General features: G+C 37.0%; 2 protein-coding genes across 2 annotated transcripts; both read right to left on the bottom strand.

The window, feature by feature from the left end:
• Positions 1–11485: 11485 nt before the first annotated feature.
• On the bottom strand, positions 11486–65296 carry LOC141397811 (alanine--glyoxylate aminotransferase 2-like). Its single transcript, XM_073974550.1, has 4 exons — positions 64759–65296; positions 47313–47431; positions 13012–13246; positions 11486–12949 (listed from the first exon to the last, which is right to left on the bottom strand). The coding sequence occupies exons 1-4, from the start codon at positions 64845–64847 to the stop codon at positions 11908–11910; spliced, it is 1485 nt and encodes a 494-aa protein (XP_073830651.1). The 5' UTR covers positions 64848–65296; the 3' UTR covers positions 11486–11907.
• Positions 31478–33213, bottom strand: LOC141400146 (catalase-like). The gene has a single exon (XM_073979596.1). The coding sequence runs from the start codon at positions 33100–33102 to the stop codon at positions 31567–31569; it is 1536 nt and encodes a 511-aa protein (XP_073835697.1). The 5' UTR covers positions 33103–33213; the 3' UTR covers positions 31478–31566.
• Positions 65297–72089: the final 6793 nt, after the last annotated feature.

The raw sequence follows: 72089 nt of genomic DNA, 5'->3' as shown, positions 1-72089 counted from the left end.
GTTCCTTTACGTGCAAGAATCTTCAAGTTTTACAACTTTTTACTCGAAAAGCGTTCCTTTACTTCAGACACCATACAATTCATATGGAAGCAGATTACAACTTTTGCCACTTTTGCCGGTTTTACCACTTTCAAAAGTAAAGGAACAGACCATATATTTGTTTCATTCATGTTTTCTATTTTTTCAGTATATTTTCAAATGCCAAAATAACTTTTTGGTATACAGACTTTCCGGCAGGCATTTGATTTTCGTTTCTAAATTTGTACGCGAATTTGAAACGATGGACAAGAAATGTAAATGCAATGAAAGAGAAGACAAAATTTGCTATGATTTGAATGTATACTAGTCGTTGAACCGTTTACTTTTCATTCATATTCTGCAGTTTTTCTAAAAATGTTTGGGTTTTTAATAAATTTTTAAATTTTGTATTTTTCCTGTCATACTTAATTTATTTCGATAAATTCTCTCATTTGTTAGAGATGGGACATATTTTATCGTCGTTCTGAGAATAATTTAAATTGAACAATGTACACAAATCGTTGTTCGTTCTCAATATTTTGTATGGGAAATGAAGTAATTACATCGTAATTTGGGGTCGAACAACGAAGAGAGAGCAAAACACCGTCAGTCTGAACAAGGCATTAGGTTGGTAAAAAATTTCTAAAACAAATGGAGTTGTTAGAAAATTGATTATTTATTCAAGTAACTGCTGCATTTTATTTCTGAATATGGTTCAAAATAGAAGACTCTTTCTACTTAAGAATTAATTGTTGGAACGGAAAGCATATTTAATTCCATTTACAATTTACGAATGCTAACTTTCTGCATTGCGATTCGTAAACATCCGTGGAGATTTTTGTGTTGACAACTGGTTCTAAAAAGGTTTTTATAGAGCTAAAATTGTGTTGACCCAGCGAATTGCTGCCAATATTAGATTAAAATTGCTTGTACATTTAAGAAATTGCATATTTGTAGGCATCGGTTTCAGCATTTGTATTAACAGCGTTTAAGATATTCGGCACTGGTCTTTTTAACTTTAATAATTGTTTACTCAAAAAAGTACAAGTCAAAATTAAAGCCTAGATCCATGGCTCCTCATGGTAAATATGCCGAGTCGTTTTCGATCGTGAAAATGCATATTAGCAATGTGCATCGGTTTAAAAATTTAAATTAAGGCCGTTCTTACATCTTTTTTAAATACCTTACTTTAAGAAAAATAGGGAATAAAGTTCGCATTACCAGGGATTTGTTTTTACATCTTCCATTCCATTTCAAGCAAAACAGTCTGTATACATAAAATTTACTCAAATCGGATTGGTTGATTTGAATTTGCTCTAAATTTTTTCTTGTTCCTTTTTCCTTTTAATTTATCTGACACTTATTATTAAAGAAAACTTGTAGATAATCTGAAGTAATTAGTCAAAAAAGAAATTCCCCAAAAATCCCCAAATATTTTTAAGATTTCCTCAACATTTTCCCAATTCCCCAAGTCGAAATTTTTTTCCCCATTTCAAATAAAAATTCCCCAATTTGGGGAAAAATCCCCAATACTGACAACTCTGCCAGTGGAGTCGACAATTCAAAAAATGTAATTGTGTTAGTAAAATATTGTGTATGTATTGAATTTTTCGAACTGTCACTGGCATGTGTAAAGGTTGGGTAAAATATAGAGTTGTGCCAATCCACTATATATAGGTAATTTGGACATGTTTTTAGGCAAAAAGTCGATTATTGCTCTTTTAATAACGCGAGTTTTCTAATTTGATTCGAAGAAAGAACATGTCGAATTATATGGATGTGCAATTTGTTTTCAAATATATTCAAAACATGCGGTATAATTCGAATTTAAAATAAAAATTTCGAAAACCAAAAAAAATATCAAAACTCAGAGCAGAATTTGAACGAAATTTGTAAGAGTTTGGTAATAATCAAACACATACAACTTTTGTACCGAATTCGGAAAGAATTCGGCATCAGAATCGGCAACTTGTGCAGAGATTCTGACTGAATTCGCAAAGAATTCGGAAAAAATGTTAGCTGGGTATTCACCATGCGTTGTCATGGTAGAACAACTATAAGATAAAGTAAATACTACAACAAATACAACTCAACAACAACCGCATAGAAATTTGTTTTTGTCTGTAACGCTAGTGTCAAAAGTATATGTAAACAAAATAAGGAAATGTCTAAACAATAATTTGAATTTAAAAAACTAATAATTTTTCACATTTGATTGAATATTTTGGAAAACATGAATGCAAATTCGTTACATTTCAATTGGGATGTTTCAACATCATTCCACTAAGTGCATAATTTCTCGCAGAAAGTAGAATTCTTGCAAAAATGTTTGGGATCTCTGGAAATTCATTGAAAAAGGAGAAGCTGGTTCAATCTTTGAAATCAAAGAAGCACATGTTTATTAGGGCTTTATTTTTTTCAAATTTAACAAAATACCTCACATATTAACAAACGTTGTTTTATTGTGCGGCACGTCGTTCGGACTTGGAGGAGGTTACATATCATTGTTAAGAAAAAGTCTTTCTGGGAAATAGTTTTTTTTCGGAATGATATATTTTTTCCTCAAAAAATATATATCCCTAATATATATATATATATATATATATATATATATATATATATATACAAGACTAGCAAAATGTCCGCTACTTCGTATGCGGAAAAGGAATAACATACAAACAATATTTAATATGGTGAACACTGAAAATTTTGATGTACTAATATCTTTTTGAATTGATATTTAATATTATTTAAGTACTGTTCGTGCACCTTTTGTTCGAATTTCAAAAAAGACCTTATCGCACCTCTACACTTCACCAGCGGCCTACATTTTAAATTCCAGCCAATGTTTTATAAAAACGGTATGGGTATTTTACAAATATTATCCACATTTTGTATACCCATTTTCCAACAGAATTTTGGAAATTGTGATATCAAAATGTAGAAAACCTTTATTCAAAAGATGTTACCCTATATAACATTTAATTTTTGAGACATTTTATTTTAAGCCTTTTTATTCTCAGGGTTTAAAAACCTTCTTATAAAACATTAGTCGCATAGATCTACCTTTTCAAATGAACTTACTATAACGTTCAGAATAGACAACAACAAAAAAAACAAATTTTGTTGAAAAGATATGTTTGACTTTTTGATTTCAGTAAAATATTTAGAAACCGAATTCGTGTTAACATGAAAACAATAGTACAATATTCAGTACAATTTTTAAAATCCAGGACCTTAGCTCAAATTTTTCAGTTTTAGCTCTACTTGTTCATCCAATGCCAATGGTATTACATGTAGAAACCTTTCATACATTTAAAGGCGGATTTTAATAGACATTCTGATCCAATCTCAACAGTGATTCTTATAACAAATTTCATTTATCGATTTACTCAATACCAGTGCTTCAATATTTAGTATTATTTAATACTTCTAGTACACTTATTGTACGACCACCTCTAACAATGAACCTGACAAATAAATAATAAATCGCAATTACACTTCTATTCCTTAGCCCAATACCAAATTTATTGCAATTTTAAACTTTTCACACACTAATTATATAATTCCAGCTTCATTGCTGCACCCAACGTCAAGTTTAGTACAATTTAGTGCATTTGGTAATTCTCAATAAATCGGCCAGCTCTCAGCCTAATTTCAGAATTTGTATGCATATCAAAAAATCCTTATCTAAACACCAAAACAAACCCTCATATAACAATTCGAAATTCCACCTATATCCCTTTATGCAACACCTAACTGGTACCATATTTAGTACTTATAATATGTATTAGTTTCAAAAATTACTTCCTTATATCCAAAACTATATCCTAACCGCGATTTAGAATTTTTCATATACATAAGTTCGAATATCCAAAACTTCCTCTCTATCTCCACTCTAAACGCCAACTGCTATACTAATACCGAATTTTACAATTTCAGCTCTACATCCATATCTCAACCCTACACACCAACAGCGGCTATAATACCAAATTTCCGAATTCCACCTCTATTCATAATACCATTAATACTTTTCGTGTGAAAGCATGAATTTCAATAACTATCCCCAACAGTAATTCCGAATTTCAGGGTTCCACCTCTATCCGTTCACCCAAATCTAAAATGTACCAAATTTAGTACCATTCAATATTTTTCATATACATAAGTTCCAAGAGCAATCTAAATTCCAAATTTCAGGATTCCAGCTCTCTCCGTTCACCCAAATTCAAATTATACCATATTTAGTACCATTTAGTACTTTCCGTACCCATATGTACGAATTTCCAAAACCACCTCAAACCTACACTCCAACAGCAATCCTAATTTCAAATATCAGGATTCCAGCGCCATCCGTTCACCCAACTCCACATTGTACCAAATTTAGTACTTTTCGTACCCACAAGTACGAATTTCCAAAACTTCCATAATCCTACACTCCAACAGTAACCTTAACTCAAAATTTCAGGATTCTAGCTGTATCCGTTCATCCAAATCTAAATTGTACAAAATTCAGTACCATTTAATACTTTCCGTACCAATAAGTACGAATTTCCAAAACTGCCTCAATCCCGCACTCCATAAGTAATCTTAATTATAAATTTCAGGATTCCAGCTCTATCTCTTCACCCAAATCCAAATTGTACCAAACTTAGTACCAGTTAGTACTTTCCGCAACCATAAGTACGAATTTCAAAAACTATCCCATATCGCAATCCTATACTCCTTCAGTAATCTTAATTCCAAATTTCAGGTTTCTAGTCCTATCCATTCACCCAAATTCAAATTGTGCTAAATTTAGTACCATTTAGTACTTTTCGTACACATGAGTACGAATTTCACAAACCATTCCCTTTTATAAACACCACTTCCCAACCTTCATTTCCATACCAAATTCCAAGTTTCTAGCTAAATCCGTTCAAAATATACAATTGGTACCAAATTTAGCACTTTTCGTACAGAGGTCGAATTTCCAAAAACCCTTTGGTACACCTTTCCAACTCTTCATCAGTTACCCTCGCTCCAAATTTCAGAATTCTAGCTCTTCCCGTTTGCCTAATACAAGGGGTACCATATTTAGTACCTTTTAGTACTTTTCGTACCCTTCTAGGTCGAATTTCCAAAAACCCAGCCTTATCTCAGCCATACACACCGACAGCAACCCATAGTCAAAATTTCAGCATTCTAGCTTCAGCGGTTTCGTCTGGGCAATGATATACATGTCACTCACTCACTCACTTATCACTAAGCTCTTTTATATATATATATATATATATATATATATATATATATATATATATATATATATATATATATATATATATATATATATATATCCCTATATATCCCAAATGTACATCGAAATGGAAATAAATATATAAATATAAAATGTCGTATGGAATTTGACACTAACGTTACAACCCAGTTCAGTCAGCTGTGTATTGTTGTTACCTTTTATTGTTTTACCATTATGTGTTGTAAAAATGTACAGAGGTGTCGTGGTCAACATTTTTGTTAATTATATCTGTAATATGTTCTACCTTGGGATTTGCGGTCCTTTTAAAAAATAATATTTATAAGATCTCTTCGCGAATCAATATTTTAAACATATAAATGTTTAAACAGGTCGAATAAATCTAACAAAATTCATATCAATGTTTATAATTTTTTTTTGCTGATCAATATTTTAGTTCATTATAACCTTTTTATGGTTTTAACCGCGTTCATTGGATTGGAATGAATAAAATAAGTAATATAAGAATAGGTGGTAGGAACAATTTTTGTTCGTTATAATCGTGGTCATTTTAAGAAGTTGAACGTGTGTACAAATTTTAAGAAAAAATCTTTGGGAACACAAAACTTAGTTCGTTATAAACGTAGTTTCTTATAACCGATTTTCTCTATATCCGAATTCTACTGTGTAATTCTTTGTTTTAGCTTGCTTTTGCATAAAAAGCACCAAAAATGTGTAAAAATCCCATAAGTCCACCTCTATTAATTTTTGCCTCAAAAAAAGCCAAATTACCTATACTGGAATCTAGTTCAATTGGACGATCTATGAAAAAACTGCGTATACGTAATATCACACGGTAGTTTGTAAACTAACTGATTGTCGAATGTCAGGTTATAAAGGACATGTATGTTTGATTCCGCCATTTCACGATAATTCGAGGTTGGCAATGCAAGACCAAGAATTCAGACTTAATAAAATGTAAACTTAATTCTTTTGGTACACAATTTTAATTGTAGGGGTTTTTACAATTCTTCGCGCACAATTTCTGTCTTAATTTTGGTGTCCCCACTTCGAGATTGAATGTCGGATAACAAGGATATTATGGGATAATTATATAACAACGAAGTCGTTATACTTAATTTACCTCATGCCGTACATTTTTAATCGGATATTTATCAATTATGAGCAATTTTGTACGTATTTAACAAAACCGGTTACCCGGTTTTTTAAAAACCGGTTTTGTGATAAAATTTAAAATTCCGGTTTACCGAAACCCGCTTTAAACCGGGTTTGAAATTTTTCGAAAACCGAAAACAGGTTTTTGAAAAAACTTAAAATTTCCGTTCCGGTTTAAACCGGTTTTGAAATTTTTTAAAATTTCGGTTAACCGAAATCCGTTTTGTTTGGAAAAACCGGTTTTTTGACACCCTATTTACACTGAATTTAAGTTTCCTTGCTCACAGTAAGCGCCCACTAGTGCATGTGTTTGTTTTTTGTGGCTTTTGGGTTTGTATTTATATTATCTATGTACATATCTATATATATAAAATAAAATTTGTTTGTCTGTTTGTTTGTTTGTGCCTTATAGACTCGAAAACCGCTGAACAGATCTTACTTAAATGTTTAGGGTACATTGCTACAAGGCCTGGAATGAAAATAGGCTATATCATTTTTTGAAATTTCGCGTTTATCTGGAGATATAGCATCAAAACCGGAGGTACCCCCAAAAAATTTAGATTTTGTATGCAAATTTCATTAGAACTGTTACAGATACAATCTCCAAATTTTGTATGCGTGACGAAGTTTGATGTAGAAATAAATTTACCAAATTATATTCAAATCGGTTCAGATTTGGATATAGCTCCCACATACATATATTTTCGGCCGATTTCCTTATTTTATGCACCAAACACGCTATATATGTCCAATTTCGCTGAAATTTGGAGGGTCTGACGGAATTTGTTCTAGAAATAAACGTGCTAAATTATATAGATAACGGTTCAGATTTGAATATAGCTCCCATATATATTTTCGCCGATTTCCTGTATGTTATGCACCAAGCACGCTATATATGTCCAATTTCGCTGAAATTTGAAATGTGTAACGGAATTTGGTCTAGACATAAATGTGCCGAATTTTATCGAAATCGGTTCAGATTTGAATATAGCTCCCATATATATTTTCGGCCGATTTTCCGCATTTGATGCACCAAACACGCTATATACGTCCAATTCCGCTGAAATTTGGAATGTGTAACGGAATTTGGTCTAGGCATAAATGTGCCGAATTATATCGAAAACGGTTCAGATTTGGATATAGCTCCAATATATATTTACGGCCGATTTTCCACATTTTATGCACCAAACACGCTGTATATGTTCAATTTGAAGGGTCTGATGGAATTTGTTCCAGAAATAAATGTGCTAATTTATATAGAGATCGGTTCAGATTTGAATATAGCTCCCATATATATTTTCGGCCGATTTTCTGTAGTTTATGCACCAAGCACGCTATATATGTCCAATTTCGCTGAAATTTGGAATGTGTTACAGAACTTAGTCTAGAAATAAATGTGCCAAATTATATCGAAAGCGGTTCAGATTTGGATATAGCTCCTGTATATATTTTCGGCCGATTTCCTGTATTTTATGAACCAAACTCGCTATTTATGTCCAATTTCTGTGAAATTTGGAATGCGTAACTGGATTTGGTCTAGACATAAATGTGTCAAATCATATCGAAATCGGTTCAGATTTGGATATTGCTCCTATCTATATTTTAGGCCGATTTTCTGTATTTGATGCTCTAAACACGCTATACTATGTGTCCAATGTCGCTGAAATTTGGGATGTCTGACGGAATTTGTTCTAAATATAAATGTGCCAAATACTATCGAGACCGGTTCAGATTTGGACACACTACGTATGTCCAATTTCACTGAAATTTGGAAAGCGTGACGCAATTCGTTCTAGAAATAAATGGGACATATTATACCGAAATCGGTTCAGACTGATTCAGGCTGATTTTCCGTATTTTATGCACAAAATGTGAATGTAAGACGGGATTTGGTTTAAAAATAAATATGACAAATTATATCGAGAGCGGTTCATATAGGAATATAGCTACCCATATATATTTTCGGTCGATTTAATGTTTTTGTTACGTATGTTCAATTTCAATGAAATTTTGAAGACTTAGCAGTAGGGTGGGGCGATTTGTGTGGAAGCAAAATGTTTTTAATAATGTTTTTTTTGTTTTGTTCAATATTTATTTTGAAAATTATGAGAAATTCCTTTATAGGTTTTTTGTGGGGGTTTTCAGACATAAACCACTATTACTTACCCATTTGTTAACCGATTTAAAACAATAATAGCTTATTCAAAAGACATTATTCACCCCTTTAAAAGGAAGAAGGATCAAAAGAAATCCGTTGTGGAAAAAATAAGATATGCCCGTTTAAATTTGAAAATGTAAGAAACCCAGGTTTTCACTACTTTTACCGTTATAAATAAATAAAACGAAGTGACCCAAAGGAAATAAAGGCATTGTCGTTGTCCGTGGATCCCAATACGATATAATTTTGCATCAGAACACTTGAATATTTTTCGGGTCAAATTTTGTAGCACAATGTCATTTATCGACATTTTCCGAAAAGTTTGCACATTCTTAAGGCTAAAACTGCCTGAAGGAGCGTTCCAATGCTTTTGCGATATATTAGAGAGTTTTCAATTACTGTCTTGGCTACAATGTTTGTCTCTGTGTTGGATCGAAAATCCCAATGGTTTGGCTGTTATATGCCAAAATATTCAAAAAACGTCAATAAAAAACTTAAAGTCAAAATCGGGAGGCTCGATTTTCACGGTAGATATATGGTCCAGTGGACTTTTTTGCTCAGTTCAATCCCAGGAATCAGAAACGCGAAGGGCTCATTAAGGTTTTCAAATCGCCCCAGCCTACTTAGCAGTCAGTAAAAGTCATCATTATTTACAGAAGTACTTATAGTTGGGAAGGAATTGACCAAGGCTGTTAAGTATCATATCTTTGAGAGACTTCTTAAAATTTTTTTAAAAAAATACCATAGTAGCTCCATAACAACCCTGAATAGGTACATATATAACTCCTTCATATCTCCTATATTTATTCGTTAAAATATTAAAAACGTTAATATAATTATGGCATTCCATTATATTTTATCGTAGTCAGGGCAGCAAAGCGCGCCGGGTTCAGCTAGTATATATATAAAATTGAAATTTGTTTGTACGTTTGTTTGTGCCTTATAGACCGAAAACCGCTGAATAGATCTTACTGAAATTTTTAGGGTGCATTGCTACATGGCCTGAAATGAAAATAGGCTATATCACTTTTTGAAATTTCGCGTTGATTTGGAGATATAGCATCAAAAACGGAGATACCTCCAAAAAAATTTAGATTTTGTATGCAAATATCTTTAGAACTGTTACAGATACAATCTCCAAATTTTGTATGCGTGACGGAATTTTATGTAGAATTAAATTTACCATATTATATTCAAATCGGTTCAGATTTGTATATAGCTCCCACATACATATATTTTCGGCCGATTTCCTTATTTTATGTACCAAACATGCTAGTTATGTCCAATTTCAATGAAATTTGGAATGTATGAATGAACTTGGTCTGGAAATAAACGTGCCAAATTATATCAAAATCGGTTCAGATTTGAATATAGCTCCCATACACATATATTTTCGGCCGACTTCCTTATTTTATGCACCAAACACGCTATATATGTCCAATTTCTCTGAAATTTTCAATTTCTCACGGAATTTGTTCTAGAAATAAATGTGCCAAATTATATTGAGATTGGTTCAGATTTGGATATAGCTCCCATACATATATATTTTCGGCCGATTTCCTTATTTTATGCACCAAACACGCTATATATGTCCAATTTTGCTGAAATTTGAAATGTGTTACAAAACTTGGTCTAGAAATAAATGTGCCAAATTATATCGAAATCGGTTCGGCCGATTTTCCGCATTTGATGCACCAAACACTGTATATATGTCCACTTTTGCTGAAATTTGGAATGTGTAACGGAATTTTGTCTAGACATAAATGTGCCGAATTACATCGAAATCGGTTCAGATTTGGATATAGCTCCCATATATATTTTCGGCCGATTTCCTGTATTTTATGCAGCAAGATAGCTATATAAGTCCAATTTCGCTGAAATTTGGAATGCGTTACAGAACTTGGTCTAGAAATAAATGTGCCAAATTATATCGCAATCGGTTCAGATTTGGATATAGCTCCTGTATATATTTTCGGCCAATTTCCTGCATTTTATGCACCAAACTCGCTATTTATGTCCAATTTCGGTGAAATTTGGAATACGTAACGGGATTTGGTCTACACATAAATGTGCCAAATCATATCGAAATAGGTTCAGATTTGGACACACTACATATGTCCAATTTTAATGAAATTTGGAAAGCGTGACGGGGCAGCAAAGCGCACCGGGTTCAACTAGTATCTAAATAAAATTGCATATTTTTTTCTGAACCTATTATTTAGTCTAAAAGTTCGGTCTTTGTGGTGGAGGCTTCCTCCTCATGACGCCAGTGGACCATTTTCATGAGGAGACGAAGGTTTTACGTACTGGTGCATCAACACAACAACAGATATTGTCGATGCAGTTCCTGCTTGGGCGTTCAAAGGAAAGACTTACTGTTAGAGGATCCTGTGGATATTTTGACTCGGTGTCTAGTATACAGCGATATTCTATTTTTTGTGAGAACTCCACATTAGGTCGGCCCAAAAGAAGGATATTGTAGAGAGTATTGCAAGCACCTCCCGCCAAGGTCACATAGAGGCTCGATACCAAAAAATGTCTCTATGACTACAAGTCTTTTTCATTTTTACCTTTCTAGTCAGTTAAATTACGTTTTTGACGTTTACAACATTCTGACAGTCAAAAACCTAAAATATTGTAATACGCATCATTTCTGGGCCTTCCCCCTACATTTTTTTCCATTTGATCCAAACGGACAAGACGGACCACCTGAGCGATCTTTGTTTCTATAGTAATTTGTATGGGACTAAAGGTGAATTTTTACGAAAATTTTCTAAAGGCCGCGTTTATGGTCCAATCGATGAAAACGCTTTACCAGTTCATAGATTTCTACAAAAATGTATGATGATCGGTTAACGATAACCCGTGCCCCCAGACAATTATTATTCATAAAGTCAGAGTTGTTTTAAATTGGCTTATAATCAATTTTTTTATTGCTTCTCATTATTTATGAGTATAATTATTCAATAACAATCGTTTAACATACAATAACAATTCTAAATAATTTCTGCAGTTTTTCAATTAACCTAAAATTTTATAGCAAAAGGTAACTAAAAATTTCAAAAAAAACATAAGAGTTTTAAGGAGAAAATAATATTCTAGATACTAGAACTAAATATGTATGTATTTATAATGTTTGGATTTCATGAAATGAATGTGTCGAAACATGACCACATTTTGGCGATTTGGTAAGCCATGTATTTATATCATGCGTTACACCTTCATTTCACACTTATCCTCAGAGTACCAAATTTAAATAAAAGAAAAATGAATAAATCTTAAAAAAATATATATCTTACAAAACTAAGCAATTCATCTAGTTTGATTATACCGACTTAATTAAACGCTCCTGGCGTTCAAATATTTGGGCTTTACTTGCCATACTCTCACCATTGGAAGTGGTGGAATTTGAGTTTGCGGCATTACTGGCAGGCAACTGGTCCCCATTCCGTTCTTTCTCCAAAAATGATAGACATTCACGGAATGCCAACAAGAATTCATCGGCATTCTTCTGGTTGAAACACATGGGTGGCTTCAGTTTAATAACATTAGCATTAGGCCCATCGGAAGACACCAGAATCTGATGAACCTGCTTCATGCGATTGACTACCCAATGAGCGGCATTTGTATCGGGTTCACGAGTTTCACGGTCTTTCACCAACTCCAAACCAACGAAGAGTCCCACACCACGTACATCACCAATAATATCAAATTCATATTTAAATTCCCGGCATTGCTGCAACAAGTAATCACCCACAATGCGGGCATTTTCCTGGAGGCCTTCCTCATCTATAACACGCATCACGGCATTGGCAATGGCACACGACACCGGATTGCCACCATATGTATTAAAGTAAGCCACTCCAGTATTATAGAAGGCCTCCGCAATTTCTGGAGTTGTCACGACAGCACCAACTGGATGACCATTACCCATGGGTTTCGCAACACTAACAATATCCGGTACCACTCCTTGGGTCTCAAAGGCCCAATAATGTGTACCAACACGTCCAAAACCAACTTGTACCTCATCGGCAATACATACACCGCCGGCATTGTGGACAATATCATAAGCAGCCTTAAAGTAGCCTTCGGGTGGTATAATTTGACCACCACAACTTTGCAGAGACTCGGCAATGAATCCAGCCAAACCCTTTCCTTGGGCTTTCAACTGATCGCATATATCCCGTATTGGCTTGGTATACATTTCAGCCATATCAGCATTGGGATGATCTTTATCTTTATAATTGCCACCATACACATCAGGGCAGGGAGCAACATGAACGTATTCGGGTTTCGGATCGCCACCAGGTTGATTAAATTTATATGGGGAAATTTCCATTACCGATGTCAAATGACCATGATAAGCACTGCAAAGGGAGGAAGAATTGTTAGGTAAAAAACCTCTTCAAAATATTTATAAACTACTTACTGATCCAATGTAATTATGTCTTGACGTTTTGTATAGTTCCTTGCCAAACGCAGTGCCAAATCATTGGCCTCCGAACCCGAATTAACAAAGAAACACACGGATAATGGCGCCGGCATTTTACTGGTCAATGTTTTGGCACATTGTACCAATTCGTCGTGTAGAAAACGATTGTTGGTTGAAATTGTAGCCATTTGCAAGCATCCGGCCCGTACCACTTTGGGATGACAATGGCCCACTGTAAAAGAAAACAAAGATCAAAAAGGAAATTAATAGAATTTTAAGAGTAACAAAATTTTCATTAGTTACTTTTCATACAGCTAAAACAGTCGGAAAATCCAGCTAAAACCTTCAAAATATCTGAAACCGGATGGTACCGTTATATTGGGCTATTCCAAAACGTGTACCTATGACCACAGTTCTTTGGTGGTGAAGTGTTTCGGGGGGAGGTATTGGGGAGCTATTCCAAAACGTGTACCTATGTCCAAAATTTTTTGTGGAAAAGTTTTTTGATCTATAGGAACTTCAAATGCCAAATTACAGCAAATCCAGTCTGAAAATGTAGTTAAAAACGTCAAAATACCTGAAATCGGGTGGTGTCTATCTATCGGGACTATTCCAAAACGTGGAGCTATGCCCGCAATTTTAGTATAGAAGTTGTTTTTACCACTAGGAACACTAAATGGCAAACTATGGCTTATTCGGTCTGAAAATTTGGCTATAAATGTCAAAATACCCGAAATCCGGTAGTACCGTTATATTGAGGTATTCCAAAATTTGAACGTACCTATGTTCAGAATTTTTGGTGGAGAAACTTAAATGCTAAATTACATTCAATTTTGGGTGAAAAAGTCAATAAAAACTTGAAAATACCAGAAATCGGGTGATACTGTTAAATGGGGGCTATACCAACGTGGACCGATATAGCCCATTTTCGAACTTGAACTTCAAAACAAAAAACCGCATCTATACAAAAATTTAGTTTCCTATCTCAATTTGTCTGGATAGTAGAGTGACGGAGGGATGGTCATGCATATATGGACTCAGCAGGGACGTACGCAGGGGGTGTCATAGGCAAAGTGGTATCATAGGTTTTCGTTATCAGGATAACATGCCCCATATAGCATTGGGACATGCCTAGAATACCGTACATAAATAGCTGGGTCTTGCGTTATATGACCAACATTAGAGTTCTTTTCGAGTGCTTTGAGTATAAGGGCTTTCAAGTTACATCATGAGCTTTGGTACTCGATCATTGCTAAAGACAAATGATGGTTACAGAGATGGTGGAGCAAATTGGTTTTCGTTATCAGAATAACATGTCCCACATAGCAGTGAGACATGCCTAGAATACCGTAAATGAATAGCTCGGTCCTGGAGGACTTTGGGTATTGGGGGCTTTCATGTTACATCATGGGCTTTAGTACTCGATCCTTGCTAAATACCAATGATGGGCACAGAGATGGCGGAGCAAATTCATAGTTAATAAGAGGAGATTTCCCTCATAGAACGGTACCTCTCGATTTTCGGTATTTTTAAGTTTTTAGCCTCATTGTCACACCGAAATGGTTGAAATTGCGTGTTTAGTTTTCGCTGGGATTGCAAAAATTTTCATTGGAACCTTGTTGCTATAGGTCCTCGGTTCCTCCCGATTTTTAATATTTTCAAGGATTAAGCCACATTATAACACCAAAACGACTGAAATTTGGTATTTAGTCTTCGCTAGGAGTATAAAACATTCCTACATAGAATTGTCGGGTGACGTAGGGGATGAAAGATACCAAGGAACGGTCCTTACCGGCTTTAACATGGTAAAGTCCAGGATTTATCTTGGTCCCTCTCTCATCTCAAGTTGACACTGACCTCCCCGTGGTGTCACCTGGGGAGCTGCCTTTAACACCCGTTAAAGGTAGTGAGCTAACATATGCCGCGCGTTCACCCATAAGAACGTTAAAAACTTGGGTTTGGGCGAGGGGTTAGTAAACTGTTGGTATCCGATAGCAGTGAAGACGGCGAAGATACCACAGATCCAATCCCAGAAGATGGTATTGAATGTATACCGCCCAGCCATGATGAGGTAAGGACAGCAATAAACCGGCTGAAGAATAATAAGGCGGCAGAAGCAGATGGCCTACCAGCCGAGCTGTTCAAAACCGGAGGGGACACGCTGATAAGGTGTATGCATCAGCTAGTTAGCACTATCTGGCAGGAAGAACGCGTACCCGACGATTGGAACGTGAGCATCCTATGTCCAGTCCACAATAAGGGTGATAAGACTGTGTGCTCCAAGTACAGGGCCATAAGTCTGCTCCCTATTGCATATAAGATAGTATCTGACATATTGTGTGAGAGACTAAAGTCTATGGTCAATGAAATTATTGGACCCTATCAGTGCGGCTTTAGACCTGCCAAATCCACCATTGACCAGATATTTACCTTGAGACAAATCCTGGAAAAGACCCAAGAAATTCAGATAGACACCTTCCATCTTTTCGTCGATTATAAAGCAGCATTCGACAGCTTTATACGTTCTAAGGTCTTCCAAATCATGTCTGATTTTGGTATTCCTGCAAAGCTCATTCGGCTTTGTAGAATGGCATTAACTGAGACGAGATCCTCAGTTAAAATAGGAAAGAACCTTTTCGAAGAGTTTATTACCAAAAAAAGGTTTCAGACAAGGAGACGGCCTGTCGTGTGATCTATTCAACATCCTGCTGGAAAAGGTCATACGTGACGCGAAGGTCAAAAGAAATGGAACGATATACACGAACAGCCATATGTTACTGGCTTTTGCCGACGACATTGACATCATGGGTCGATCGGTAAAGGAAGTAACTGACAACTTTGCAAAAGTCGAAAGAGAATCTGCTAAAGTTGGTCTGGCAGTAAACGGCGAAAAAAACCAAGTTGATTGTATCGACGCGTAATATGTCCACAAACCCCGCAACATCTGTGAATGTTGGTACCTACAATTTTGAGATGGTAAAGGACTTCGTCTACCTCGGCACCGCCATAAACACAACAAATAACATCAGTTTTGAAATACGAAGAAGAATAGTGTTCGCTAACAGATGCTACTTTGGGCTGAGTAAGCAGTTTAGGAATAAAGCCTCCTCTCGTCAAACAAAAGTAAAACTTTACAAAACACTGATACTACCCGTGCTAATGTATGGTTCCGAAGCATGGGTACTTGCTCAAACAGATAGGGCAGTGCTTAGTGTGTTTGAGAGAAAAACTCTTCGAAAGATCTACAGGCCAATCTGTGTTGACGGCGAATATCGACGTCGTATGAACAATAGGGTTATGACTTTTTTACAACCTCATATCCCTGTATCATAGCGTGATGAGTTTTGCCATAAGATTACATAAAATCTTAATTATAAGGTGATTAGGTGAAAAAACCTCACGCACAAAATGATTTTAAAATTTGAATTTATCAAAATTATGGACAATTTTTTGAAGTCACTGAAAACAGATATATAATAAAAACAAGTAAGAAAAGTCTATAGTCGGACGGAGCCGACCATGGGATACCCTATACCACTATCCCTGGACAATCGCTCTCCACGGAACTTCTTTTCAATGATTGTGAAAATTTAATTATCAAATATCAGAGAAGTAATGTATAATACTTATGACCAAAACCAAAAAGTTATCTAGCATGACAAAGACATTTTTGTAGCAGGAATGGAAAATTTAGTTCACACAAACTAAAATGTAATGAAACCCACTTATTTAGTACTACTGCTTCCTTTGTTTAACCGCTACGTTATTGAAATTTTTACCAATTTCACACAAAAGTTTCAGTCCATTTAACCCGTTAAGTATTATCTGGTCTTCACGTTGGATTGTACGCTTCTTCTTCATCATAAACTCAAACTTTGTTTAAAATTTTGCGGGTTATTATTTTGACCTACAGAGCGGCTACAAAATTGGTTAAAATTTAGTTTTTGGTCAATTTCATTCCCTGAACATTTCACGATCATCAGCAAAAACTGATCATTTCTATTCTGGCCCGAACCCAACCTCCTTAAAAAATTCGTTACAATCGGTCTATAATTGCGGCCTTGAGCTTGTTTACAATTTTTAATGGACGGACGCACATCGCTAATTCGCTTTATCTCGTTGAGATATGCATTTTGGCATATCAAATAAGGGGTCTAGGAATATTTCGTGGTGTTACATAAACTTTTGGAGAGACAATATGTAACAACAACAATATTGTTCCACAACATCCCATACGGGACAAGGGAGACTTCTCTCATATCAATGAGTGCACCCCGATTCATATTAGCTCAATGATATGGTACCTACAGTTTATCGCCGAGTCCGAACGGCGTGTCCTACGACACCACTTGTAGAGAAGTTTTACATGGCTGAAATACTCAGGAAATGTCGCCAACATTACTGTGGGGTATTTTGCCACCGTTGAAAATTTGGTGTTGCCTAGTCGGGGAATCGAACCCACGACCTTCTGCGTGCAAGGCGGGTGTGCATACCATTGCACCACGGTGGTACCCAATATGTAGCATGGGATAAAAATGTGGTTCTCTACACAGAACCCAATATATGTATATTAGACAGCATGGTACAATAATACAGGTAGCATTATCAAGCCAGCTGATGGTAATATAATGTGTCAATTGCATTGAATTGATGTCAAATTTTGACATCTTATGTTACCAACAATTGCTGATGCGGCTACCTGTGTATTTGTACCATGTTAGACAGTAGGCCCGTTATCTAGCAAACACTTTATTGCAAGTTACATCAGAGGAAAGGTCAGTAGTTTTTCCCGTATGTAGGCTACTTTGCGAAGTATATATGTCCGCAAGGAATTAAAATATCTACCAAAAATAAAATTTTTATATTTTTCATACAAAAGTAATGGTCCATTTCACCCGCTAAAGAATTTCAGATCATCATCCAAAATTGTAGGCATCTTTTTCGACCTATACTCTTACCCGGTGCAAAATTTCGTGACTATTGATGTATAATTGCGACTTCTAGCGAGTTTATTATTACACTACAAACAATTAACGGAATATATTAGGCTGTAACTCTGTTATCTGATCATGCACACCAACACAATTGACATCAATTGAAAGGTCAAGCGTTCCACTTTGAAGTATATCGCACTTGTCCGGAATGTCATTTCCAGGAATTAAGATATAAGCTGTATATTAAAATTTTTCACAATTTTCACACAAAAGTTTTGGTCCATTTAACCCTCTAAATATTATCCGATCGCCATCTCAAATTTCAAGCTTCTCCTTTGTGATATACTCTTACCTTATTTAAAATTACGCGTTGATCGGACTATTATTGAGACCTACAGAGCCGCTAGAAAATTGGATAATTATTATGTTTTTGGTCCATTTCACCCGCTAAATATTTCACGATCATCACCAGTAAGAATAGGGATCTATTCTGATCTGAACCAGACCTCCATACAAGATTTCGTGGCGATCGGTCCATAATTGCGGCCTGGAGCGTGTTTACAATTTATAATGGACAGACGGACGGACGGACGGAAGGACGGACGGACACACATCTCAAAATCGCTTTATCTCGTCGAGATATGAAGATTGGTATACCACATTGGGGGTCTCCGACGAATATTTCGCGGTGTTACATGAATTTTTACCAAAACAAACTTATAATACCCTTTTCCACATTGTGGTATAGGGTATAATAAATTTTAGAGCCACATGAGATAATTAAAATGACATAAAATTTATTTCTCACTATTTGTCTTCAATTCTGAGAATCGTAAAAATGTCGTAAACGATTTAATTCAAAAATATATATTTTTTTTAACAAAAAATGTAAAATTTTTTCAAAGTGACTTTTTTCGCGACTTTTTTTCATATTCGAATGAAATAAACGTTATTATAGTTATTAGTAGGCTTATATTTATTAATTTGTGAAACAAAAAATAATTTTTTGAAAACATTTTTTTTCATTTCATATATATTTTCAAAAAATAATTTTTATACCCTACACCACTATGTGGGGAGGGTATTATAAGTTAGTTTTGCCCAAAAAGTTTGTAACGCATCGAAATAATGGTCGTAGACCCATACTTATATATACCAAAATGAATGTCTCGACGAGCTGAGTAGATCTGGCTATGTGTGTCCGTCCGTCAGTCCGTCCGTCCGTCCGTCTGTCCGTCTGTCCATCTAAACTTTGTAATCACGCTACAGGTCGCAATTTTGATCGGATCGTCACGAAATTTTGCATGTTGATGGGGGTCCCGGAGGGGAAGAAGCCTATTGATTTTGGTGATGGTCGGATAATATTTAGGGGTCGGAAAGTGCAAAAAACTTAGGTGGATAAAAAGACAACGTTTTTTCCAAAGCGAATATCTCAGCTTCTATATGGGGTATACCAAAAGCAAAATCTGACAATTAAAGTAGAAAATATCACCTTTCTAGTGGTGTAAAGTAGGTGCTCGTAGGGGATCAAACAACGAAGATATCACAATAGTAGCAAATAAAACACCAATTTTCATTTTTGCTACTTTAATTATATTAACGAATATCACAGCTTAAGTTGTAAACTTTCCAAAAGCAAAACCTGACTATGAAAGTAGGCGTAGGTAACCAAATAACGGAGATATCGCAATAGTCGGTAATACATCCTATTTACCCATTTTTTTGGAAATCACGCTACAGGTCGCAATTTTGATCGAATCGCCACGAAATTTTGAGGGTTAATTGGGGTCTCACAGAGGAAGAAGCCTATTGATTTTGGTGATGGTCGGACAATATTTAGGGGTCGGAATGGGCAAAAAACTTATTTGGAGAAAAGTCAACATTTTATTTCAAAGTCAATATCTCTGTTTCTTTAAGAGGTATATCAAAAGCAAAACCTGGCGAGGAAAGTAGAAAATATCACCTTTACAACGATATAAAGTAGGTTGTCGTAGGTGGTCAAATAGCAGAGATATGACAATAGTCGGTAATGCATCCCATTTTCCGATTTTTTTGTAATCACGCTACAGGTCGCAATTTCGATCGGATCGTCACGAAATTTTGGGGGTTAATGGGAGTCCCAAAGAGAAAGAAGCCTATTGATTTTGATGATGGTCGGATAATGTTCAGGGGTCGGAATGGGCAAACACTTATTTGGAGAAAGATCTACGTTTTATTTTAAAGCCAATATCTCTGTTTCTTTAAGAGGTATATCAAAAGCAAAACCTGGCAAGGAAAGTAGAAAATATCACCTTTACAACGATATAAAGTAGGTTGTCGTAGCTGCTCAAACAACAGAGATATCGCAATAGTCGGTAATGCATCCCATTTTCCAATTTTTTTGTAATCACGTTACAGGTCGCAATTTTGATTGGATCTTCACGAAATTTCGGATAATATTCAGGGGTCGGAATGGGCAAAAACTTATTTGGAGAATGGTCAACGTTTTTTCAAAGCCAATATCTCTGTTTCTTTAAGAGGTGTATCAAAAGCAGAACCTGGCAAGGAAAGTAGAAAATATCACCTTTACAATGATGTAAAGTAGGTTGTCGTAGCTGCTCAAACAACAGAGATATCGCAATAGTCGGTAATGCATCCCATTTTCCGATTTTTTGTAATCACGCTACAGGTCGCAATTTTGATCGGATCGTCACGAAGTGTTTGAAATTTTATGCGGGTCCCACAGAGGAAGAAGCCTATTTATTTCTGTGATGGTCGGATAATATTCAGGAGTCGGAATAAGCGAAAAGCTTATGTGGAGAAAAGTCAACGTTTTTTTTTCTTATGCGAATATTTCAGCTTCTAGTAGGAGTATTGCAAAGAGAAAGAGGCATATTTTTTGGATTAAAAACCAAAATATGTTTGGTGGTAGTCGGATTATGTTCCCTAAAATAAATGTTTACCAGTGAAAAGCTTATGCACAGGGGTAGTGGTGTAGGGTATCACATGGTCGGCCCCGTCCCGACTATAGCCTTTGCTCACTTGTTTTAAAATCGATTTGTGCGTGAACTTTTTTTATATTTCAATGGAATAAACGATAGCATAGTGATTAATTGGCAAAAGTTCATTCATCCCTGCTACAGGAAATCATTTTTGAGGAAAAATTTCAAAAAGTCATAACCCTAATGAACAACGAGCTGTATCAACTATACAATGACATCAATGTAGTTGAACAAATCGAGATACAACGATTGCGATGGCTAGGCCATGTTATAAGAATGAGTGATGATGAACCCGCTAAAAATGCGTATAAATACGGGCCGCATGGAGGTTCTCGCAGATCTGGAAGGCCAAAGCTTCGTTGGAGCGAACAAGTGAAACGAGATATCAGAAAGCTACATATCCCAGATTGGGAAAATACTGAAGCAAACAGAGAGGATTGGAGATTTTTTCTTAGTTCGGCTTATGGAACAAATGTTCTGTAAAAGGCCAGCTAAGTATGAAAGTACATAGAATTGTCGGTATAGTTCCACGATTAAATATAGATGGGAATTCTAGTAGCGGTACGGACAGAATTTTTGTATTTCGTGGGTTCTTGAACGATATACTCGTAAATCGAAATAAGTGTGGAATTAAAGCAATGAGATGAACTATACGAATGATGATTTGCAAGAGCTTAAGAAAACTTTTGAACGCCAGAGCTGGATTAGTTCCGATAGTCCCTAGTTCCACTAGTCGCTAGTTCAGTCCCGATCAGAAAAATACAAACAAAACAAAGGTATGTGTGTGCTTTTTGCTTGTTTTTGTTCACGCACAGTGCAAAGACAACTTTGCAAATGCAAAGACAACTCAGTGGGATCGCTGAGTAAACTGTCTTTGCAAAGAAGTGCAGCCCTGCCCTAGTTCCACCTATTGACAGGCAAAATACAAAACAAAAACCAAGGCATGTAGAAGTGACAATCACATGCCTTTTTCTGTTTTTTATACCCTTAGAAAAGAGACCAGTAGTGCGATTCTTTAACACATTTTTTGAGTTATCGACAAAAATCGGTAAAATTAAAACGCAAAATTATGAATGAAAAGATCAAATAAAAGTTGACAAGACTCTTGCTATCGGTAGAACTTTGCGACTGTTTTTTATTCGTCGGTAATTTACCGAAAAAACATCGGTAATTACCGAAATTATGAACACTTTAATAGGCATAGATCAGCTTAGACTATCGACTACATCGGTTCACTCCATCAAACACATACCTCCCACGCAATTTTTTCAGAATGTAAGGCACAAGGGATTTCTGTTGACGGTACAATCTGTACTTGGGGAAGTCCATACTTCCTGAGATAATGTCCCAAAATCTATATAAAACCCCTGCCAGCATCAACTCAAATGACCGCTTATGACCACTTATGAATTGATTTAGCCGAAATTTTTTCATATCGTAAAATTTCTTCCAAACTTGCATCAAGTTCTAAGAAGCGTTATATTGGAATACATTTTCCGGTACCTCCCTCATAGTCCGGTCAAAATAGACATGCGTATAAGGGGGAAATAGCAAAAATTCCCACAAAGCTGAATTTTGGTGGAGAGCTAGGGTTGGCCATTAGAAGCGTCGTCCTAAAAGTCCCCATCGATCCCATGTGTGCAAAAAATGTTATTCGGGGTCAAAGGTCAAATTTTCGGACTTTTTTTGGTTTTTTGGTCATAACTCAGAAACTATAGGTTCCTTTATTTCAATGCGAAGAAGAGATTTGTAGACAATAAAATTTTCTATAAAAATGATCTTTAAACCATTGACCTAGGACCTACGGTTCTTGAGATATGAGTCACGCAATTTAGAAACTTTAAGTAATTTTACGGCACCTGTGCGTTAGTTGACCTTTCGCGATTATTTTAAACTTATTTCGAAAACCGTAGAACATACCAAAAAGTGTTTAAAGAAAAGGTTTTATATTACAATATTTCCTATAAGTTTGCTCCTTACGATGTCCGCATATGAGTCACCGTTCCTAAGATACAATCCAATCAATACACAATATGCACACATTACCACGGCACCTAAGAGGAAATTGACATGACGCAGTTGTTTTTCATTTAGTTCAAAAACGTTTGGTTCGATTAAAAAGTGACTAAAGAGAAAGTTGTAGAATAGAAAATTCTCTACAATTATGGTCTTTACAGATTCTACATAAAATCTATTATTTTTGAGATACGAGTCAATCAAATCATGATTTTGGTTGTTGATGAGGGTCCCGGAGGGAAAGAAGCCTATTGATTTTGGTGATGGTCGGATAATATTCAGGGGTCGGAATGGGCAAAAAATTTATTTGCGGAAAAAGTCAACGTTTTATTTCAAAGCGAATATCTCCGTATCTATAAGGGGTATATCAAAGGCAAAACCTGCTAATGGAAGCAGAAATATCACCTATATAACGATGTATAGTAGGTTGTGGTGGTGTAGGGTATCACGTAGTCGGCCCCGACCCGACTATAGCCTTGGCTCACTTGTTTGTATATTTGTTACAGAACATAAAAAAAAAACAAAAAACAGTTTTTTTCATAGTCATTTCAAAATCGACAAAATCGATTAGTTGTCAATGAGAGCCGTACCTAAAATTTTCTGAGCGACATTTTTGCAGAACATATCGAAGCTAAAAAACGTCATCTTGTGGTACTTTTATAGCGGCTCTTAAAATAAAGGACGAAAAGGGCATTGAAGGAAGCGAGTTAGAAGGTCGAAGTTCTCTACGAAAATAATCCTCATTGGATTTGACTGAAGACATGTCCCCTCAAAAATAAGCTAAAGTAACAGTGAACAAAGATATAACGGTAATTCCTAATGCCTTACAGGGTCTCTAGCAAAAACTTCATCACGTCATAACGTGGAAGTTCGACTCACGGCGGATCTGTCCTGCGGGGTTCTGAATATACTCACCAAGGGCTTTCATCTCCAAAAGGAATTATTTCTTCCCCAGACTTTCACCTCCATTTTGTTGCACAGTGTTATAAACCTCCAAGAGGAAGAAGAAATAGAAGAAGAGTTTTTCGTAAAAGGATATGATTAGGTCTAAAATATATATACTAAGCTTCAAAATTATCACAAAAGATAGTGGAGTAGGTCTATAGGGGAAAGCACGATAAAAAAACGCGCCGAGTGCACTACCTCACAGGTGGTTTGAAAATGTGCATATCATGTTTTGATTGACTCGTATCTCAAAAATACTAGATTTTGTGTAGAATCTGTAAAGACCATAATTGTAGAGAATTTTCTATTCTACAACTTTTTCTTTAGTCACTTTTTAATCGAACTAAGCGTTTTTGAACCAAATGAAAAACAACTGCGTCATGTCAATTTCCTCTTAGGTGCCGTGGTAATGTGTGCATATTGTGTATTGATTGGCTTGTATCTTAGGAACGGTGACTCATATGCGGACATCATATGCGGACACCGTGCCCCACGGTTTTATTTTAGTCTAGTCTATGCATATGTTTATAATTCCCACGACTGTATCTATTTTATTATTTTTTGGTTTTTAGTACATTTATCTTAAACATTGCAATGTATGTTTAACATAAAACCGTTTAACTTAAAAAGTTTTTTTACCTATTTTTTATTTTCTAGTTTTTAGTTTTTATTTCGCATTCTGTTTAATTCGTTTAGTGCTTCATTATTGCAAGGTTTCTTGCCCGTTAGTTTATTGCAGTCCAACTCCTCTATACGTAGTCCCTGCAAAGATCTTACTCTACTAAGAGCCACGTTGGCTTGACCTTCTTCAAACAGTTTCGCACCTAAGTATACGACGTGCTGCCCTGCTTTTATGTATAGTAGAAGCCCATGATAGTATTAAAGGCAACATTCTTCTTTCAGCCGTCCCGTAATTGTACTAAGCTGGAAACTGTACGGCTTTCGGGTGTATAAGATGTACTGTATAGTGCACTGTATTCTTCTTGTCAAGCCCTTTTATTTGATACCCATATTGGTGGGATTGATAAAAAATTGTTATCAGCCATTTGGTAGCGGCGGTCATCTTAGATTTCAATTTTGTAATAGTAAATTGTATTCTACTTGTTGAGACCTTTCATTTGATACCCATTTCGAGGGGATTGATAAAACCTAAATTATACGCCATTTTGTAGAGGCCGCCATCTTAGATTTTAACTTTATATAGTACATTGTATTCTACTGGTTGAGCACTTTCATTTGACACCCATATTGATGGGATTGATAAAACCTACGTTATCCGCCATTTTGTAGCGGCCGCCATCTTGGATTTCAATTTTTTATAGTATATTGTATTCTGCTTGCTGAGCACTTTCATTTGATACCCATATTGATGGGATTGATAAAACCTACGTTATCCGCCATTTTGTAGCGGCCGCCATCTTGGATTTAAATTTTTTATAGTATATTGTTGTTGAGCTTGTTGAGCCCTTTCATTTGATACCCATATTGATGGGATTGAACACCACATTCAAAAATGCCTTTTCGCGAAAACCACGTTTAAAACTTCGAAATTACATACGCAATACAAATCACAATGAATTTTTCCTTTCTAAGACCTTTTCGAGGATAAATTTTAGACTTTACAACAGTAGTGTTTTGGAATACAATTCGGTCTGGGTTTACATCTTTACATTATGTCACAGAAGGAGTGACCAATGTACACAGAAATTTATTTAAATTTGACATTTTGGAAGCAAAATTTCAACAATTTTAAAAATTGTTAATTTTGTTCTCCCGTTGAAAACACCCTACGTACGGGGGTATATGCTCATATTTACAGTAGGCAATTTTATTTGCGGTAATCTTCTGTTTGTCGGTGAGAAAAGGAGTGGGAAAGAGAGGGAAATGGTTACCATATTCCTCACCCCTCTCTCCATCAAACTGACAATGGCCGCAAGGAAAATTGCCTAATGTAAATATGGACTCTCTCTGTAGGCAAAGACGACTGCTACTTTTTAAGTTATTTGGAATTTAATAGGATCATTACATTTAGAAATTTAACCATAATCAATGGTCTGGTTCAACAAGAATATGAGGAATATTCAATATTATTTCTATATGACAAGAGCAAAAACTTTGCTACAGAGAGTAATAGTACGTTTATATATAACCGGATTTAACAAACCCACTGGGTTTTAAATGTCAATTGCATTGGTTATATGTCAAATAAATCCTCACAAAGAAGTTTAACCCGGCAAAAAGGCTCGAATGTGTACGGCTTTTAACTCAAAATTCAATTTAAACTTAAGATATGAGTCTGATAAAATGATCCCTTTTGACAAAAAGGTCTCAAATCTTTGGGTGACCATAACAGTGCATGCATGACCTTTGGAAAAATGTACGAATAATTTTCCATGACTTTCAAATCTACACACATTGTAATTAAACAAAATTTTGGGGCAATATTAGGCATTTTTGAAGAATGTCCATTTAAATGAATTCACCTATTTCTATTTTCCCATATATCCAATGTAAAAGTAATATTATGTAGGTCAACAAAAGAACATCGTTCATTCCCTCTGTCATGTTGTGTTCTACAAATGATTGATATATCGTTCCTTGAATCGCGTGCTACTGTACTACTTTGTTTACAAATTCAAAGCGTTAGTGTTTATTTTTATTCTATTTATTTATTTTTTTTCTTGTGTAAACATATGGTCATCAGTCGTTTAGATTTGAAAGGCCGGTCCAATCGTTTCTTATCACACATTTCTTTGTCAAATGAAGCATGTGAACGTCTCATGTCTCGTGTGGAAATATACAACTTGTGATAAGAGAAAATGTCAGCGTACAATTTGTGTAGTCATGTTCAATAGGGAGGCAAATTGAACATAAGGATCTCCGCAAAAAAAAATACGAAAGGTGGTTATAAGGAAGATCATATAAAAGGATTTTTGATGAAATAATTTGATTTCAAAGATCAATAAATGTTGGTTCCACACTGGAACGTTTGCAGAAATGTATTTCCAGGTGGGAGCAAAATACACCAAAACTGTATGAAATGATAAGGGAGCTAGGTGCTGCAACACATGAGTAATTCTCTGATTCCATACCCTCCTCTTTAAGCAAACTTAATGCATTACAACAACTTGAATTTGCTTCTATAAGATTTAGGGTCTCATCTAGAATATAATAGTTACATTACAGCTATGTACTATGTTCGCTAGTCTAGTTTTAAAGTATTTGCTCCGCTAACACAATTTTATATTTCCTTGATTTTTTTTTCAAAACTATAACTGTGATAACATTTTGCCATGATTTGAAGCTGTTTTGTAATTATTTTAGTACATGACACACATAGATAAAAATATAGAAAAATTTAATATATTCATGTAAAATTCAGGGATTATGTCTGCGTGACTTTGATAATATCACGTGTAATGCCAACGTGAATAATAGCGAAGATGACAGCAGGAGGAGGAACATATTCTTCAATTTATAAGTGGTACAGTGGTAATGCGTTTTGCATACAGAATGCTTGCAGTTCAATCTCACATTCCAATTTCGGCTGTACAGATCCTCTCAATGCAATGCAAAACTGATTTTCTGAGTATTTTGGGCTATGAAAAATGTCGGTAGGTAATTTCTATAGGATATGTAAATATGTATGTATGTTTTTGTGTTCCCAACTAAGACTATATACGGACTTTTACCCATTTCTGTAGGGTAAGCGTGTAAAACCCTGAAAATAACCAAAATCAGGCGGAACAGTTCTACAAAGGCTATATCAAAACGTGAACTTGTATTGAAACATTCCAATCACTGTAAACATCCTAACGGACAGTAAAGCAGCAGTTAAAGCAAAAACAAGCAAGACGGTGAAATCAAAAACTGTCCTGCAGTGTAAAAAATCAATCAACGACTACTCCCACCATGGTTCGTTTAACGTTATATGGGTACCACGACATAGAGGGATTAGGGGTAACGAGATAGCTAACTCCTTGGCAAGGCAAGCCAGAGAGCAAACTACGATAAGCCTAGATAATGCTAAGCCTTTAAAAGCGGCGCGTCTAGAGCAATGCCGTTCTTTGGTATTGTTGAAGTTACGAAGTTTTTCGGTAATTCACACACACACACGACCCGAGCACACAAAAGAGGCAAATGTTTTGATTTGTTTTTGTTTTGCAGCATGCGTGCTTACAACCTTACTAACACACTGTCAAAAGTTGCCAATATTGAGAATTTTGTGTGCCCTCTTTTTGGTCGGCAGTGGTCTAGAGTTAAAGGCATGGGCAGAAAACTCCCATACATCCCTCTGGAATACTGAAGAGAAAGGGGAAAAACAAAAATCCTCTGGGGAAACCCAGACAAGGATAAAACAAAGGAACTCCTTCAAATGAGTAAAAAAGGCATTAGTAGACTGACAGACATCCTTACAGGACACCTAGGGCTACAAGCACACCTGCACAAAATCGGTTGTGCAGAAAGCAGCGAATGCAGAGCATGCGGAGAGGAAGACGAAACGTTGGAACACTATCTCTGTCATTGCCCACCCTTCGCGACGTTAAGAAACCAATTTCTAGGAAATAACACTATACTAGAACTCCACCAAATAAGGGCAAGCGAGTTCAAAAACTTAAGAGATTATGTCAATGGCACAGAATTTCTTAACTGATAAATTTATTTTCTTTTAATAAATTAAGCAATAAAAATGTATTCCCCTTAGGCTTCCGCAATTAGAGCGCACAACAGGCCTATCCTGGCTTAAGTGTATGTCCATACGGGCATGTGGCGATTCTTATATCGCCCCTATTTTCAATCTAACCTAACCATTGGTGGCATATTGGGTTACAAAATTCAAAAAACAAAAAATCGGGAGTTACCGTTCTTCGAGGGCTACATCAAAACGCGAACCTATACTGACAAATTACTGGTGGACAGTTGTATACCCCCAACGAATACTAAATACCAAATGTCAACCATTTCGGTGGGATATGGAGGCCACAACCTTCAAGATACCGAATATCGGGAGTTACCGTTCCATGGGGGCTACCTGAAAGTGTTGACCTATACCGACCTTTTTTTGGTGGAATGTTGTATACACATAAAGAAGACTAAATACCAAATTTCAGCCATATCGGTTGGATATTGTAAAGTTGTGGAAAGTTGTATACTCGCAACCAAGACTAACCCCCAGTTTTTGTAACTTATTTTTGTTCGTTCGTCTATATTCGTAATAATTTAGGCATTCATAGCTCAGCCCCCAGATGACATACACATCTAATTTTTAGTATACCCGTTCCATATATCGTTAAGGATTCCTCATTTAAAAATCAGCGCTCTACATTTGCGCTAAAGCGAGTAAATCGATCTACAAAATTTGACAGTTCGTGTGAGAAGAATAAAATTTTTTACAAAAACTGGGGGTAAATCACAAATTTCAACCATATCGGTGGAATATTAAGTCCACAAACTTCAAAAAATCCGAAAATCAGAAGGTACCGTTCTAAGGTGCTATATAAAAACGTGGGACTATACCGACAAATTTCAGGTAGAAAGCTGTATACCTCCAACTATAACTAACTGCCCCATTCCAGCCATTTCGGTGGAATATTGAGGCCACAACCTTCAAAATGCTAAACATCGGGAGGTACCCTTCCATGGGGGCTAAATGAAGACGTCGACCTATACCAAAAATTTCAGGAGGAAAGTTTTATACCCCCAACGAAGAATAAATACCTAATTTCTCGCATTTCGGTTGGATATTGTGGGCACAAGCTTCAAAACTCCGAAAACCGGAAGGTACAGTAAGACGTGGGCCTGTGGCGACAACCTTCAAAATACAAAAAATCGGGAGATACCGTTCTATGAGTCCTATATGAAGAATTGGACCTATAACGAAAAATTTCAGGTGGAAAGTTTTATACCCCGTTAACGAAGACAATTTGTCAAATTCCAGCCATTTCGGTTGGATATTGAGAACACAACTTTCAAAATTCCGAAAATCGGAAGGTTTCCTTCTAGGGAGCTATATGAAACCGTGGACCTATAATCCTGGGGACAAGGGAGACTTCTCTAATGTCAATGAGTGCACCCCGATTCATATTAGCTCAATGATATGAGACCTACTGTTTATCGCCGATTTCGAACGGCGACACCACTTCATAGAGAAGTTTTACATGGCTGAAATACTCAGGAAATGTCGCCAACATTACTAAGGGGTTTTTTGCCACCGTTGAAAATTTTGATGTTGCCTGGCCGGGGAATCGAACCCACGACCTTCAGCGTACAAGGCGGATGTGCTTACTATTGCACCAACTGGACCTATACCGACAAATTTCTGGTGGAAATTTGTATACCACCAACTAACTCCCAAAATTATGCCATTTCGGTGGGATATTGAGGCCACAACCTTCACAAATCCGAAAATCGGAAGGCACCGCTCTAACAAATTTTTGGTAAAAAATTGTGTACCCCCAACGAAGACTTAATAACAAATTTAAGCAATTTCGGTGGGATATTGAGGCGACAACAATCTGGAGGTACCCTTCTATGGGGGACTATATCAGAACGTGGACCTATACTGACAAATTTCAGGTGGAAAGTTGTATACCCCCAGCGAAGACTATATGCCAACCATTTCGGTGGGCTTTAAGGCTACAACCTTAAAAATCCGGAAATCGGAAGGCACCGTTCTATGGGAGCTATATCAAAAAGTGGATCTGTACTGACAAATTTCTGGTGGAAACTTTTGTATCCCCAAAGACGACTAAATATAAATATTCAGCATATTCGGAATGCTAATGAGGCTAAAACCTTCAAAATACTGTAAATCGAGGGGTCCCTTTCTATGGTGAATTATATAAGAACGTGGACCTGTACTCACAAATTTTTGGGAGGAAGTTTTGCAGCTCCAAGCAACACTAAATACCAAATTTAAGTCATTTCGGTGCGATATTGAGGCCACAACCTTCAAAAATCCGAAAATCGGGAAATACCCTTCAAGGGGTCTACATGAAAACATGGACCTGAATTGATAAATTTCTGGGAGAATCTTTTGTAACCCCAATGAAGACTAACTGCCAACTTTCAGCCAATTCGGTTGGAGTTTGAAGCCACAATCTTCAAAATCGGGAGGTACCCTTCTATATCAAAACGTGGAACTATACTGACAACTTACTGGTGGTGGAAAGTTGTATACCCCCAATCAAGACTTACTACCAAATGTATCCCATTTCGGTGGGATATTGAGGCCACAACCTCCAAAATACCGAAAACCGGGAGGTACCCTTCTATGGGGGCTATATGAAAACGTGGAACGTACTGGAAAGACAATTGAAGAATGAATACAAATTTTCAGCCATGTCGGTGTGATTATGAGGCTTAAACTTTTAAAATACGGGAGGTACTGTTCTATGGGGTGTATATCAAAACGTGGACCTGTACTGACAAATTTATGGGAAAAAGTTTTCTAGCTCCTCTTCGAAAAATTTGACATTTTGGTCAATAGCTTGCTACGAGAAGCAGCATCGGAGTTTCGGACTGATTTCCGACAATTTGTTTTTGCCCCGCCTTGCACTTGTCATAAGAAATGTTCAAAATTGGCCATTAAGATTAAACAATTTGCATATATTTCGCGAAATATTGAAAACAATGGACAGAAAATTGAAAAACCAAACAATCATTCACAACCTCTCTCACTCCGAACCCAAACACAATGTACCGGCTCGGGCTAAATTTAACGCCTCCGTAAGCAAACGACCAAAATCTGCATGAATCATTGTAAAATTGCGTACAGCTCGTTCCTGAATAAATTGACTAGCCGAGCAAAGATGGGCGGCAACATTATTAACTAATCGCTTGCGGGCACATTCATCCAAGACATAAACCCAAAAATCGGTAATTTGACTATAATTATCCTCCGTATCACAACTGGAGAAGCGATAAACATCTCCTGCAACAGGACAACAAGTTTGTAAGGCCTTAACACGATCACATGTCTGAGGACCACCAAAAGAATTTGGATAATAATTAGGTGCTTCACACATATTATTGGATACTGTCATCCGGCCATCACGTTCATAGTTCTTCACGCCAACACCATAAGGACAATTGACAGGAATTTGATTATAATTTACACCCAAACGATGTGTTTGGGCATCAGCATAGGCAAAGATGCGACCTTGAAGAATTTTATCCGGAGATGGCTCCACACCGGGAATCATATTGGCTGGACTAAATGCCAGCTGTTCTATTTCGGCAAAATAATTTACAGGATTGCGATCTAGGAGTATTCTTCCCACCTCTATGAGAGGATAATCGCTGAAGTTCCATATTTTTGTACAATCAAAGGGATTATATTTAAATTTCTTCGCCTGATCAAACGTCATCAATTGTATGTACAAAGTCCAGCTGGGATAGTTGCCATTTTTAATGGAATTGAAAAGATCACGGCTAGCATAGTCAGGATCACTAACCAACAGTTCTGTGGCTCTTGCTGGTTCAAGATTTTGTACAGCCTGATCGGTGCGAAAATGAAATTTACAATAAATTGGTTCGCCCTTGGCATTGATCAGTTTATAGGCATGTACCCCATAACCATGCATGTGGCGAAAACCATCCGGACATCCACGATCACTAAACATCAGACATGTCTGATGTAATGTCTCCGGACGCAGTGTTACAAAATCCCAAAACATATCGGCATCACGTAAATTGGTTTGAGGATTACGTTTCTGAGCGTGTATCAAACTGGGAAAAAGTATGGGATCACGTATAAAAAATACCGGTAAATTTTGACCCACAATATCCCAAATACCTTCTTCGCTATAGAATTTCACAGCAAAGCCACGAACATCTCTTATACTATCAGGTGAACCTTTTTCACCAGTACAACCAGCGGAGAAACGACATGCAATTGGGGTGCGTTTCTTAATTTTCTCAAACATGGTTGCGGCACAATATTTACTAATGTCTTGGGTAACTTCGAAATAACCAAATGCCCCAGCTCCCTTGGCAAAGACAACACGTTCGGGAATACGTTCTCTATTGAAATGTTGTATTGCCCTGAAATATTGATGATCCTGCAGTAGTAAAGGTCCATTGGGACCTACCGACAGTGTTGCATCCGCCGTACCAATTGGTATTCCCGATGTTGTGGTTATCACACCAGCTGGAGATTTTGAATTATTCTTGAAGTCAATTAGCTGATTAGAGGCACTATCACGAGACATTTTCTTGGAATACGTCGTCGTTCGATGTTTTGGAAATGAAAATTGACTTTTGATAATTTTTAAAAATTACAAATCACAATCAAATGTTATTTATTATTTTTGATTTTACCTACAGGAAAAAATTACGAGGAAATATGTTTTCCTATAAAAGTAAAGGAAACCTGACAAGTTTCACCTTTGGAAATTTTAATTGGACTTTCATTTCATGAAGAAATTCGACGGCATTGCACGACAATGTTGATTGGTGATTTCACTTCACCAGCTCCCGTCCCTTCTTCCATTTTCGATGTATCGGTGAAGATGGATAGAGTATTAGGAAAAGGCCTGACCGGCAGTGTCAAAGTCCAGAGGTTGCGTACTGTAGCCGTTTTCACCCCCTGCCTGGAAGTTAACAGGCTGATTGGCGAGCATAAGCGGAACAAGTGGTTAAATCATCTGAAGAGTTGCAACATTGGAGCCGGTATAGGTTAATTGTGGGCATCGGTTAAGTCACTCTCGAACCCTGGAAGAAGGGAAGATAGGACATCAGTCACGTTTGGCGACGTTACGTTGACTGACCCGAAGAGTTGAGCAAGTTATTTCAGTCGACAGTTTGTAGAGCACCACAAGAGTGACAAGGCGAAGAGAAGAGTATTACGTCGCATCAGATCAGTTCCTGCCAAGGAGGAACCACCACAATTTACAATGGATGATGTTGCCAATGCCATCAGGAACGCTAAATCATCCAAAGCATTGGGCTCTGATGGAATCTCCATGGTAATGCTGAAGCAGCTGGATGAGCCGGGAGTGGAGTATCTCAATAAAGTTCTGAACTTGTCGCTATCCACCCTCATTGTTCCCGAAGTCTGGAAAATGGGCAGGGTGGTCCCACTACGGAAGCACGGCAAGGATGCCATCAAAAGTGAATCGTACAGACCGATTTCGCTTTTGTCGCCCGTAGCAAAGGCCCTTGAGGCTTTAGTCCTCCCCAGTATCAGAAATAGCTATCAAGTTGCCAATCATCAGCATGGATTCCGTAAGCAGCACAGCACGACAACTGCGCTGCACGCCATTACCACACATATTTGTCAAGGACTCAACCAGAGACGGCCGTGCGATAGAACAGTGATGGTGGCGCATGACTTATCAAAAGCCTTTGATACAGTCAGGCACTCCACGCTGTTTGAGGACATTGAGCAGACAACCCTCCGGCCAAGCTTGAAACGTTGGATAGTCAATTATATTTGTGGACGCCAGTCGTACGTGGAATCCAGGAACAAGAAGTCCAAACCCCGTAAGTAAAACGGGGAGTTCCCCAAGGTGGGGTGATATCTCCGGAACTGTTTAACCGCTACCTCTCCTGTATTCCGCCCCCTCCAAACGGCATTGAGATCGTAACGTATGCTGATGATTGCACGATCCTGGCGTCGGGTACCTATCCTGATGACATCTGTGAGAGACTGAACAACTATTTAACCGATCTTACCACCTTTTTCCATTCGAGGAATATGCAGATTTCCGCCACAAAATCAGCAGCCACTCTGTTCACCACATGGACAGCGCAGTTTGGAAGAGAATTGAATGTCGTGGTCGACGGCAGCAGAATTCCGACCACAAACTGCCCCAAAATTTTAGGGGTCACATTCGACACTACTTTCACGTCGTGCGCGCACGCCACATCTATCTGCAACAAACTGAAAAGTAGGAACAAGGTCCTCAAGTCCCTAGCCGGCAGCACTTGGGGTGCAGATAAAGAAACCTTGTTGACCACATATAACGCGATAGGTCGGTCTGTGGTAAGCTATGCGGCGCCAGTCTGGTCCCCGAGATTATGTGATACGAATTGGAAAAACATTCAAACTTGCCAGAATGCCGCCCTGAAAACAGCAACAGGGTGCCTCCTCAAATCTTCAGTGGACCATCTACATGAGGAGGCAAAGATTCTTCCAGTTATTACCGTTATTAACCGTATAATTATGAGCTTTTCGACCATTATATCAGGAAGCATGGACTTGCCCACGAAAAACATAATATCGCTGTAAACAGGACCACAAGGAGTACCTTAAACTGCACTTACAATGTTGAACTTTTATGAGGGAGATACCCAAAGGAGTCAAATGAACGTAAAATGAGTTTGGAAAAAAATTTACTAGACCAAAGTTTGGACCAATTCATTTACTCCGTTTATGAGATATCATGTGTACCATGTTAGCGAATATTTTTGAATTTTAGAGGGGGAGGTACTGGAAAGAGTGGACCGATAAGCACCATCTTAGAATTTCAGCTATTATGCAAAGTTTGGACCAATGCAGTATCCGGTTCGAGAGTTGTGGAGCGTATCAGCCACTACACATGGTGACTATAGGTTTTTTACAGATATCTCAGAAAGTATGGGCTTACTTTTCACAAAAAACTTCTAACATCATAATAGAGGCCTTGAGTACAACCTGTTGCAGGAAAAATCAGAACGAGGAGGTTTTAAACTGCGATTTTCCGAAATTTTGTGTGGGAAGTACTCGAAGTAGTAGACCGAAGTAGTAGTCCATATTCGAACCTGATGCATTTCTGGTAGAAATAAAGGTTGATCCAACTAGAGGTGCTTTTTTCAATAGCCTTTTTGTGACTGATCACGTGTGAGCCGTATCATGGTATCATGTTATTTTTGTTTAGTATTATTTGGCATTGTATAGTGGAAAGACTTACGATTGAACAATGTTTGCAAATCGTTCAACTTTATTACGAAAATTCGCTTTCTTTGAGGAATGTACTTGGAGCCAAATTTTGTTCAGCGATGAGGCCCATTTCTGGCTTAATGGGTATGTAAACAAGGAAAGTAGCCGCATTTAGGTTGAGAGCAACCTATAGAGATTCAAGAAAAAACAACGGTTTTGTGTGGTTTGTCCGCTGCTACAACCATCAGCCTATATTTCTACAAAATTGATGGTGGTGAGAACGTAACCTTCAATGGCGACCATGATAGCCGACTACACTGAGTATGAAATGTCTTCGTAACATGAATGAAATCTTACGTTACATCAATGAAATGTGACATTGATTTTGAACCAACTTAAGACTTCATTCCATAAATGAAGAAGTTTCATTACAACTATGAAAGTATTTCATTGCATTAATGAAGAAGTTTCGTTACGACAATGCATTAATGAAAAAGTTTCATTGCATCAATAAAGAATATTAATAGCATTAATGAAACAGTTTCATTGCATTAGCGAAAAAGTTTCATTGCATCAATGAAGGATTTTCATTGCTTTAATGAAAAAGTTTCATTACATTAACGAAAAAGTTCCATTGTATCAATGAAGAAGTTTCATTGCATCAATGAAGAAGTTTTATAGCATCAATGAAGGATTTTCATTGCATTAAGGAACAAATTCGTTAATTTTACTTCAATGAAACTCAATCAACCTTTTTTCATTTATTCAATGAAGCTCTACGTTGGTTCAAAATCAATGAAAAATTTCTTTGATACAACGTAGGATTTCATTCATATTACGTAGCTTTTTCTTTTAGTGTATTGATGCTTGAAAATTATGCTCATGACCTCGGCTACATTTTTGTTTCAACAAGACTACGCTTCTTCCCCACATGACATCAATCAATAGATGTTCCCTTAATGACACTTCAGTGAGCAGACAATTTCAGGTTTTGGGACGGTCGATTGGCCACTAAAATCGTGGGATATCACACCGTTAGACTTTTTCCTGTAAGGATATGTAAAGTCTAAAGTGTATGCGGACAACCCTGCTTCAATTCAGGTCTTTCATCACGCATGTCGTTCACCAGTTACCAGTTGAAATGTTCAGCGAAAATTGAACTCTACGGACTAGCCGTCTAAGACGTAGACATAAACTTAAAAATAAATGCCAGATAATGTTCTTTCAAATGATAATAAATATTAACCATACAATTAGAATTTTTTCTGCTTTTTTCTTTAAAAAAGTTAGGAACCTCTAGTTGGATCACCCTAAATTACCATGATCAAAGTATGGACCAAATCGGTTGTTACCTTCGAAAGTAATCGTGCGCAACATAATAGCGAAAATAAACATTTATGTGTAAGATACCCGAAAGAGTAATTTGATGTAGTCAATATTCGGACATAACCCGAAACTGTAAGAAATAATACAATGTACCACCTTTGGATCAAATTTGTTTCTCCCTTCGAGGGTTATCTTATGCACTACCCAGTTTAGTTGGAGAAGGTATGAAGAGAGAGAGAGTGTTATCGTGTGCACCAGCCCGCCAGACAAACAGACAGACGGACGGACATGGCTAACTCAACTCCAAATTGTCTGAGACGGATTTCGTCCAAACATACTTGAGATCTAAAATCATTATGTATTTCGATGAGGAACTATTTTGGTCGTATCAAAGTGTATATACTGGGTTGAGCACCTTATTCGGGCCCTTTACGTTTCTGATTCCTGGTATTGTACTGAGCAAAAAAGTGCACTAGATCATATCGACACCTCCAAATAATAGTATGCTAAGTTTTTTTGAACTTCAGTGCTATGCTAAGTAAATATTTGTTTATAACTTCTGTTCGGATTGTCCGATCATTACCAAAATTAGACAGAATTTAAGTTAAAGGACGTTCGACACCTCCAAATAATAGTTTGCTAATTTTTTTAAAGGACGTTAAATATAAAAATGTAAAGAACTTGAAAACATGCTAAGTCGACTTAGCATACTATTGTTTGGAGGCGTCGATATGTCTATGAAGAAAATCGAGCCCCCGATTTTGACTTGAAGTTCTTTATCCACAAGGCCAAAACTGCCTGCAGGATAATTCCAATGCTCTAGCGATGTACTAGAGAGTTCTTAATTATTGTCTTGGCTACATTTTTTGTTTCAGTGTTAGTAGCTGTTATATGCCAAAATATCCAGAAAACGTGGATAAAAAAACTTCAAAATCGGGATGCTGGGTTTTCACAATTCAAACAAAAAAGATTTTCCTATCAATTTTCACTAAAAAATATCTCAATGAAAACTTCTCTTCTACTTTCTCCAGAAAATTTGGCTTGGAATCTGAGTCTGGCCTGTGATGTAAGATATCCAGCTCCTCAATTTCTTGTCCAATAAATATATCCCTAGTTGCTTAATTACCTTTTCTCGTTCGGAATGCATATTTTTCGCTGGCTTCTTATTTAATTGTTATCATCAGATTATCATTTGTTAAAAATAAACGTAATAAATCTTAGACACTTTGTTTTTGTTTATTACATATTTTATTGTTGCAATTTACGTAGATTTTCGTTCATTATTACATGTCACTGACGTAGATACTCTGGTTAGAACAAAATAAAACTGAATTAAATTGAATGGCGTCATAAACTAAATGGTCCAGAGATAAGCAATTGACCTGTAAACCATCCCCGATTCTTTAGCACAACAAATTTATTTACACACATATGTGATGATTGGCAATTTTTTAATAAAATAAAATTTAATATAATGTGTGTGACCTTTTGCGGGATCCATCCAGATTAGTCACCATCAACAATGGCACACAAATAAAATTCATAAAATGAAAACAATGAATATACATACGTATGTGCATACATTGTATGCACATTAGTATATTCATAAACTTAAAATTCGAAATGGTCTATCAACAGTTCATGTGTATCGCATTCAAAATATATTTTATACAATGTCCCCCTAGGCCACAAATATTTCACATTTTTATTATAGTTCGTCCGTCCGTCCGTCCGTCCATAATACTGAATTCATTAATGGGTAAAGACCTACATACATATACATATATACCTACATAACAACATCGCGTGAAGTACACGTGATCCCATGACAAAAAAGCAAACAAAAAAAGTGTTGGGGCCATTATCACTAGAAAACTACTGAACCAGTTTATTTTCACATTCAAATGACACTTGTTGTTATTGTTGATAATAATAGGCGGCTAGCTTTGGGTTTGGCCCCCAAATATACATATGTATGTATGTATGTATATGTTTTGCGTTATTCACAAAAAAAATTCTACACATTTAGTTTGTTATGTTGCTATGGACCATATGGTTGATTGGACTACTTGTGTTATCTGTCGACTAGTTTTAGTGTTCACGTGAATAGTTTTTTTTTCGAAGCATATAATTTAGAATGTGGATCTTATCTAATGTCAAAGAAAGTTTCTTTGGGTGATTGCTAAATAAAACGTTTTGTTTGAAACAAATAAGAACGGCGTTAAGTTCGGGCGTACAGAACTTTTTATACCCTCCACCACGAGTTGTACAGAAGTAAATTGGAACAATTAGTTTTTTTTATTAATTTTCTCGTTTAGAGTTAAGCTTGATGATCGGAAATTATTTGCAAGTAAAAAAGGAAAGCCAAGGACTCGAACCCACATAGTCACCAAATTACGTTACCTGGTTTCACTGGTGGTAAAGCAGATCTTCGGACGTATCGACTATGTAGTGGCTTCTCTGTCCTAGAACTTTTCGTTTTTATACCCTCAGCATTTATGCTTACGAGGGTATATACACTTTCATACGGGCAAAATGTGCCTCATCGAAATAATGGTTTTAGACCCCAAGTATGTTTGGACGAAATGTGTTTCAGACAATTTGGAGTCGATTGAGCAATGTCCGTCTGTCTGTCTGGCTGGCTGGAGCGCACGATAACTCTCGAACGGATAAATCGATTCGATCCAAAATTTGGCTTACGTAATATTTTGTCCAAACTTAGTTTAAGTTGGAAGATGGGCTATATCGGTCCACTCCTTCCGGTACATACCCCACAAAAGTTCGAAAATGTTCGGAAAATTTGTGCGCACGATAACTCTTGAAGCGAGTAACCAATTTGGTCCATACTTTGCCCATCGTGAAATGTGTACCAGACTTAAATAACTTTTCAATATGGAATCAATCGGTCCAATCCTTCGGGTACCTCCCACACAAAATTTTGGAAAAGTTCAGTTTAGGGCCATCTCTCGAATCGCTTTGATTTTTGTTTTATCAACTTGTATTCACTGCCCCCCATACGACGGTACAAGTTTCATCAGGGGCAAGTCCATACTTCCTGAGAAAACAGCCTGAAAGTTGCAAAAAAACCCTATGACACGTGTCAGGTTGTTGGAGCGCAAGATAATTCTCGAACGGATCTGCCGATTTTGTCCAAAATTTGGCCTTAGTAATATTTTGCCCAAACATAGTTTAAGTTTGAAGATAAGCCATATCGGTCCACTCCTTCAGGTACCTCCCCCACAAAAGTTCAAAAATGTTCGGAAAAATTGTGCACACGAATAAAATATCTACCAGATATAGATCAGGTTCGAATATGGACTATATTTGTCCACTCCCTCGGGTACCTCCCACACAATTTTTTCTATAAATTCACTTTAAGACCTCTCTCGAATCACTTACATTTTTGTTAAAGGAACTTGCATTCGCTGCATCAATTACGAAAGTACAAGTTTTTTCAGGGGCAAGTCCATACTTCTTGAGAAAACAGTCAGAAAGTTGTAAAAAACCCCTATGTAGTGACTGGAGAGCTCGAACCTAATACTGCGTTCGTCCCCACTTTAGATATCGTAATATTTCTCCGAATATTAGATGAAATTCGAAGGTGGTGCTTATAGGTCCACACCTTTCGGTACCTCCCGCACAAAAGTTCGAAAATATTCGCAATATCTCACAAACGGAGCAACCGATTTGGTTCAAACTTTGGATATCGAAATACTTTGTCCAAACTAAGTTCATGTTCAAATGTTTGCCCTATTGGTCCAATACTTGGGGTACCAACCAAACAAATATTCAACATTTTTGTTTGGTAAGGGTCCGTTCGAGAATCCTTTGGTTATTTTTACCGGGGGTTTCCTAGTGACCCTGTTTACAGCGATATTATGTTTCTCGTAGGCTATTATGGTACGAAAGCTCTATCTATCGATTTTTTTTGGGAAAAAAAAGTATCCACTCAGGCTGAGGGTATATCTCTGTCGACAAAGCCGACTGATACATTTTTACTTGTTATAATGACACTGAAACCTTCAAAATACCGAAAATCGGTAGGAATCCATCCCAGAATCCAAGAAGAATTTCAGCCATTTCGGTGGGATATTGAGATCACAGCCTTCAAGATACATAAAATCGGGACGTACCTTTTTAAAACGTGGACCTATAATAATAATTCTTTTCTGCAACGTTTAATACCACCATCGAAGACTAAATACCAAATTTCATCTATTTCGGTTTGATAATAATGATGAAACCGAAAATCGGGAGGAACCGTTCTAAAGGGCCAAAACTTGGCCCAATATAACCCATTTTCAATAACAAACATCCTAGGAGTAATAGAAAATTTTGTACCAATTATAAAGCATATATTCAAATATTGTCAAACAGAATGATAAATTCAATTATACGCTACATATTATGATGGAGGGTATAAAAAACTATTGAATTTCTATAAATTTGCATCTGTGGAGATTCTATGGAGCATTGATTGGACGAACAATCCTGACCATTTCACGTGACAAAAAGTCTACCGAACGTGGGTTGTGAGCGAGTAACACTTAAAATAAATGTTTTTTTTAATAATATTTACCCTTCCGATGGAATTATACAACAACTATTGAATAATAACAACCACAGCTTATCAGTAATTCTAAACACAAAATCCCATTTACCTTATCTTAATATGCGCACATTTACTTAGCTTTCTAAGGCAGGCATTTATGTAACTAAAGCGACAGCATGCATTTCACGTGCATTTTTCTTTCCGTTCTTATTGTTGTTTGTTTGTTTGTTTGTTTTCTATAGATGTTTGTCATTGTTATTGTCAGCTCCTATTAATAATAATAAATAAAAAACAACAAACATACAATCTATCAATATTTTATTTTTATTTACATTAATTAAAAATCCCGCAATCTGCAATGGAAATTCTGATAATCTTGTTTTGTGTGTGTGTAAACAATTTCGAAAAAACGGGCAATTTCGAAGACTAGCTGAGAAGCAAAGCTGTCAACTGGGAAACGTGTGGAATATGTCAACGGCACGTATTGTTTGTATTCCGCTTGAAAAAAAATGATGCCATGGAGGGATCGAATTGGGTTGACAAATTAAAAATTTTCCATTGTCATTATAAAAAATAATACAAGTACTGTATATTTATTTTCTATAAAAGAAATCGGAGGCGAGTAGAATTGGAAGATTGCATCTTGGGATCAAACATCTGTTTTGAGATAAAAAAACAATTGTATTGGTCAATATATATTTTGAAGTCCGAAATGCGTTCTTTAATTAAAAAATTAGAAGTCGTAATTTCATCGCATATTTTTGGTCTGTTCCTTTACTTTTGAAATGGTAAAACCGGCAAAAGTAGTAGAAGTTGTAAACTGCTCCCATATGAATTGTATTGTGTCTGAAGTAAAGGAACGCGTTTCGAGTAAAAAGTAGTAAAACTTGAAGATTCTTGCACGTAAAGGAACAGAGCTTTTGATGCAGTACAGAGTCGGGAAAAAGACACGCTAAATTTTTATATCATACCAACAGGTACCCACTACTTCGTTGGCGGAAAAATCCTCATGAATATAAACATCGTTAAGTTTGACCGTTCGAACTTTTTATGCCTCCACCATGAAATATTATGAATTAAAATAAAATAATTAGGTCCACAATTTGTAGTGGGAAAGTTTTCTGAGCGTTAGGAGTCTTAGATTAAAACTTCAAAATACTTGAAATCGGTCGGGGACGTTAAGAAAGATATTCCAAAACATGGACCAATATCCAAAATTTTTGGCGGAGAAGTTTTTTGATCACATTGAACCTTAAATGACAGAAAACTCAGTAAACAAGTAAAAAATAAATACCATCATCCTGGGTGAATTGAAACTTTCAGATCGCACAGCGTCCAAAATCCTTTCCCCCAAAAATTATGTTTTAGGACAGTTTCAGTAGTTTGTGGCCCTTTTCGGATGTATGAACTTGCCGAAAAAAATATGATTTGGACTAAACCTCAAAACTGTGGCGGATGAGGTAGGTACCTGATGGAAATGGTTCGAAATAGTACATTTTGTATGTGGATTTTATTTTGGGAGTCATTTTTTTCGATAGATATCGCGCCCACCCACCATTACGGCAAAAAACATGTACTTGTCTGTAAACAGGAGCACAAGGAGTAGCATTCGTAAGAATTTCCACAGGATCCTCGAACAAACGCTAAACAGCACCGGAACAAAAATGTTGAACTTTAGTAAGGGAGGTACCCTAAGGGGAGTACCAATATGGGCCAATTTCGAAAAAAAAACTTAGTTTGGACCAAATATTACGAAATTCAAAATTTGGACCAAAGATATCGCCCGTGCCATTTTAGCGAAAATTGCTGAACTTTTGTGGGGTAGGCACCGGAAGGAGAGGACCGATAAGTACCATATTCCAACTTTATCTAAGTTTGGAAAAAATATTACAAGGAAAAAATGTTAGACCGAATCGGTTGATCCGTTTGAGATTTATCGTGAGCTCCAGCCCGCCAAACTAAAAGACGGACATTGCTTAATCGACTATAAATTGGGGCTAAAACGATTATTTTGATGAAGCACATTTTGGTCGTTTATAACATTTTTAGCCTAAAGGCTACAAAAGCTTCAAAATACCTGAAATCGGTCGGACCTATGCCAAATTATATCTAATTCGGTAAGAAAACGTAGCTAACAACTTATAAATACCGGGTTTCAGAGATTTCACCAATCACCGCATCAGAGAACTGCACAGTCCTTCTGATGTTCGGGTAGCGGAAAGGACTTCCCGAGACATCATCACTGCTGCAGCCGCTCCGCAGCCGAAGTAAGACCAAACTTCCCAACAGAGGCGAAGGGATTAGCAAATGAGCGTGATGAGCTTCGTCGAACCAACCACAATGACCCCAGGGTCAGGGAGCTGACAATGGAAGTTTACAGGCTGGTCGGCGAGCATAAGCGGAACAAGTGGTTAAATCATCTGAAAAGTTGCAACATTGGAGCCGGTATAGGTTAAATGTGGGCAACGATAGAACAGTGATGGTGGCGCTTGACATATCAAAAGCGTTTGATACAGTCAGGCACTCAGTGATATCTCCGGAACTGTTTAACGTCAACCTATCCTGTATTCCGTCCCCTCCAGGCGGCATCGAGATCGTAACGTATGCGGATGATTGCACAATCCTGGCTTCGGGTACCTGTCCTGATGCCATCTGTGAGAGACTGAACAACTATTTAACCGATCTTACCACCTTTTTCCATTCGAGGAATATGCAGATTTCCGCCACAAAATCAACAGTCACTCTGTTCACCACATGGACAGCGCCTTTTGGAAGAGAATTGAATGTCGTGGTCGACGGTAGCAGAATTCCGACCACAAACTGCGCCAAAATTTTAGGGGTCACATTCGACACTACTTTCAAGTTGTGCGCGCACGCCACAGCTATCTGCGACAAACTGGAAAGTAGGAACAAGATCCTCGAGTCCCTAGCCGGCAGCAATTGGGGTGCAGATAAAGAAACCTTGATGGCCACATATAACGTGATAGGTCTGTCTGTGGTAAGCTATGCGGCGCCAGTTTGGTTCCCGGGATTATGTGATACGAATTGGAAAAAGATTCAAACCTGCCAGAATGCCGCCATGAGAACAGCAACAGGGTGCCTCTTCAAGTCAGAGGACCATCTATATGAGGAGACAAAGATTCTTCTAGATCAACAGGCATTTCAAGCTGGTTTAAATAGTATACACACGGATGCAGTTGCTAAGGCCATAAGCAAATATTGTGTGAATAAAGTCCTCGAAATACATCCCTCATCTATCGCAGATGAGGAGCGTAAGCTGCCACGACAAACTAGAGTATCTTTGGCTCAACTACGCTCGGGATATTACAGTCGCCTAAATTCTTATTAGGCGGAAATCGACTGCGCCGTGCAAGACATCTGCGCAGTACGCGGCATGGGCCCGCACGATACTAAGCACCTATTCAACTGCTCCGCAAACCTACTCATCTAACTCCAGTGGATCTATGGTTACATCCCATCGAAACAGCCACTTTCCTGCCAGAGCCAGAGCCAGATTGAACAGAAGAACGAACATAATAATAAACACTGTTACAACAACAACAGTAAAAAACGTTATGTTCGGCATGTCGAACTTTTTATACCCTCCACCATAAAATAGTTTTAATTTAAATGGAATAATTAGTTTCCTTTCACAATTTTAGGTGGAAACATTTTTCGAACATGGATACCCGGAACCGTTGGGAGGAACCGTTATATGGGGGCTATACCAAAACATGGACCTATATTGACGATTTTTGGTGGAGAAGTTTCGAAGCCACTGAGAACCTCAAATGTCAAATTTCAGCTAGTTCGGGGAAAAATTTTAGCTAAAATTCTCCAAATACCGAAAATTGTTGGTGGAGAAGTTTCGTGACAACTCAGAACCTTAAATGTCAAATTGCAGATAGTTCGGTTAAAAATTGTAGCTAAAATCCTAAAAATATCGAAAATCGGGAGGTACTATACCAAAACATAAATTATTGGTGGAAATGTTTCATGACCATTGAGAACCCTAAACGTCAAATTACAACTAGTTCGGTTTAAAATTTTAACTAAAATCCTCAAAATACCGAAAGTCAGAAGGTACCGTTATATGGGGGCTATACCAAAACATGGACCTCTATTGACGATTTTTGGTGGATGAATTTTGAAGCCACTCAGAATTTTGAATGTCAAATTACCGAAAATCGGAAGGTACCGTTATTTGGGGTCTATCCCATAACATGGACCTATGTTGATGTCAAATTACAGCTAGTTAGCCGAAAAATTATAGCTAAAATTCCCAAAATACCGACAATCGGGAGGTACCGTTATATGGGGGCTATATCAAAACATGAACCTATGTTCGCGATTTTTGATGGAAAAGTTTCGTGAACAATGAAAAGCTCAAATGTTAAATTATAGCCAGTTTGGTGTAAATTGTAGCTAAAATTCTCAAAAAACCTAAAATCGGGAGGTACCGTTATATGGGGGCTATACCAAAACATGGACCTATGTTGACGATTTTTGATGGCTACTGAGAACCTCTAATGTCAAATTACAACTAGTTTGGTTAAAACTTGTAGCAAAAATCCCCAAAATACCGAAAATAGGGAGGTACTGTTATATGGGGGTATACCAAAACATCATTTTTGGGATATAAGTTTGTTGATCACTAGGAACACTAAATGTCAAAATAAAGCTAATTTGGTTTTAAAATGTGACTAAAAACGTCAAATGCCTGACATCGAATGGTACTGTTATATGGGGGGCTATACCAAAACGTGGACCGATATAGCTCACCATCGAACTGCCTGCCTGCAAACAAAAGACGCATCTTCCCAAAATTTCAGCGTCCTATCTCCATTTTTGTGGATGCTAGAGTGATTACCACAGACGGACGGACGGACATGCACAGATCGACTCAGAATTTTACCCTGATCAAGACTAAATATCTGCGTAAATGTATAAAACACATTTGCATTTGAAAAACGAAAAGTTCTAGGACAGAGAAGCCACTACATAGTCGATACGTCCGAAGATCTGCTTTACCATCAGTGAAACCAGGTTTTCCTTTTTCAATTGCAAATAAATTTCCGATCATCAAGCTTAACTCCAAACGAGAAAATTAATAAAGAATATATATACTGTATAGGGTCGCAAATAGTTATTTCAATGCGTTACAAACGGAAAAAACAAACTTAATATATCCTCCATACTATGGTGGAGGGTATAACAATTTGCTAATCATTTCATTGGCAAGTCGATACACTACACAGGCGGCAAACACAGATTTATTTATTCAAACTCAGTGATTATTCGAAAAATAATCTTCAGAAGGGTTACAGTGTCATTGGGAGAAAGAGTAAATATCCATCCTTCAACTGCAACTATCTTTATGTCTATTATATCATAAATTCTTCAGGGGGTCAATAGGACTTAGTTATTCTCCTATTATCCTCTGTACATAAATGTCACATTAATGACATGTTACGGTTGCATTTAAAATATAATAATATTGGATCCATATCTACTACGTTTTATTGAATAAATCGAATTTGCCTCTGCTATCTCTTTTAATTGCGCAATTATTTGTTTGTTTTATTTTTTGTTTTTATTCATTAATAAAAATAGCAACAATAATAAAGTGTAAAAATTTCTTATCTAAACGCAAAATAACTTAGGTGAAATGTCACACTTACCGTGAGCTACATTATTTATACAATCCAGATAACAGGTACCCTGTTCATCGAACATATATTGACCCTGACCTCGGACAATCTTTAAGGGATCCGAACGATAGAATAGTTGACATGCTTGACTGTAAATAAAAAATTAAAAAAAAAAAACAAAGTGAATTAATGAGACATATAATCATTTCGACAAATTATTGGAATGGAATATAAATTACGCAGCTAGAGTATAGAATTTGCCATGATATATGTATTTATATTGACTATTTAAGAATGATCATTATTATTAATAAATGGGTTATTTTTAACTTCAAATATTATTCAAATATTATACGTTGACAATATATTCTACATAGTAATGAAAACGGAGATAATCAACATTTTAAGCATCCTAAATTTTTTTGACAAACACATACAAATAATTCACACACAAAGAAGACAAATGACTTTATTCAGTAAATTTTGGCAGTAGTCACTACTTACAAATTGACCGTAAAAGTCATTATTTTTACATGGGGATGTCATAGGAAGGAAGTACTTCCTTAAGTATGTTTTTAATTACATATTTAACCACATACCGGTGGTCGAAAAAAGCTAAAAAGCATATGTTCTATTTTTAGAACAATTGAGGAGAATTAAATTAAAATTAAAATTTGCAACTCCACATTTTTTGGTTTTTCCCTTTTTTCTTTCGCTTTCTCCTGGTTTTGAACACACGAACTTTTGCTTTGAACACACAACCCTAGGATTTATAGTCGGACACACTAGCTCTGTGCCACCGTACTCATTACTTAATAAGTAAGGAGAAAGTTAGGAAGTAATTAGTTATGTGCAAACCATTATATATATAAACTGCCTTATAATGCGGAGTATAATGAGCACTCATTACTCATATAAGCTGGACGATAATTGTAGTGTTTTTCAGTCGGAGATTCTTGCTATCAGGAAATCAGCTGAATTGGTTAAACGGCTTGAAGGCAGTCTTTCAGGACCGGTGATTATATATGTCGATAGTCAAGCGGCCCTCAAGGCTCTCAAGTCATGGACCATAAATTCAAGAGCTATTCGTGATTGCAGTCGAGGTCTGCAGGATATACACGATATAGTAAAGCTATGCTGGGTTCCGAGTCACAGCAACATCATGGGAAACGAGGTAGCAGTTTAACTGGCTCGAGGTGGCTCTAGGTCTATCGACTTATCAGTTGATGAAACCGTCCGGCCACCTACATGTCACTACATCGGCAAACTTCGGGAGTTCTTTAATGAGAAAGCACATCAAAGATGGCTATTGGAACCTGGTTGTAGGGTATCCAAGGCAATCTGGCTTGTGGTTTCTCGTCGAAGAACGGCTTACATCCTCTCACTTGACAAGTTAGGGATGAAAATCGCGGTTGGACTTATAACAGGTTACTGCAGAGTGAGATCCCTAACTTAAAAATGGGACGACAGTGGCATTGACTACTGCAGACTATGTGAATATGCGGAGGAGATTGAGACTGTCGAACATCTGCAAACAACATTGCCAGACATCTAGCATGACTTGGCAAAGATCATTAGCAATCCTTAATAAAACATTTCTTTTTCACTTTTCCAGATACGCCCCCTACACTCAACATCATCTCTTCACCTCTATTCATCATACTCATTTCAACAAGCTGCATCAACACTCTACCATCTCCTTCATCTTCAAACATCTAAGCAATACACCATCATCTTTAAATCATCATTTCCAGCATCTCAAAATAGCCTATACAGGATGAACACAATGGACCAACGGTCTCCGAGTGAAGCAGTCACCTATTATAATAGAGGGCTGCGCATCCTTATACCTAACCTAACCTATATGGGGGCTATACCAAAACATGGACCTTTGTTGAACATTTTTGGTGGAGAAGTTTCGTTACTGCATTGAACTTCAAATGTGAAATTACGGGAAGTTCAATCAAAAAAAAAAAAAAATTAGATTAAATCCTCAAAATACCTAAAATCGGGAGCTACTATACTATGGGGACTATACCAAAACATGGACCATTGTTTACAATTGTTGGTGGAAAAGTTTTGTGACCACTGAGAAGCTCAAATGTCCAATTACAAGTAGTTCGGTCGAAAAATGTTGCTAATATATTCAATATACCTAAAATTCAGCGTTACCCTAGGAAGGAGGAAAAAAACGCCTCTCTAACATATGTCTCAAACATATTTTGCAGCAAACATATATTTGTTTGCAATCAGTTGGAAACATAACATATGTTTGGGTCCTGCAAAATGTTGGGGTGCAAACAAATTATACGTTTGGGTGCAAACAAATACAAACCCAACAGCCACAAAAAACAAACGCATGCTCCCGTGGGTGCTTTCTGAGAGCAAGGGAGTGTAAATTTCAATGTGAAACCCATTGAAATGTATGTTCATTTGCTCTCAGTAAGCGCTCGCTGGCTATCTCAAACATATACACATATTTATAAATGGTGGTGGTTTATTGAAAGGCATAAAAAAGCAAAAGCAACAACAGATACATAGGTACATAAAAAAATTCCAAAGAAATACAAAACAGACTTTAATAAAAGAAAAACTGAATGAAATAATCGTTGAACGCTTCTCCTTAGTTGTGAAATAAAACAAATTGTCCTCAAAGTTGAAATCATCACCGGGAAATCGGCTTCTGGAATCAAATGATTACTTACTTACATACTTACTTAGCTGGCCCATTACATAACATTTGTTCCATAGACCGAATTAAGAGAAGATCTCAAATTCTCTCTGTTTTTCGCTTCGCTTTCTGGAATACGGCGCCTTGTCATCTTTTCATCAACTTGTTTGCGCCATCTATTCTGCGTGCACCGCCATGTGGCATGTATTCATACGCCTTTTTAGCGGGTTCATCATCGCTCATTCTTATGACATGGCCTAGCCAACGCAATCGTTGCATCTCGATACGTTTAACTATATTCATGTCTTTGTATAGCTGATATAGCTCGTGGTTCATACTACGTCGATATTCACCGTCAACGCAAATCGGTCCGTAGATCTTTCGAAGAATTTTCCTCTCAAACACACCAAGCACTGCCTTATCTGCTTGCGCAAGTACCCATGCTTCGGAGCCATACATTAGCACGGGTAGTATCAGCGTTTTGTATAGTGTTATTTTTGTTTGACGAGATGTGGCTTTGTTTTTAAATTGCTTACTTAAACCATAGTAGCATCTGTTGGCCAATACAATTTTTCTTCTTATTTCACAACTCATGTTGTTTTTTTGTGTTTATGAAGTCTTTAACTACCTCAAAATTATAGATACCAACTTCCACAGTTGGTCCGAGCTCTATGGACGCTTTGCGCGTCGACACCATCAATTTGGTCTTTTCGCCGTTTACCGCCAGACCCACTTACGCAGATTCTGCTTCGACCTTCCTAAAGGTATCAGCTACTTCCTTTACTGATCGTCCCATGATGTCTATGTCATCAGCATAAGCAAGTAAGATGTGGCTATTGGTGTAAATTGTGTTATTTCTTTTGACATTTGCATCTCGTATTACCTTTTCCAGCAAAATGTTGAATAGGTCACACGAAAGGCTGTCTCCTTGTCTGAAACCTCTTTGGGTACTGAACTGTTCGGAGAGGTTCTTTCCAATTTTAACTGAGGACCTAGTATCAGTTAAAGTCATCTTACAAAGCCGGATGAGCTTTGCGGGGATACCAAATTCAAACATTGCATGGAATACCTTTAATCGGAGGGGACTGTCGAATGCTGCTTTATAATCGACAAAAAGGTGATATGTGTCAATCTGCATCTCTTGGGTCTTCTTCAGGATTTACCGCAGGATAAAAATCTGGTCAATGGTGTTTTTGCCAGGTCTAAAGCCGCAGTGGTATGGTCCAATAATTTCGTTGACCATTGCCTTTAGTCGTTCGCACAATAACCCTGACACTATCTTGTAGGCAAGAGGGAGAAGGCTTATGCCCCTATAGTTGGAGCATACAGTCTTATCTCCTTTCTTATGGACAGGACACAGGATGCTCAGGTTTCAATCGTCGGGTACGAGTTCTTCCTGCCAGATGGTGCTAACTAGCTGATGAATACACCTTATCAGCGCGTCGCCTCCGGCTTTAAACAGCTCGTCTGGTAAGCCATCGGCTCCTGCTGCTTTATTATTCTTCAGCCGGTTGATTGCTGTTTTTACCTCATCTTGGCCGGGCGGTATACATTCTATACCATCTTCTGGGATTGGATCTGTGGTATCATCGTCTTCGCTACTATTGGATACCAGCAGATTGGAGAAATGTTCCTTCCATATCCTGAGCACGCTATCTGTATCTGTTACCAGATTACCTTGCTGGTCTTTACAGGAGGATGTGCCTGTACCAAAGCCATGTGATTGATGTTTCACTCTTTGGTAGAATTTTCGGACTTCATTCTGGCTCCTGTACATCTCGATTTTTTCACACTCCCGCTTTTCCATTTCTTTCTTTTTCTTGCGAAAAAGACGTTTCTCTTCTCTTCTTTTCTCCCGATATCTCTCTCGTGCGCTACGCGTTGCTACTGATTGTAAGGTAGCTCTATATGCCGCATTTTTCTATTCAGTAGCAGCACGAAACTCCTGGTCATACCACGGATTCCTTGGTGGAGATCTCTGGTATCCAAGTATGAATTTTGCTGCTGTTTGCATGGAGTGGGCAATATTTTGCCATTGTGTTGTTATGTGATCGGGACAAGGAGTGCTCTCATTATGTAATTGGGCTAGTTGAGTGGAATATGATATGGCTATCTGTTGTGTTTGCAGACTGTTCTTTGATCTGAAGACAGCAAGGTGCCCTTATGAATATTGAGATGATTAAATCTGGTACTACTAACTACCATGTTTTTTGCAGCTGCAAAGTCTATCAGCCTCATACCATTGTCAGATGTTTCACTGTGGAGACTGAATTTCCCGACTGTTGGGCCAAAGATATTCTCCTTTCCAATTTTGGCATTAAAATCGCCTAGAGTAATTTTAATGTCATGGGCAGGGCAACGGTCATATGTTTCTTCTAAGCGCTCGTAAAATATATCTTTGGTCTGTTCGTCCTTTTCTTCAGTGGCAGCATGAGCGCAAATAAAGCTGATGTTGAAGAATTTTGCTTTTAATCGAATTTCAGCGAGTTTCATTTCAGTCACTAGGGGGAAACTGGATATCAGATGTTTTAATCTCCGATCAACTACAAATCGCAATCAAACTCATGATTTGTGTCATGGCAGTTATAATACAGTGCCGTCACCTTTAGGTGTTGTTGTGGCGCCTTTCCCAATCCATCTTATTTCCTGTATGGCATTAATATCGGCCTTGTACTTTTCAAGTACGTCTGCCAATGCGAAGACTGCACCTTCTCTATAAAGAGTGCGAACATTCCAGGTGCAGATTCGCAGATCATGGTCCTTAAAACGTTTGCGGGATTCGTCAACTTTAGAGGGGTTCGTTTTTCTTTTCTTTAGTTTTTTCATAGTAGGCTGTTTTTTCTAGGGAAGGGTTACTAACCCTTCATGAAAAACGCTTTTGGGTACTTTACACGATATGTTTTTTAAATATGAGTTGTCACTTTTTGTATACAAAAGCTTTGTTCCTTTACTTTTTTAATGGTAAGGGTGGTAAAAGAGAAAAGTGTCAAAATTTCTCAAAATTGCTCTCTCTCCGACGCCCAAACCCAAGTTTTTAACGTTCTTATGGGTGAACGCGCGGCACATGTTAGCTCACTACCTTTAACGGGTGTTAAAGACAGTTATCCAGGTGACACCACGGGGAGGTCAGTGTCCACTAGGTCTACTTATGTCACCCAAATGATTATATAATGTAATAAATAGGTACATCCATACTTCAAATGTACATATGTATGTATGTACGAGTATATGAAAAATGTATTGATGTAATTACCAATATTATATGCGATTTCTTCCTTTTCCATAAAAGATTTCCATTCACCTTTTTGATTCAATTATAAAATGTATTGGACATTTAATTTACTAAAAAGCACCATTTCTTAAAGACCACACAACACTGATTTATTCACTCGCTTTCCCGTCTTTACTCAACGATTGCATTTAGAAAACTGAAAAAAAATTAAATTAATATTTTTTTTTCTTTTCCTCCTCGCTTGCTACGTTGGTTAACAAGAACAAAGAACGAAACACACTTGTTTTACCGCATACAAACCACCAAAGCTTCTGCGTCTCCTATTACACCACACACACAGCTCTCTAAAAACAGCATTTCGCAGCCGCGAGAGCCCTGTTGTTACTCTCTTTGATAAAAATCCTCTCTCCACCCATAAAAAATATGTTCTAACATAAAAAATATGTTGGTACCCAAACAAATAAAATTGAGATATGTTACAAAATGTTGCAAACATATATTTGTTTGGACACAAACAAATTATGTTTGGATCCAAATATATATTTGTTTGCAATCCGTCCCAAACAAACATTTGTTTGAATCCAAACATATTTCTAACATATATAATTCACTCGGAAGCAAAAATATAGCGTTCTAAACACTTTCACCAGAAATATCGATTTGGCCCTTAAACATCTTGTACCTCGTAATAGGCGACGTTGCATAAGAAGTAAAAACGGCGTTAAGTTCGGGCGCATCGAATATTCAATAACCCTCCATCATAAACATATTTTACACCAGATTTCAGAAATTTCGGTTGAAGGATTTGACTGAAACTTTAAAATTCTAAAAATCGGGAGTTTCCGTTCTACGGGGCTATATGAAAACGTGGAGCTCTACCGACAATTCTTTGCAGAAATGAATGAAAAATGAGACTAAGCCATTTGAGAGATATCGTGCTCTAGCCAGACGGACGGGGATTTAAATCCACTCCAAATTGACTGTAACGAATTTTGTCCAAACATGCTTATGGTCTAAAATCATTGTTTCCATGAGACACAAGTGATCGTATGAAAGTGTGTATACCCTCTTTTTCCTAAAGGCTGAGGATATAAAAAATATAGCGCTTATAAATTCACTAGCAAGGTCATTTTTTACGACTTTTCTGGTATTGTTTGTATTCAATATTTGGAATGATTTGCAATAATGTATTTTGCAAATATTCATGCATTATACGTATTATGCGATGTCTTTGCTCTCATCAACAAAATACAATATACAAACATAGATAGCAGAGGTCCGCAAAATGCATATAAAAGGCACACTCTATTGCCTTTTCCCAAAAGCGAATAGTGCAGTGCCTTGCATATAAAAAATATGAATGTGCAAAAAGCAGATTCACCCCAATAAATGATTCACTGCTTTAGTGCATGCTTGCTTGCTTTTACATTTGTATTCACACGATTCGCAAATGCAGTATGCACAATACTGCATACCACCACACAGTATCGTACCATCTTCTGTTTGAATAAATGAATACATTTGCCAAATGTCGCTTTTTCTTTGAGTTTCTTTAATAATAGGATAAACTAAACTAGTAATTGTTTTTATAGTCTCAACATTAATTTTTTTATGTTTATTAACATGTAAATTTGACCAGAAATATCTACTGCTTTTTGTAATGCAACGTGCTATTTCGAAGGCAGCGTGCAAAAAAAAAGGCAACGAGCTCTTGTAGTGTGTTGTGTGTGTGCAATTGGCACACACCCATGAAAGTAAAGGCAAAGCAAGCAATAGCATTAAACAGAGATGGCAATAGCAAGCAATGAAAAAAGCACGAAATCGCGAATATGCATTAAAAGCGAGTGGCATTTTGCGGACCTCTGATAGATAGGCTAAATGTTGCACACTTTGCCTTTGTTTCGTTCTAAATTAAAGAATTCCCAACTGCAAGTAGCACTGTTTACCAAACAAAAATAATAAAACAATCACCGACAATTCTATTCCCATTTGTGACGTCTAATGAGATTTTTGTTATCACCATTGAATTTGCTATTGCAAATTAATTGCAAATTTTTTGTCGAGGGGGACTAGCATATATTTTATATTCTTAGTGTCAAGTAGAAATAAATGCAGTATTATCTAGCGCGGCTGATCCAATTCAAAAAAAAAAAAAAATATTTGATAACTTTAGGATTTTTAATGACGGGTCGATGTTCCATATTATGATAAACTTTTCAATTTGAGGTCAACATATATTTGAAACCGTTTATAAATATGCGCACTGCGCAGTAGGCATATTTATTGAATGAATGGAAGTGATAATTAAGTTTAGCAATTGATTCGATTTATTTGAAAAATTTAAAATAATGGCAGCTTTGGACGAAATATATAAATACATATTACAACGATATCATCTGCGGCATACGAATTAAATCAAAGAACACTGACAGTATTCTTTTTATTCTTACACGTGTTTTAACATTCTAAAAATAAGAACATACAACGTATATTATTTATTATACTTGTGGTCATTAGCATATACATACAATATGTATGAATATACATTTTATAATATAGAAAGCATCGACATGATGATGTATCGACATTTCAGCTCAAAAAGATGAGACAGCTTATACCCTACACCACACTGTCGTAAGGGGTATTTTCTCTTTATTTATAGAAATTTCCCAAAAAATCACCAAACATTTATCAATAAATACTTAAAAAATCGTTTTAATTTTACTTTTTTTAAGTTCTATATAAGGTCGGACAGTAAGCTTAGTTGACTATTTTGTTTGCTGTCAAAACACATTATTGTGATTTGAAATACGAAGAAAAGAAAATCAAAATAATGTAACTCTTGTGCCAGACATTGAAAATATAACATGAACACTTTTTTCAACATTTAGCAGAGAGAGAGAGAGAAGGTAAAGGAAATCCCTTTCTGCCTTCTTACTCATAAACTCGAAACATTTGCATAGTCTGGCACAAGACATGGTAGAACAAACCAGGTAAAGTAAATACTACAACAAATACAACTCAACAACAACCACATAGAAATTTGTTTTTGTTTGTAATGTTAGTGTTAACGGTAAATGCAAACAAAATAAGGAAATGTCTATAAATTATTAGAATTTAATTTGTTTCACATTTGATTGAATTTTTTGAAAAACATGAATGGAAACTCGTTAGATTTTCAATTTGATAGAACTAATTATGGGCTTATCAAAATATCGCATATTTAGTTTGAAGGTTATTCGATCAAAATTGGCTGAGATATAGCAAAACCGGGGAAAGATATATATGAGGGCTATATCCAAATCTGAACCGATTTGGACCAAAGTTTGAATTCCTATGCGCTCATAAGTACTTGTACAAAAATTCACTGACCTAGGTCAACGCCTTCTATTTTTGTCCACGTTTACAAGAGAGCGGCACCACTGTGCTACGTGGGGAGGGTATTACAAGTTGCGTTTGTAACGCATCGAAATAATGGTCGTAGACCCATCCTTATATATACCAAAATGAATGTCTCGAGTTGAGTCAATCTGGCTATGTGTGTCCGTCCGTCTGTCCATCACGCTAGAGGTCGCAATTTTAATCCGATCGTCACCAAATTTTCGGTGTTGATGAAGGTCCCGGAGGGGAAGAAGCCTATTGATTTTGGTGATGGTTGGATAATATTCAGAGGTCGGAATAGACAAAAAACTTATTTGGGGAAAAAGTCAACGTTTATTTCAAAGCAAATATCTCCCCATCTATAAGGGGTATATCAAAAGCAAAACCTGCTAATGAAAGTAGAAAATATCACCTTTACAACGATGTAACGTAGGTTGTCAAGCAACGAAGATATCACAATAGCCGCTAATAGAACACAACTTTTCATTTTTGCGATTTTATTAATAATGACGAATATCACAGCCTTGGTTGGGTACCTTCCAAAAGCAAAGTCTGACTTTAAAATTAGAAAATTCCATCTTTACAATGATGTAAAGTAGGTTGGCGTAGGTGGCCAAATAACGGAGATATCGCAATAGTCGGAATTTTGATCGGATCCTCACAAAATTTTGGGGGTTGAAGGGAAGAAGAATGAAGCCTATTGATGGGTTGGCGTACATCCAACGTTTCCACTTTTTTATTTGAGTTGTACTGACGATGCACTTAAATGCGTTTCAACTGAAATTGACCTGTATTAATGAAGACATTCAGAGCAATCCCAATTTTAATATTTTGAATATTACCAGTCAAAAGCTTATGCACAGGGGTAGGGTATCACATAGTCAGCGCCGATCCGACTATAGCCATGGCTCACTTGTTTTGTTTTATAACGGTAAATATAGCGAAAAAAAAAAGATTTTTAAGTAAAATTACAGGTAATTTGGTCGAGAAATGTACATTTATGTGAGATCTATACCAAAACATGGACCCATGTTGAACATTTTTAGGAACCACCACCACCACTGGGACTCCTAAATGTCAAATTTCAGACAAAAGATGTAGCTAAAATCTACAAAATACCTAAAATCCGGCGCAACCGTTATATGGGGACTATACCAAAACGTGGACCGATATAGCCCATATTCGAACTTGACCTGCCTATGGAAAAACCAGCAGCTGAATTATTGCGTACGCTATAGTTATTGCAACAAATGGCTAGGTCGACTCAGATTTTTACCCTGATCAATAATATATGAGGAAAGGACAAAATTTTTTAGTTTCCATGAAGCCAAGGTTTGCACTATTATAATACGCGAACTATTGTAGTTTACCAGTAACTATGACTATTGCTGGATTAATTTAGATGTTTTTGTACAAAGCTCAAAAATTTAGCAAAAAAAAAATAATTTACGTGGTAGTTACGACCGCGTAAAGGAAAAAACATAGGTAAAAAACGTTGAAGCTAAACAGGTTTTTTACATTGCTATTCGATTTCTGATTAAACCATTCAAATGACGGACATCTGTCCAAAGTAAAAGTGGGAGAATACAAAATGAAGATTACACTTCTAATGTATCGCTTTCCAAAATTTCCACTGCATCCACCTTTTATGGATGCTGACATTTTGAAGCCGGATTTCAGGTGTTTTTTGTATTTTTTATGTAACTGGGACGCGCATTCGGATATTTCGAAAAACCAATTATAGGATTAAAGAACTCGCGATTTCGCATAATCTGATATGTATATTGAGTATGTAGCCCACACAACAGCAGAGTAATCTACTGCCAAAGGCCAAAATTTAGTGCGATATATTTTCTAAAAAACCTATTTTTTGGGTACAGTATTTACAATATCGTTTTGAGTGTGCTGGTACCCCGCGATATTTTAGTTTTTCGACGATCTGGATCATATAAATCACAGAGCGTAAAAATCCATCTACTAGAACGGCGGAAACGGCTACTGCAAAAAGTGAAAATTTTGGGAAACATGTTTTTGAAAACATCGCTGATTAATTTGCGTTTTCTATGGATCGTTTTCTCTTTAGTTAAAAAACCGACACATCACTCGCGTTTTCGCGGTAACAGAGGTTTACAAAGTTTAACGGTATAGAAGCTGTATCCGATTTATCCCAAAACTACTGTGTGATGCTACATCCACGGTTGTTGATGGATTTTATTGATATAGGTTTAGATCCATGTATTTTTTCACGGTTGATAATGAAATCGGATGCGCATAAAAAGTGTATGCACTTTGTGCAAATTAGACGCATTATACAGTTTTATGCACACTAAAATGCAGACGACGCTACATCGCCGCCGCCAAAGTAAACCTTGGTAAATGTTTACAAATGAAAAGAAAACAATTCGTTGTATCGGGAAACCGCATGCGCATCAAGTGATTTTGAGGATTTCGCGATTTACACGCATTTCAAAATGTATTTTACCCGATACTGCTTTCTTTCAAATTTATTCCGCATTGAAATGTACCCAAAATTTATATGAACGTCTTCCCTATCTTCCTCAATATGTTAACGTGTATTCGGGAAGCGATAACAATGATAAATGTGCGTTTTTGCGTGAATTTTACCTAAAATATATGAATAACTCCGACCTAGTTTTCCTACATTTTCTTCAACTAACTCACAAAATAAATTTGAAAAAATATTTTTTTCTTACAAACGTTTTTTAAAGTTGCTCAATATACTTTTTTGTTTTTGCTATAATATGCGAACCGCTAAATAGATTTGTAAAGTTTTGGTTTCATTTGAATCTTCGCGATGTTTAGATTACGTCCATATTTTTTTAAATATTTTTAGGATGCGTAAACAGCTTGAATTTTGTTAAAACAAGTTGCAAAGTACCAATTTTTTTAACTCTTTCTCAATTTCCGCGAAAACTTAAAACTTTTCCACTAATGTTATGGGGCCTCAGAAATCATATATTACGTAGGGAGCCCCTAATAAGGAGAGTTTCTCAATATAATGATTAGAGTCTTTTAAAGATTTTTTTTTTATCAGAATTGAAACCGCCATAACTTTTGCGCGCAACAACCAAAATTAGTATCTCGAACAGATTTAAGAATGGGATTTTTTTCCCAATCCATGTACCAAAAATCTTTCATGTAGCTTAAAAAAAAATTTTAATTTTTTTTTTTCTGGAAAACTAAAAAATTTTGTCTTTTCTTCATATACACTTTATAGGGTCGCAAGATTACAAAAGGAAAAAAGTTAATATACTCTACAACCTATGGTGAAGCGAATAAAAATTTGAATATTTGTGGGAGGTGCCACTCCTTCCGGCAGCTCCACTTCAAACTTGAACAAATTATTACGAGTACCAAATTTTGTACCAAATCGATTGATCTGTTCGATAATACTCATGCGCACCCGCCAGTCGGACAGGGGGGCGACTCAAAATTTTCTGAAACGGATTAATTCAACGACGCAACTTGTTGTTCGTGCACCCTCGGTAGCCTAAAAGCCGAGGATATAAAAATGTTTCGTGTCCATTTTACCCAAATTTGGCGCTTTAATCGGTGATCCGTAGTGCGGATGGAGGATTTGGGAGGCAGAAGTGCTGAAACCCATGGCACATCAAGGAGGGTAGAATAGGTTCAGAAAACTATAAAAATACAATCCTGAAACTATGTCTGTTTTTTGTCAGAATTATTATGATGACAAATTCAACGAGTTTATGTTCAGTTATTGTTTGTCATCAGATATATAAAAACAATATTTGTTTTTATGCCTTATTTTTTATTTTTTAAAAACGCTCTTTTGTAAAACTTACTAACGTATTGGTTTGAAAATCAATTTTCAAGACAATGGTGGATGTGAATCCGACCCTAGGTATTTATTTGAGGCTCAAAAGACCCGATCACGCCTATCTTTTTAATATGTTATATACTGCAAAATTAATTAGCCGATTTTAGTAAAATGTTCTGCATTGTGCCCTGATGGATGCAGGCTATACATGTTGTTGGATTTTGGAGGGGGCGCAGTACCTCCCCTATGCTCTATATATGGTTCAAATTTTTACAATCCGAAATACAAATTTACAACACTTCAGAAGAAAATCCTTTAAAAACTTCAGATCGGGCGGTATCGTTTAGCTTCCAAACTCAGAACTCGCCGAAATTACAGCAACATTGGTCGGAAGGATCCGTTATATGTGGGATCTGCCTATGCCTACAATTGTTGTGGATACGTGTTTTTAACCCCCTAGGAACCTTTAATAGCAAATTAGAGATATTTTGGCTAAAGTCCTCAATGTAGCTAAAATCGGAGGTACAATGATATGGGGGCAAAACCAACAACGCACAGTGATTCAGTAATCGATTTTCCTGGCCAAAACCAAATTTTTTGTCGTCACTGATTATTAATTTATATATGGGATTCGATAGTAAACATATTGAAACTAAGAAAACCAACAAAATTAGGTTAAACAAGTAAGAAAGTGTCAGTCAACTATGCTGACGGAGATATACCCTCAACCGCTGACCAAACCAAAACCAAACTAAACACAATAATATAAAGATTTTGAATCAAGAGTTTGCTTTACAATCTGTAGGTACCAAACATTTTTAATAACCAAACTTCTTCATAAGTAGTAGTAGTAATTTTAGTATGCGCCGACAGGGTGTTGGAGCTTTTGGACCATTATCTCAGGAAGTATTGATTCACTCCGGAAAAAAATGTACCGTTGTAAATGAGGGAGCTAGAACAATCTAATGAAAAAAGAATCAAAACGATGCGAGAGTAGATCTAAAACTTCATTTTTCCTCGGGAGGTACTCGAAGGAGTGGACCGATATAGTCCCTATTCCAACCTGATACATAACTGGATGAACTAATACCATGTGCAAAGTCTGCAGTAATCAGAAACTCCCTGCGAGAATTATTTTGCGGATTTGCGATCATGGTTGGTGCCGTCAGGGTTTCTTAGAGCTTTTCGCCGAATATCTCAGGACTTGCGCAAGAAAAAAATTGTACCGTATTAAAGGAAGCCGCAAGTACAACCTACTGAAAAAAAGTTCAGAATGATCCGAGAGGAGTTCTTAAATTTCACTTTATCCAAATTTTGTGTGGGAGGTAATCGAATGAGTGGACCGATATAGTCCATATTCGAACCCGATATATGTCTGAAAGGAATTATGCGATGTGCGAAGTTTGGACCAAATCAATTGCTCCCTTCGAGAGTTTTCGTTCACACCATTTTACAGAAAAATTTTGAACCTTTGTGGGGGAGGTACCGGAAGGAGTGGACCAATATGGCCCATCTTCGAACTTAAACTAAGTTTGGACAAAATATTACCATTCCCAAAATTTGGTTCGGTTAATCCGTTCGAGAGTTATCGTGCGCAACAGCCAGACAGACAGACGGACGGACATGGCTAAATCAACTCCAAATTGTCTGAAACCGTTATTTCGATGATGTGTTTTTCGATGTGTTTTTTCCATACCGTTCCTATAAAAGTTATAGGGCCTGTTCCAGAAATGCAAGAATCCACTAATTTTTACTCTTTTTTCCGGAACAGAGCAATAGCTTTATTACACAAACGAAATTTTTTCAATATATGTATGAGTTTTTATAAGAGTTATATGAGTTTTATGAGAACCCAGGGTGAATTTTTTTAATTTTGGAAAAAAATTAAAATTAAATTAAATTTTTATGGTTTGTTTATTGGTGATTGAAAAACATATGAAAAAATCAAAAACACTCATATTTTGATGCATAATAAGCAAAAAAACCCAAATTTGTAAATTGGATCATGAATTTTTTTAAATTGGAAGTTTTTTAATTGGAATTTGGAAAGCTGATTATGTTATCTGTCGAACAAAAAACGTTATATAGATTTGACCAGTAGTGGGATTCACTAAGGCATTTTTTGGTTACCGACAAAAATCGGTAAAATTAAAGTTGTCAACATTGTTGCTATCGGTAGGACTTATCAACAACTTTGTTTTGGTTGCTAATTTACCGACAAATTTCGTTAATTACCGAAATTATACTACTACAGGAAAAAAACGATTCTGAGCCACTGTGCGACGTAACCATTTCTCTGTAGAAATATTCCCATATCGAAGACTAAAAAAATCTTCAAAATACCAAAAATCGGAGGTACCGTTTTATGAGGGCAATATCATGTTCAATAACAAACATCCTAGGAGTAATAGAAACATCTGTATCAAATTGTAAAGCTCTATTTTAAATATTGCGAACTGTATCTTGATTTCAATAGACAGACGGACATGGTAATATAGGCATATAATTTGATGTGTTATAAACGGAATGACCCTCCATATGACGGTGAAACAATTAAAAAATGAAGTAGCCCTAGCTAAGTCGTACCGATAGCAACAATCCTGTCAACATCAATGTAATTAATCTTTTCATTAATTATTTTGTGTTTTCATTTAACCGATTTTTGTCGGTAACCTAAAATAGTTACAGAATTCCACTACAGTTTCGTAAAAACGGTTTCTATTATAGTGATTTTACAGTTGTTTTCAAAATATTGTTTTCCTATTTTTATACACTACACCACACTTCTTTGTGCATTTGAATGTTACATACAAAAGGAAACGAAATAGACCCATAGTTCCTTCTAGGCATATACGTAGAACTACTTTCTGAGTCGATTTATGCATGTCCGTCCGTTCAGAACGTAAAAGTCGCATTTATTGTCCGATTTAGCTGAAAATTGGGGAATATATAGGAAGAACGCTATTGCTTTTGGTGAAAATCGGTTCAGATTTAGATATAGCTCCCATATATATTTTCGGCCGATTTCACGTATTTGCTGCATCAAACTCGCTATATATGTTTGATTTCGATTAAATGTGGAATGTGTGACTGAATTCAGTGTAAAAATAAATGTGCCAAATTATATCGAAATCGGTTCAGATTTGATATTTGATATTTTTGCCCGATTTCACGTATTTGCTGCACCAAACACTCTATATCTGTCCAGTTTTGATGAAATTTGGAATGTGTGACTGAATTCGGTCTAAGAATAAATGTGCAAAACTATATCGAAATCGGTTCAGTTTTTCATATAACTCCCATATATTTTCTCCCGGCTTTACGTATTTGCTGCACCAAACACCCTATATCTGTCTAATTTTGATGAAATTTAGAATATGTGACGGAATTTGATCCCGTAATAAGTGCACCATATTATATCGAAATTAGTTCAGATTGATATACATATATCTCCCATATATATTTATACAATATCACAGTGGTGTATAGTATCATATAGTCGGGCCCGCCCGACTTTGATCCTTTCCTTACTTAAACAAAAAAGTTTGCCCTAAAATATTTAGAAAGATTTGAAGTATCTTTTTATACCTTAATCTACGGGTTTAAAACATAATAGAGCTTTTTCTATGGATTTGTCTTAACACTAGAGTATGTCTAACAAAAACGTATGAGTAACATCATACAAACTAACGTAAGATATTAAGTATACGCATTTTGTTCATACAAACGACCGGTATCCAATGAACTAAATTGTGAACTAGGTCGTTCAATTGCCCAACTCTACTTAACAACTTTAAGATTAAATCGTAGCAAGTACTTTTCCCACATTCTGACCCCTTCTAGAAAACATTTTGAAATAAAAATCGCACCTTAGAATAAAAAAATATTATGAATTTATACTTAGTCACCGTCAAAAAACTACATATATTTTAGTTTGAGAAAAAACAACCATTCTTGTAGTACGCAGGTACAAACAGAGAAGCTAAATGGGAAAAAGAGGCAACGAACTCACACGCCATACAACTGTACAAATTCTATGTGAATTTCGCCTCACAAATGAGATGAGTGGTTCTGTCATTAGATAGTTTTTTTTTTATTTTGCTGCTCTCTCAGTTGGCAAGTAGATGCGAAGGCCTATAACCTTGGCAAAGAACCAGCAGCAGTAACAATAATAAAGGGGAAAATGTAACAATAAATGACCTTGGCGGCTGTGAGTCCTTTTGACGTTGACATTGGCAATGGATGAGTGCAAATGTGTTTTATTTGTTTCAGCTTTTTTGGAAATATTTTTAAGTTCATAAAAAATATTTTTTACTAAATTTAAGACACAGGTAGGTTGTTGGTTGAGGTCTGTAACGCTGTCGTCTGCGATATTATCGCACACACTTACCCAATATGTTTGTTTCTTAGCTTAATCGTTTCCGATTTGCATAGTTTTTCACCGCAAGCAGATTCTAATTGTTCACGTGGAAAAGGCATTTTGTTTGTTTGTTTTTATTATTATTGTTTTACTTATAAAATTTAATAATTTTTTTATTTAAAAATAAATTCGTATGGAATGCACTTTTTTGTTCTATAAGGAATCACTGATGATTGTCTTTTTCTTTAATATTTGGAATTGCTATTTGCGCGTTTTGTATTGCTTTGTTTTTTCGGGACCACAACGGAAACTGCTCTTACGAGCGCGTTGGTTGGTTTACGTTTGAGAATCGTCAGACAAATGACAAATTGACCGAATGCGTTATTGCTTTTTATAATGCACACTGATATAAAAAAGAAAAAAAATAAAACACCGACACAAATAATATTTACACAATACAAGCCCAACCATCAAGCCGCTAAACAAAATGAAAGCGTTTAGCGGCATATTGCCACTAGAAAATAACACACCAACGACAACGGACAGTGAGGCATACTGCCCCCACACTAATAGCTGCTGCTGTTGTTGAGATTTGAAAATCGTCGCTTAGTTCACACACACACATTTAGGCTCCCTTTTAACTCCTCTTGCAGCCCATGCCCATTAGATTTTTCCATTCCATTTTTACTGATAAGGTAGATGATAATAGAAATGATTTTCATTACACTAGTCGTCATAAATTTGTTTTCATCGAACACATGCTGGGGAAAAGAGATGGGGGGAATTAATTTTTACTTTTCTTTCTTAAATCGACGAAACTAGAAAAGACACTAAAGATTGTGTAAAAGGTCATCGTTTGATTTGTAAGACTGTGGAATTTTCCCTAAAGTGTATTATTAGGGTGGTTTTAAAAAATCGATGTCGGATTTTTTAGGCGGCAAACCCTAAAGTGTTTAGATTTGTTAGATTTTAGGATTGCCATTTATGAAATTCGGGTAAGATTTTGGCATTGCACCAATAGCATATTTGGCCAATCTGGGTCCTATAATATAGCCTTATATTAAAATCCAGCCGCTTTTGCACAATTTTTTGTAGGATTACTTTTTTAGGCACAGAAACGAACTGGTAAAATTTTCTCATCGATTCGACAATAAATGTGATCTTTAGAGAAATTTTGTGAAAATTCAACTTTGGTCCCAAACAAATTACATACTATTGAAACTTTGAGGCCACGGTGGCACGTGTTAACATCTTCCAACTGTTCTCAAACTTTGGCAATCTTAAAATAGAACAATAATAAACATTTTAGGGATACGACCAAAACTATGCCTCATCGAAATAATGGTTTTAGACCCCAAGAATGTTTGTACGAAATTCGTTTCAGACAATTTGGAGTCGATTTAGCCATGTCCGTCCGTCTGTCTGTATGACCGATTTGAACCAAATTTTTCACTTCTTAATTTTTTGCCCATACTTAGTTTAAGTTCGAAGGTGGGCCATATCGGTCTACTCCTACGGGCACCTCCCCCACATAAGTTCAAAATTGTTCTGTAAAATGGTGTGAACGATAACTCTCGAAGGCAGTAACCGATATGGTCTATACTGCACTCATCGTAGTATTTCTACCAGACATAGATCAAGTTCGAATATGGAATATTGCAAATATGGAAAATGGAATATGGGAAATTTCCACCAATTTAGTATTTATTCTTCCTTAGGGATAGAAAATGTTTCATATAGCCCCCACTGAACGGTTCCTCCCGGTTTTCGGTATTTAAAGGATGTGGCCCCAATATCCATCCGAAATGGCTTAATTTATTTATTTAGTCTACAATGGGAGTATAAAACATTCCCATAGAACTATCTTACTTACTTACTTAGCTGGCCCATTACAGAACGTTTGTTCTATAGGCCGAACTAAGAAGAGATCTCCATTCCTCTCTATTTGTTGATTCGCACTCTGGAATACCGCGCCTTTTCATCTCATCATCCACTTGTTTGCGCCATCTATTCCTTGGCCTGCCAATTCTGCGTGCACCGCCAAGCGGTCCGTAATTATACGCCTCTTTAGCGGGTTCATCATCGCTCATTCTTATGATATGGCCTAGCCAACGCAATCGCTGCATCTCGATACGTTTAACAATATTGATGTCGTTGTATAGCAGATACAGCTCGTGGTTCATGCGACGTCGATATTCACCCTCAACGCAGATTGGTCCGTAGATCTTTCGAAGAATTTTTCTCTCAAACACTCCAAGCACTGCCATTTCTGCTTGCGCAAGTACCCAGGCTTCGGAGCCATACATCAGCACGGGTAGTATCAGTGTTTTGTAGAGCGTTATTTTTGTTTGACGAGATGTGGATTTGTTGTTAAACTGCTTACTTAAATCAAAGTAGCATCTGTTGGCCAATACAATTCTTCTTTTTATTTCACAACTGATGCCGTTTGTTGTGTTTACGGAGGTACCGAGGTAGACGAAGTCTTTTACTACCTCAATGTTATAGGAACCAACTTCCACAGTCGGTCCGAGCTCAATGGACGCATTGCGCGTCGACACCATCAACTTGGTCTTCTCACCGTTTACCGCCAGACCCACTTTAGCAGATTCTCCTTCGACCTTTATAAAGGTATCAGTTACTTCTTTTACTGATCGGCCCATGATGTCTATATCATCAGCATAAGCAAGTAACATGTGACTATTGGTGTAGATTGTGCCACTTCTTTTGACGTTTGCCTCTCGTATAACCTTTCCTAGCAGGATGTTGAAGAGGTCACACGAAAGGCTGTCTCCTTGTTTGAAACCTCTTTTGGTACTAAACTCTTCGGAGAGGTTCTTTCCTATTTTAACTGAGGACCTCGTGTCAGTTAAAGTCATTTTACAAAGCCGGATGAGCTTTGCGGGGATACCAAATTCAGACATGGCTTGGAATACCTTTGAACGCAGCGGGCTGTCGAAGGCTGCTTTATAATCGACAAAAAGGTGGTAGGTGTCGATCTGCATCTCTTGGGTCTTCTCCAGGATTTGCCGCAGGGTAAATATCTGGTCAATGGTGGACTTGCCAGTTCTAATGCCGCATTGGTATGGTCCAAATATCTCGTTGACCATAGGCTTTAGTCGTTCGCACAATATCCCTGACACGATCTTGTAGGCAATAGGGAGTAGACTTATGCCCCTATAGTTAGAGCATACAGTCTTATCTCCCTTCTTGTGGACGGGGCACAGGATACTCAGGTTCCAATCGGCCGGTACTCGTTCTTCCTGCCAGATGGTGCTAACTAGCTGATGAATACACCTTATCAGCGTGTCGCCTCCGGTTTTGAACAGCTCGGCTGGTAAGCCATCGGCCCCTGCTGCCTTATTATACATTCAATACCATCTTCTGTGTTTGGGACTGTGGTATCTTCGTCGTCTTCGCTGCTATTGGATACCAACAGATTTGAAAAATGTTCTTTCCATATCCTGAGTACACTATCTGTATCAGTTACCAGATTACCTTGCTGGTCTCTACAAGAGGATGTGCCTATACCAAAGCCATCAGTTTGATGCTTGACTCTTTGGTAGAATTTTCGGACTTCATTCTGGCTCCTGTACATTTCGATTTTTTCACACTCCCGCTTTTCTCCTCTCGCCTTTTCTCCCTGTATCTCTCTCGTGCGCTACGCGTTGCTAAGGATTGTAAAGTAGCCCTATATGCCGCATTTTTCTCTTCGGTGGCAGCACGACGCTCCTGATCATACCATGGATTCCTTGGTGGAGGTCTCTGGTATCCAAGTATGGATTTTGCGGCTGTTTGCATGGAGTGGGCAATGCTTTGCAATTGCGCTGATATGTTATCGGGATGAGGTGTGCTTTGATTAAGCAATTGGGCCAGTTGAGTGGAATATGCTGTGGCTATCTGTTGTGATTGCAGCTTACCGATGTCTAACTTTCGTGTTATGTCTGTTCGTACTTTGTTTGCTACGTTTAATCGGGTGTGTACATTTGCTGCAACAAGGTAGTGGTCCGAATGAATGTTTGCGCCTCGGAACGATCGTACATCCAACACGCTCGATGAATGTCTTCCATCTATTACAACATGATCAATTTGGTTTCTTGTTTTCTGATCTGGAGACAGCCAGGTGCCCTTATGAATATCGAGATGATTAAATCTGGTACTGCTAACTACCATGTTTTTTGCAGCTGCAAAGTCTATCAGCCTCATACCATTGTCAGATGTTTCACTGTGGAGACTGAATTTCCCGACTGTTGGGCCAAAGATATTCTCCTTTCCAATTTTGGCATTAAAATCGCCTAGAATGATTTTAATGTCATGGGCAGGGCAACGGTCATATGTTTCTTCTAAGCGCTCGTAAAATATATCTTTGGTCCGTTCGTCCTTTTCTTCAGTGGGAGCATGACCGCAAATAAAGCTGATGTTGAAGAATTTAGCTTTTATTCGAATTGCAGCAAGTCTTTCATTCACTGGGGTGAAGCTGGATACCAGATGTTTTAGTCTCCGTCCAACTACGAATCCACAAACAAACTCATGCTTTACGTCATGGCAGCTATAATACAGTGCGTCACCTTTAGGTGTTGTTGTGACGCCTTTCCCAATCCATCGTATTTCCTGTATGGCAGTAATATCGGTCTTGTACTTTTCAAGTACGTCTGTCAATGCGAAGACCGCACCTTCTCTATAAAGAGTGCGAATATTCCAGGTGCAGATTCGCAGATCATGGTCCTTAAAACGTTTGCGGGGTTCGTCAACTTTAGAGGGGTTTGTTTTTCTTTTCTTTCGTTTTTTCATAGTAGGCTGTTTTTCTAGGGGAGGGTTACTAACCCGACGCCCAAACTCAAGTTTTGAACGTTCTTATGGGTGAACGCGCGGCACATGTTATCTCACTGCCTTTAACGTGTGTTAAAGGCAGTTCCCCAGGTGACACCACGGGGAGGTCAGTGTCCACTTGGGATGAAAGAGGGACCAAGATAAATCCTGGGCTTTGCCGTGTTAAACCCGATCAGGACCGTTGCTTGGTATCTTTCATCCCCTACGTCACCCCCCATAGAACTATACCTCCCGATTTATTTTGAAGGTTGTGGCCTCATTATCCAACGGAAGTGGCTGAAATTTAGTATTTAGATCAGGTTCGAATATGAAATTTCTAAGTACACACCTTCGGGCAACTCCCAAACAAAATTTCGAAAAAGTGCAGTTTTGATTTTTTTTGCAACAAATTGTATTCGCTGCCCTTATTAGGATGGTACAAGTTTTTTTCAGCGGCAAGTCCATACTTCCTGAGAAAATGGTCCGAAAGCTGTAAAAATCCTATGGCACCATGTGTAGTGGCTGGAGCGCACGATAACTCTCGAACGGATCTACCGATTCGGTATGAAATTTGGCACTCGTAATAATTTTTCAATACTTAGTTTAAGTTCGAAGATGAGCCATATCGGTCCACTACTCACGAAAGTTCCAAACATTTCACTCTCGAAGGCAGTAGCCGTGTTTGTCCATACTGTGCACATCGTAATATTTCTACGAGAAATAAATTAGGTTCAAATATGGTCTATATATGTCAACTTCTTCGGGTATCTCCCACACAAAATTTCCGAAAAATGCAATTATTGTAGCTGTTTGTATTTGCTGCCCCCATTACGGCGGTACACGATTTTTTTGGGGGAAAGTTCATAGTTCTTGAGAAAATGGTCCGAAAGCTGTAAAATCCCTGCGGCACCATGTGTAGTGGCTAGAACACACGACAACTTTCGAACAGATCTGCCGATTCGGTACAAAATTTGGCCTTCGTAATATTTTGTTCAAACTTAGTTTAAGTTTGAAGATAAGACATATCGGTCCACTCCTTCGGGAACCATCCCCACAAAAAATTAAAAAATTGTCACTAAAATTGTATGCCCTATATCTCTTGAACGAACTTGCCGATTTGGCCAAAGCTTAGGTTCCTCAAATATTTTGTCCAAATGTAGTTTAACTTCGAAAATGGTCCATATCGGTCTTCTCCTTAGGGTGCATCCCACACAAAAGTGCAAAATTTTTGTTTAAGTGCAGAGGGCGCGCTGTCTATCCCTCAGGTACCTCCTCCGCAACACTTTTGTGTTTCAATCCAAATATATTCAGTTGACGGCAAGTTCATACTTCCAAAAAGGACCACACAATCTGAAAACCTCCTAAATAAATAATTATCTGTATTGCATATATGAATGTATCAATTCACACAGCCTGAGGGTATATCTCTGTTGGCAAAGCCGACTGATACTTTTTACTTGTTCCCTTTGAGTTAAAACCTGCCTAATGTATTATAAGATAATGTCTTTGGGATGCACAGTATAACCAAAATGTTTTTATGCCATCCACCATCATACAGAGGGTGTTGAATAGAGCTTTGTAATATGATACAGAAGTTCCTTTTACCCCATGGAGGTTTGGTTTTGAAAATCTGTCACATCGGTTCATGTTTTGATATAGACCCCATGGAACGGTACCTTCCGATTTTCGGTATTTTGAAGGTTGTAGCCTCATTATTCCACCAAAGTTGTGAAATTTAATATTTATTCTTCGTTAAGGATAGGTAATTTTTCATATATCCCCCACAGAACAGTTCCTCCCGATTTTAGGTATTTAAAGGATGTGGCCCCAATATCTATCCGAAATTACTTATTTGGCGATCAATCGATGAAAAAACTTTACCACTTCGTTCCACAGCAAAATTACTCATTACAAAGCCCCCTACTAACCCATTTTACAATCGGCTCAGATTTTAATATTAGGTATATTATAGGGGCCAAATTATCTATAATTGGCTACATATGCATATTGGAGCAAGATCAAAATTTGGCCCAATTTTCATAAATTTTGTACGATTCGCAATGGACTTTTTTTTCATCGATTGGAAAATAATTGTGGACTGTAGAGCGATTTTCTGAAAGTTCACTTTTGGCCCCCATACAAAGTACTATGGACATAGAGATCGGTCTGGGGACCGGGTTATCGTTAACCGATCGTTATAACTTTTTGTAGAAAGCGTTTTTAAGCCACAGCACCTAGCAAAACTACTCATTACAAAACCCCCTACTAACTCATTATTTGAACAAGGGCATGTCGCGCCAAATACGTAGTTATTTTTTTTTTGGTACTGGTAACGTTTTTTCATCGATTGGATTATAATTGCGGCCTTTAGAGAATTTTCGTGAAAGGTGATCTTTGGCCCATACAAATTGCAATGAAAACAAAGATGTCTAATTTGGCACGGGATAAGTTAAAAAATGTAGCTAAAACCCTAAAAATACCGAAAATCGGGAGGTGCTGTTATTTATATGGGGCTATATCGAAATATGTGCCTACGCTTTGTGACAACTGGAAGC

The sequence above is a fragment of the Musca autumnalis genome, unplaced genomic scaffold, assembly GCF_047663935.1.
Source record: "Musca autumnalis isolate F117 unplaced genomic scaffold, ASM4766393v1 scaffold_3, whole genome shotgun sequence".
Classification (NCBI taxonomy): domain Eukaryota; kingdom Metazoa; phylum Arthropoda; class Insecta; order Diptera; family Muscidae; genus Musca; species Musca autumnalis.
The sequence above is the reverse complement of the archived record's forward strand: the minus strand, read 5'-3'. Positions and strand labels throughout refer to the sequence as shown.

What these genes read in the sequence shown, in the direction of transcription:
- LOC141400146 (XM_073979596.1), bottom strand. Translation starts at nt 33,102, where the DNA reads ATGTCTCGTGATAGTGCCTCTAATCAGCTAATTGACTTCAAGAATAAT.
- LOC141397811 (XM_073974550.1), bottom strand. Translation starts at nt 64,847, where the DNA reads ATGCCTTTTCCACGTGAACAATTAGAATCTGCTTGCGGTGAAAAACTA. An exon ending in CTAAGAAACAAACATATTGG is followed by an intron (nt 47,432 to 64,758) that starts GTAAGTGTGTGC and finishes TTTTATTTACAG; the next exon opens with TCAAGCATGTCAACTATTCT. An exon ending in GACATAATTACATTGGATCA is followed by an intron (nt 12,950 to 13,011) that starts GTAAGTAGTTTA and finishes CTCCCTTTGCAG; the next exon opens with TGCTTATCATGGTCATTTGA.